The sequence below is a fragment of the Nicotiana tabacum genome, chromosome 11 (genome assembly GCF_000715075.1).
Source record: "Nicotiana tabacum cultivar K326 chromosome 11, ASM71507v2, whole genome shotgun sequence".
Lineage (NCBI taxonomy): Eukaryota > Viridiplantae > Streptophyta > Magnoliopsida > Solanales > Solanaceae > Nicotiana > Nicotiana tabacum.
Genome location: NC_134090.1, coordinates 140,469,405 through 140,541,493, shown reverse-complemented (window position 1 = coordinate 140,541,493; position 72,089 = coordinate 140,469,405). Strand labels below are relative to the sequence as shown.

The following is a 72,089-nucleotide window of genomic DNA, read 5'->3' as shown; positions in this document are numbered from 1 at the left end:
CCTTCCCGGGTAAAGAGGGGCAGCTGTTGATACCCAATTTTTCCCTATGTATTTCTTTTACATGCAAATATTTTTAAATATCATATACATACATATATAAGTATGCCCAAGTGTTTTAGTATTTTTTAAATTTCTTAAAAGATTTAAATTGATTTATTGCTCAATAATTATTTCCAAAATTATCACTTTGGTGAATAACTTATTTTATTCTCATATTTATACCAAAATATAGGTAGGTTACTTTTCATATATTTTTTACAAATTAATTTGGTATTTTAAAATCTAAATTGCATATAATTGCAATTTTAACCTGCTTTAAGATTTAATAGCATTTTATATTTATGAAACTGGTTCCAATATTTTTAAATTAATATTTATATACTATTAACGGATCCAGTTCTTATATAAAATAAAAAGGGAAAACTGGATATTTAAATTTTGGCCTCAGTTCGTTTCAATTGTAGCCCCATTACATTTTGATTTTAGCCTAAAATTGACCCAATTTCAAACTCAAATTCGGACCAGCCCAATTCCTTTTGACCCAACCCCTAACCCAACTCAAATGACCCAACCCGGTTCCCCACCTACCTTCTTAAATCTAGGCCGTTGATCATTCGGATCAACGGCCACTATTCGCCCTACCATAATTAAACACAGGTGACTACCCTAATCCCTCATTCTCACCTGGCCCGCCGCCTTTGAATCCCAAACCCTCTCAAATCCTCTCAAAAACTCTCTGAAACCCTAGCCTCCTCCTACTACCTTTTGAACCACCGGTCACCGGAATCCATGGCTTCTCAGGCCATGGATAGTTGGTACTCACCTATCCTCACCAGTAAGCTAGGGTTGTTCAAAGTTTCGAGTCCTGACCTCGACGATTCCCTCTCCGATCTTCTCAGACCTTTGATTTCATGGCTCCTCCGGCCATGCTCCGGCATATTAAAGACTCAGGAGCCTGATTCTTGACCCATCCGACTCAAGATCGGATATGTTTCCAAGCCTTTCTCATTTCTAGGGTTTCTCCGAAACCCTAAGCTATTCAAGGTCCTTTCACCGTTATTTGCTTAGATCTATACTGTATCTATGCTTTTCTTGCCATCTAAAGTGTTTTCCCCAAAAGTTTCTTTTCAAAATCGTTTCTCTTCGATTTTAGGGTTTCTGAAAGGATTTTTTGGGAAAAATCTTTCTGATTTTTCTTCTTCTTTACTTTATGTGTGTTTGTCCATACCCTGCTGGTGTGATTACTCTTTATTACGCATGTACTATCTTCTACCTTTTCTTTTCTGCTATGCATTTTAATCTCTGCTTAGTTTTCTTTACTCTTTTACTATGTGTGTTTACCGTTAAGTTATTTGATCTTGTTTACTGGACTCTGTTCATGTTCTTACATGCCTCATCTACTTGTGTTCACGTTTGTATTATCTCCTTCTTTTGAACTTGTTTAGCTTCCGAATTTTCTCAAATATGTTCTTCATGATTTTTCTTCCTTTGTCATTCAAACATGCTATCATATATGTTTTGTTGAGACTCTGAAACAAATGACTTGCTTTCTCACTTCCATGTCTGATTCAATTTTGAAACCCTAGGATTTGGGGGGTTTCCTTTGACGATTTTGATTTTTGTATTCGAGTTAAGGCTCCACTTTGGGACCCTGAACTCTCAGACTCACTATGAGTCTGCAAATTGAACCTGTATCTTTTTGCTTATGATTCTGAACTTCTCTTCGATTAAACTTTCTTCTAAATAATTTGACAGCCTCTTCTTGATTCACATATTTGTGTGCTTTATCTATGAGAACTCTTCTTTCAAAAGGTTTTTCCAACTACTAATTGATTCCAAATTCCTTTAATGGTGTTTACTTTATTGTTACTGATTTTCCCTAATTGAACCTTTCTTTAATCTTTTTCTGACTTGGTTCATTCGAACAAAGCTTGCAGCTTTGATTTTACTGGCTGTTTGATTGATTCCCTTTCCTTATTTTTCACAAACCATGTACCATTGGACTTTTTCCTTAAATAAACCCTGTTTATTTACCCTTATTATGTTACTTTGGAAAAGGTTTTAATCAAATTCTTTCCTTAATTGTCTTATGCCCGTTCGAAATCAGAATCCCTTAACCAAAGGGAAACTTTATGTGATTGATTGCAAAATATTTCCTTACCTTTTCTTACTTGTTTTCTGCACTATAAAAGGGTACTACCCTTCTACACTTGAACACACTTTGAATTGCATACTCTTACACACACACACACACTCAATTACAATACTCTTTCAGTTCTCTACTCTCTTCTGAGATCTTTTGTATTGCTTGCTTGCAATTTGGCTTACAAGACTTCTGCTTTCACTTATTTGTTTCCCTGAAACTGGTATGTCCTAATTTTGATTCCAGCATCATCCCTATGTGTTTACTTTACTGTTGCTACACTCTTGGCTACTTTCCTGTTCATGTTCTGTATTGAATATGCTACTCTCTCTTTGCATCTGCTGTTTGTTGTGAATTCCCCATACCCCTACTCCCTTCTATGTGTTTGAGTTAAGGTTTATGGACTGGCAGTATCCAAATTGCTGCTCAGGTCTGAACCTAATCCTCAATGGATCTTAACTCCCAAAATGTGGCCTAGTAGACTGGTTGGGGTGTGCCAGCACTCCTTATTGTTGGGTATGACCACCAGTTTACCCTGGACTTTCCCTAATTCCCCTCTATTGCACTTGCACTTACTCCTAGCCTCTAAGTTCTGCCCCTCCTATGAGCCTTGCCTTGGGACTTTGAGTTCCCTCTAAGCTTGGACATTTGAGGGCTGGCCCTTCCACACTGCACTATAATTTGATTCTGCAATGATATTTGGGAGTGTAAGCATTGCCTGGAGTTCTTGTAGCTCTTTGGAACTTTGACACATCCCAAATAAGAGAAAGGTTTTGGAAATCTTATCTTTGGAAGTTGGTTTATTTCATATTTCAAACCTGGAGTCTGAATTAGGCTCTCCTTGATTGGAATCTTTAATTTCTGATATATTTCTTATCTTTTTCTTATTCATTCTAGTCGGTAATAATCTTGTAATAAACTACTGGGGTGTTAGTGAAAAAGGGAGGGTCAGTCCTGCATGCAAAGGGGTAGATACCATGTTCATAGGGAATTACTATACTTCTGAAATTCTGCCTCTAATGTAGATACCATGTTCATAGGGAATTCCTATACTTTTGAAATTCTGCATTTCATGTAGATACCATGTTCATAGGTTTTTCTGCACTTCATATAGATACCATGTCTATAAGTCGTTTTTGAAATTCTGCATATCATATAGGTAATATGCCTATAAGACTTCCTGCATTTTGCATATGCATCTGTCACTAGGCAAACCTGTTTATAAGATTTAAATAACTAACTGCATATAGATGACCTGCCTATAGGATTTCTGCATGACAATAACAGCGCTCAAAATCAGTAACGCCTAGAAAGCATGCTTATAGGAGCTATCAACCAAACCTGAATCGTCAACTAGCTTATAAGCCTAAAATCAGTAGTAATAATGTTTAACGCCTGCAGATCTTATGTCCCTATAATTGACAATTCTTTTTTCTGCAATCAGTTTACTTCTTTATTTCTGAAACTAATATATATCATGCCTATAGGTTCCGTTTAACACCTAGGCAAGCTTTAGGGTAAAACAATAATTGCATCAGTCTTTGATAATTACAACCAGCAAGCAGGCCTAATTCAGACTTCTTATCTGAAAATATGTGATAAATCAGCCTGCCTTAATGTTTAAGTTTAATTCAGACCTAATCAGTACGTGTAAGACATGCTAAACTATATGATTTTCTCTGATTTAAGGAGGTTTATTTGAGCCATATCTGCTTACTTGCTTTCCTAATACTTGTTGTATATGTTTTGAATGTCGCCTTAGAATTTTATCCTTTTAAAAAAACTGCAAAAGCCCCAGCTCCCTCCCCTTTAGGATTAGTAGTCCCATATGCCTCCGGGACTGATAGGATTGGGACGGGTAATAGCATGCAATAAGTAACGATACTATTCCGCGCTTTAATACCTTAACGGGGTGGGAAGGGTAGATATGGAGATGATGACCGATGCGCTAATATCACGTGCGACCCCTCTTTTTTGAGGAGTGATTGCTGGGTATTGCATTGAAGTGATCCATATTAATCGTAAACCTAGGACCCCCTCCCCTTATTTGCTTTCATCTCTTCTCGTGAAACCATTCAAATCTTTTTTTCATAAATTTCTGTCCTCTCTACTTACCTTCAAAAGTTTTCAACCTAATTGCAATGTTGTATGCAAGTCCTTATTTGAGCCTTGATTGTTTACTTGTAAAGTCACAATTGTAACATGGCCGGGACCACACTAGTGGATCTTGAGGGGTGCCTAACACCTTCCCCTCGAGATAATTTCTAGCCCTTACCCGAACTCTGGTTTTTTCCAACTCAAACCTTTCTTAAAGTGTCCTAATGCACTATAATCATTAGGTGGTGACTCTTCAAAATTCCAAAACCCAATTCTCGAAAGGGAATAGAGTTGTCCTCCCTATGTCGTATACCCGATTTTGACCCATAGAAAAATGGGGCGTCGACAGCATGGCGACACTGCTGGGGAACTTCTTTAGGCTTTTACCTTTGCATGTTGCTTGTGACTTTACTATCTCATTAATTGCTTTATTTACTGTCTTTTATTCTTTCACTACGAAACTGACTTGGTTCTTCATGTCTTTTCTTTCCTTTAACTGCTTTCCTTTACTGCTTTATTTCAATACTGTTGTGATTACTGCAATTATTGTAATTATTTATCTTATGAATGTGGAAATACATGTCAATTTGTTTCATTCTTGTAAACTGCATCTTCAACATCATATTCTACTCGTGCCAAACAAATACCATATCGTCGCTTATAATGAGCGGTTGCGCTCTTCCAATATTATTACCCTTTAAAGTTGGCAAAGGCGTATTTGCGGTAAAACCAGTCGATCAGCGGTGCAGTCGACGGTTCCGTGCCTTTCCCTCTTGAGTTGTCCGCTCAAGGGTACCTGTCTAATACCCCAATAAAAACCTTACTCTGTTTAACTGCGCATGCATCATGGTCAAACCTAGCCGAGTCGGTTATGTTGTCCACATAATGACTCATTAAGATAGTCTTGTCCGAAGTCCACTGGGTTTCCTTGAAACCCAAACGGACACCACCATATTCTGTACATTTATTTGGAGAACTAAATGCTTTTTATGCTGATTATTGGTATTAAATAGTCGAGTCCGGTGGGGGTGAGGTCTTAACCCTTTTGTTTTGCAGAAAATGAATGACAAAGTTCCTGACTTCGGTATGGTAAACATACCTTCACTCTTGAAGACTTGGTGGAGAAACCTCCCATCGAGCAACCAAATCAACAAATGGAAAGAGATAGTCACCAAGGCTAGTGAGAAGCTAGAATACCTGGAGTACAACTTGCTGGAATTGGAAGGGAAAGTGAGGAAAAGAGTCATCGACTGTCAAAATACTGAGGAAGGCAAAGAAGAACATCTGGCAATAGCATTTCTACTGGAAAATCTGTGCGAGCTGGAGGACTTGATCAATGAGAACATTCAACCTGAAGAAGGTCCTTCTAGGACCACGTAGTTAGGAGTCTTTATTTTCGCTTTTAATGTAATAAGGCTAATGGCCATTAGTGACATTTTTACTTTCCGCTATTTTAGTGTCATTTTGGGATTCGTCTTATTTTTGTCAATAAAATGAGGCATTTAGCATTATAAGTTTTCCAAATTAACTTGTCACTAGGCCTACCTCGGGCACAACGAGGCACCCAAATTAGGACACGATTTATATTCTTGCACAATATGTTTAAATACTGCAACATTTTTTCCTCATAATCTGCACTAACTTGTTACCTTTTTGTTTTTCTTTTCTTTTATTATTCCCCTCCCCAAAGGTTAGTTCATGCATTCTGGCACCATCATCATATAGTACAAGATCCAAGGGCCCTCCACCTTCTCCTCCTCCGAGTCCTATCCGGAAACAAGAACAAAGGTAGAATGGGAGATTCAAGCGCCAGAAAGGAAATTGAAAGAATTGAGATTCCTCAGGGTACCCCGATTTCTAAGGAAACTACTGCCCAACTTGAGCAGAAACTATTGAAGTTTCGAGAAGAACTGGACCAAGTTCAGAACTTGGAAAATTTATCATTCTCTCTCACCGCTCCTGATGTCAACTTTCCAAATGCTCAAAATCCCGCACCTCCACAGAACACCCCACAACCACAGATGGAATCCACTCACGCTCAACACTGCAACAAATGCCACACTCCAAACAACAATCCACTACTCATTCCTGAACCACTGAACACCACAAACAACCACCTCCACAACACTCCCATCTACGTAGATACCGTACCCCACTACACTCAACCAATCTCAAGTGCACCTGAGTCTGATGACAAGGACTCTCTTATCAGAAACTTGGCAGCAGAACTCAAGAAGTTGGCATGGAAGGAAACAAAGGTATAGAGGGGCTGAATTATGAGGACCTCTGCATTCAGCCAGTTGTTGAACTTTCGGGGGGATACAAACCTCCCAAGTTCGAAATTTTCGATGGACGGGAGATCCAAGAGTCCATTTGAGGACATATTGTGATAAGCTGGTCGGAGTCGGAAGGAATGAGAAAATCCGTATGAAATTCTTCATGAGAAGTCTGAAGGGGGATGCTTTATCCTGGTACATCAGTCAGGACCCCAAGAAATGGACAAGCTGGGTATGTATGACATCGGATTTCATGGATAGGTTCCGATTCAATACAGAGAATGCACCAGATGTATTTTACATCCAGAATTTGAAGAAGAAGCCTACCGAGACATTGCGCGAGTATGCTACTCGTTGGAGATCAGAGGCTGCTAAGGTCAGGTCGGCCTTAGAAGAGGAACAAATGAACAGATTCTTCGTCCGGGCTCAGGATCCACAATATTATGAGAGGTTGATGCTGATCAAGGGCTAGAAATTCTCCGATATCATCAAGCTGGGAGAAAGAATTGACGAAGGCATTAAGAATGGTATGGTTACTAATCTTGAAGCATTGTAGGCCACCAACAAGGCTTTACAGTCTGGTGGCACATCCAAGAAGAAGGATGTGAGTGTCGCGATGGTCGCACAGGGCGCCAAATCACCACTAAAATACCACACTTACCCGTCACCTCCACTTACATATCAGCCTATCCCGAATTACCAAGCACCCGCACCCTCTTACCAAAATCCACCACCAGTTTACCAATCATCTCCACCTCCCACATATCAACCCACTTCACCCAGATACTCTCAACCTGCACTGTTTACCAAGCTTATAATACCCAACCCTCTCACTACCAATCACCTCCCACTCGCCAAAATTTCCCTAGACCCAGACCAAATTTTGACTGCAGACCTCCCAGACAATATACAGCCATCGCTGAGCCAATTGACCAGTTGTATGAGAAACTTAATGCTGCTAGTTACGTCTCCCCTATCCCTGCCATAACTTTAGAAAATCCTTCCTAGTGGGTCAACCCTAATAACACCTGTATGTACCACTCCGACATGAAGGGACATACCATTGACGAGTGCTGCTCGTTGAAGGAAAAGATTCAAACTCTGATCAACAACAAGGTTATCGTAGCAAAGGAGCCTGCTCCTAATATCCGCAACAACCCTCTGCCCGATCACAAAGGTGGAGACATTCACATGATCGAGATCGAAGATGACTGGGACCCCAAGGGGTCGATAGGATTGATTACTGAGGGCGATGAGCCAAAAAAACCGGCGGTCACGCTTAACCCAATTGTTGTGCAGAATCAGCCCTCCAAGGGCAATGAAGTAAATATGTCTATACCTCTCGAATTTGAAGCACCTTCTTCTGCAAAGGCGCCTAGACCAATTAAGGTTGAGTTTGGAGTCCCAAAGGCACCTGCACCTTTCGAAGTTGTTGTGTTACAACCAAGGGTACCTATTCCTATAGAAATGTCAGACATAACACTGTTCCACTCAAATTCCATACCATGGGATTACACAGTTGAAGCAAGGAGGGAAAGGAAGACCAATACGCGAGAAGCAATTGCTGCGCAGAGTATGACCAAAACAGGCAGGGTTTACACTCTAGAACACCTAGCTAAGTCCTGTAAGCAAGCCTCTGGACGGACTACTGAAATTGGGACCGATGATCTTTGGAGGAAAATACAAGCTAAGGAGTATTCGATCGTTGAACAGTTGAACAAAACACCAGCGCAGATCTCCATCCTAGCTCTTCTACAGAGCTCTGACGCACACAAAAATGCCTTGATAAAGATATTGAGCGAAGCTTATGTGCCCAGCAACATAACTGGAGGCGAAATGGCAAATATGGTAGGGCAAATACTGGAAATCCACAAAATCACCTTCCACGAAGATGAGCTGCCACCGGAAGGACTGAGTCACAACAAGGCCTTGAACATCACCGTGCTATATGAGGATTACTTCATCACTAGAGTCCTGATCGACGGAGGATCCAGCCTCAACATTTGTCCGCTGATCACTCTCAGAACATTGGGAAAGAGCTTGCACGAGATCAAAGATGGAACCATCAATGTCAAAGCCTTCGATGGGTCCCAAAGGTCTACTATTGGAGAGATTAGCTTATGCCTGCAAATGGGACCAACTTGGTTCGATGTTGACTTTCAAGTGATAGATGTCCCAGCATCCTACAACTTGCTGTTGGGACGACCATGGATCCACGCCGCTGGAGCTGTAGCATCGACCATGCATCATGCAGTGAAGTTCGAATGGAATCACCAAGAGGTGATTATTCATGGCGATGGTAGCAACCCTATATATAGTCGCCAGACCATCCCAATGATTGGAGGCAGAAGGAAAATAGGCGGAGAAACATACCACCACATTGAAAGGGTCAACGCTGTAGACAATGATATATGGTGGGATAACAAGATTGAAAGTATCTTGAATTGGTATGGGTACGAACCTGGAAAGGGACTCGGCAAAAACCTCCAGGGAATCACTAAACCCATCAAGCTGAAGAAACATGGTACTACATTTGGTTTGGGGTATGAATACACTTGGAAGGAGTTCAATGACTGGTCGCCACCATGGCGCGGTCCCTACTATCCACTGGTGCATCCGATACCTCGCCTGGATCAGACTTTCCAGCTGGCAGACATCATATATGGATCAGAGGAAGATGAAGCATTGACATCCATGAAGAATCTGTTTCTGGAAGACGATAATATGGACTGCTGTGTTATCTTCGAGGAGGAAGGGGAGGAAGAACCTTTTATACAAGCTGTGAACCGAGGAGAACGCCTCAGCAATTGGTCAATCAGAACCACCAGGGCCCGGAAAGCATCGGGGTAGCAAGGCTAAACAAAAGCACCATGCATCACATTTTTACTTTTTACTAGTTGATTTTATTTCTGCATTGTCTTTAATTTTGAAAAGAGCTCTAATATTCAAAACAATTATGAATTCAATCGAAGCATTTCAGTTTATTATATATCTTGCTCTTATTATTTTTTCTATCATTCACTTTATTTTACACAGCATTACTATTACTTGCCTTGACGATGAACCAACGATTGTGACTTGCAATGAGACAACGCAACAAACGGATATGGATTCAGAAGAGGATGATATACCAGAAGAGTTCGTCAGAGAGTTTGAGAATTTTGAGAATAGGCCCAAGTATAACTTGGACGAAACTGAGGTCGTTAATCTGGGAGATACAGAGAGTGTCAAACAAATGCGCATTAGTGTTCACCTGTCACCATCAGAAAAGAAAGAGTACACGAAATTCCTAAAGGAATATGAAGACATATTCGCCTGGTCGTATGATGATATGACTGGTCTCAGTACATCCATTGTAGCTCACAAATTGCCAACAGATCCAACATGTCCGCCGGTAAAGTAGAAGCTCAGGAAATTCAAACCCGACATGAGTTTGAAATCAAAGATGAGGTTACCAAGCAAGTCAAAGCCAAGGTTCTCAAGGTAGTAGAGTATCCGACATGGTTAGCCAACATTGTGTCGGTGCCAAAAAATATGGAAAGTTAGAGTTTGTGTTGACTACCGGGATCTTAACCGGGCCAGTCCTAAAGACGACTTCCCCTTGCCGAACATACACATTCTAATTGACAACTGCGCCAAGCATGAGTTATAGTCTTTCGTTGATTGTTTCGCTGGGTATCATCAGATATGGATGGACGAGGAAGATGTAGAGTAAACGACTTTCATCACTCCATGGGGAATGTACTGTTACAAAATGATGCCATTTGGTTTGAAGAATGCTGGTGCCACCTACATGAGAGCCATGACTACCATCTTTCATGACATGATACACAAGGAGATCGAGGTATATGTGAATGACATCATCATCAAATCCAAGAAAGCCAGGGATAACATGGAAGACCTAAGAAAGTTCTTCAACAGACTGAGGAGGTACAATCTGAAACTGAATCCCACCAAGTGTGCATTCGGGGTTCCTGCTGGTAAATTATTGGGTTTCATCGTGAGTCGTCGAGGAATAAAATTGGATCCGTCAAAGGTCAAAGCTATCCAAGAATTGCCGCCGCGAAAGAACAAGAAGGACGTGATGAGTTTCCTGGGGAGACTCAACTATATCAGCCGGTTCATAGCTCAGTCCACGGTCATTTGTGAACCTATCTTTAAAATGTTGAAAAAGGACGCTGCCACCAAGTGGACTGATGATTGTCAGAAAGCTTTTGATAGAATTAAGGAATACCTATCAACGCCGCCGGTTTTGGTTCCGCCTGAGCCAGGAAGACCCCTATTGCTTTACCTTGCAGTATTGGATGGAGCATTCGGTTGTGTTCTGGGACAACATGATGAAACATGGAGAAAGGAGCAAGCCATCTACTATCTCAGTAAGAAGTTCACACCGTACGAGGCCCGATATTCTCTTTTAAAATGCACTTGTTGTGCTCTGACTTGGGTCACGCAGAAGTTGAGGCATTACTTCTGTGCTTACACTACTTATCTCATATCCAGAATGGACCCTTTGAAATATATCTTCCAGAAACCCATGCCCACTGGCAAGCTCGTCATGTGGCAAATCCAGCTAAGTGAATTCGACATTGTTTATGTGATCTAGAAAGCAATCAAAGGGCAAGACTTGGCGGATCATCTCACCGAGAATCCCGTGAATAGAGAATACGAGACCCTAAAAACGTATTTTCCCGATGAAGAGGTATCTTTCATGGGAGAAGATATTGCAGATTCCTGTGATGGTTGGAGGTTGTTTTTCGACGGAGCTGAAAATTTCAAAGGAGTTGGCATAAGAGCAGTCCTAATATCAGAAACTGGCCAGCACTACCCGGTATCCGCCAAGCTCAGGTTCCCTTACACCAATAATATGGCCGAATATGAAGACTGCATTTTGGGCTCAAAATGGCCATTGACATGAACGTTTAGGAGTTGCTAGAGATCAGGGATTCAGACTTGCTCATACATCAGGTTCGAGAAGAGTGGGCAACCAAGAACTCTATGATACTTCCCTACTTGCATCACATACAGGAGTTGAGGAAAAGGTTCACAAAGACAGAATTTCAGCACGTCCCCAGAGTCCAGAACGAGTTTGCTGATGCATTAGCTATTTATCGTCCATGATCCAGCATCCAGATACAAATTTCATTGATCCCATCCCAGTAAAGATTCATGATTAGCCAGCTTATTGCGCCCACGTTGAGGAAGAAGCAGATGGAAAACCATGGTTCCATGACATCAAGGAGTACTTGACAACAGGGGAATATCAAGAACTTGCCAACGCTACTCAGAAGCGCACACTTCGTAGGTTATCTAACAACTTCTTTCACAGTGGAGGAATCCTGTACAGGAGGACTCCTGATTTGGGTTTACTAAGGTATGTTGAAGCAAAAGAAGCATCCAAGCTATTGGACGAAGTGCATGCAGGGACCTGCGGGCCTCACATGAATGGTTTTGTCTTAGCAAAGAAGATACTTTGAGCAGGGTATTTTTGGATGACTATGGAAACAGACTATATCTGGTATGTTCGCAAATGCCATCCCTGTCAGATACATACAGATATGATAAAGGTGCCTCCAAACGAGCTTACTGCAACAAGCTCACCATGGCCATTCGCCGCTTGGGGAATGGATGTTATCGGACCTATCAAGCCTGCCGCATCAAATGGGAAAAGGTTCATCTTAGTGGCAATCGATTATTTTACCAAATAGGTCGAAGCAGCATCATACAAGGCGGTCACTAAGAAGGTTGTGGCAGATTTCGTCCGCGACCGCATTGTTTGTCGGTTCGAAATTCCGGAATCAATCATCACCGATAATGGTTCCAATCTCAACAACGACTTGATGAAAGCAATGTGTGAAACATTCAAGATCAAACACAAGAACTCTACAGCCTACAGGCCTCAGATGAATGGAGCTATAGAGGCAGCCAACAAGAATATCAAGAAGATACTAAGGAAGATGGTCGAAAGGCACAAACAATGGCATGAGAAATTATCATTCGCCTTCTTGGGATACCGCACCACAGTCCGCACATCGACCGAAGCAACTCCCTATATGCTGGTTTATGGTACAGCGGCGGTCATCCCCGCAGAGGTAGAAATTCCCTCCTTAAGGATCATACAAGAAGCAGAGTTGGATGATGCAGCATGGGTAAAAGGTCACTACGAGCAGTTAACCCTTATAGATGGGAAAAAGATGAATGCAGTTTGCCATGGTCAGTTGTATCAGAACAGAATGTCCAGAGCCTTCAACAAAAGAGTTAAGCCAAGGAAGTTTACACCGGGGCAGCTGGTGTTAAAGAAAATATTCCCACATCAAGATGAAGCCAAGAGGAAGTTCTCTCCCAATTGGTAGGGTCCGTACAGGGTTCACCGGGTTTTAACTGGAGGAGCCCTTATTCTTGCAGTAATGGACGGAGAAGTCTGGCCAAAGCCGATCAATTCAGATGCAGTAAAACGATATTATGTGTAACCACTTATGATTCTGAACTTCTCTTTGATTAAACTCTCTTCCAAATAATTTGACAGCCTCTTCTTGATTCACATATTTGTGTGTTTTATATATGAGAACTCTTCTTTCAAAAGGTTTTGCCAACAACTTATTGATTCTGAATTCCTTTAATGGTGTTTACTTGATTGTTACTGATTTTCCCTAATTGAACCTTTCTTTACCCTTTTTTCTGACTTGGTTCATTCGAACAAAGCTTGCAGCTTTGATTTTACTGGCTGTTTGATTGATTCCCTTTCCTTATTTTTCACAAACCATGTACCATTGGACTTTTGCCTTAAATAAACCCTGTTTATTTACCCTTATTATGTTACTTTGGAAAAGGTTTTAATCAAATTCTTTCCTTAATTGTCTTATGCCCGTTTGAAATCAGAATCCCTTAACCAAAGGGAAATTTTATGTGATTGATTGCAAAATATTTCCTTACCTTTTCTTACTTGTTTTCTGCACTATAAAAGGGGACTACCCTTCTACACTTGAACACACTTTGAATTGCATACTCTTACACACACACTCTCAATTACAATACTCTTTCAGTTCTCTACTCTCTTCTAAGATCTTTTGAATTGCTTGCTTGCAATTTGGCTTACAAGACTTCTGCTTTCACTTATTTGTTTCCCTGAAACTGGTATGCCCTAATTTTGATTCCAGCATCATCCCTATATGTTTACTTTACTGTTGCTACACTCTTGGCTACTTTCCTGTTCATGTTCTGTATTGAATATGCTACTCTCTCTTTGCATCTGCTGTTTGTTGTGAATTCCCCATACCCCTACTCCTTTCAATGTGTTTGAGTTAAGGTTTATGGCCTGGCAGTATCCAAATTGCTGATCAGGTCTGAACCTGATCCTCAATGGATCTTAACTCCCAAAATGTGGCCTAGTAGACTGGTTGGGGGTGTGCCAGCACTCCTTATTTTTGGGTATGACCACCACTTTACCCTGGACTTTCCCTAATTCCCCTCTATTGCACTTGCACTTACTCCTAGCCTCTAAGTTCTGCCCCTCCTATGAGCCTTGCCTTGGGACTTTGAGTTCCCTCTGAGCTTGGACATTTGAGGGCTGGCCCTTCCACACTGCACTACAATCTGATTCTGCAATGATATTTGGGGGTGTAAGCATTGCCTGGAGTTCTTGAAGCTCCTTGGAACTTTGACACATCCCAAATAAGAGAAAGGCTTTGGAAATCTGATCTTTGGAAGTTGGTTTATTTCATATTTCAAACCTGGGGTCTGAATTAGGCTCTCCTTGGTTGGAATCTTTAATTTATGATATATTTCTTTTCTTTTTCTTATTCATTCTGGTCTGTAATAATCTTGTAATAAACTGTTGGGTTGTTAGTGAAAAAGGGAGGGTCAGTCCTGCATGCAAAGGGGTAGATACCATATTCATAGGGAATTACTATACTTCTGAAATTCTGCATCTCATGTAGATACCATGTTCATAAGGAATTCCTATACTTTTGAAATTCTGCATTTCATGTAGATACCATGTTCATAGGTTTTTCTGCACTTCATATAGATACCATGTCTATAAGTCGTTTTTGAAATTCTGTATATCATATAGGTAATATGCCTATAGGACTTCCTGCATTTTGCATATGCATTTGTCACTAGGCAAACCTGTTTATAAGATTTAAATAACTAACTGCATCTAGATGACCTGCCTATAAGATTTTTGCATGACAATAACAACGCTAAAAATCAGTAACGCCTAGAAAGCATGCCTATAGGAGCTATCAACCAAACCTGAATCGTCAACTCGCTTATAAGCCTAAAATTAGTAGCAATAATGTTTAACGCCTGCAGATCTTATGTCCCTGTAATTGACAATTCTTTTTTCTGCAATCAGTTTACTTCTTTATTTCTGAAACTAATAGATATCATGCCTATAGGTTCCGTTTAACACCTAGGCAAGCTTTAGGGTAAAACTATAATTGCATTAGTCTTTGACAATTACAACCAGCAGGCAGGTCTAATTCGGATTTCTTATCTGAAAATATGTGATAAATCAGCCTGCCTAAATGTTTAAGTTTAATTCAGACCTAATCAGTACGTGTAAGACATGCTAAACTATATGATTTTCTCTGATTTAAGGAGGTTTATTTAAACCATATCTGCTTACTTGCTTTCCCAATACTTGTTGTATATGTTTTGAATGTCGCCTTAGAATTTTATCCTTTTTAAAAAACTGCAAAAGCCCCAGCTCCCTCCCCTTTAGGATTAGTAGTCCCATATGCCTCTAGGACTGATAGGATTGGGACGGGTAATAACATGCAATAAGTAACGATACTATTCTGCGCTTTAATACCTTAACGGGGTGGGTAGGGTAGATATGGAGATGATGACTGATGCGCTAATATCACGTGCGACCCCTCTTTTTGAGGAGTGATTGCTGGGTATTGCATTGAAGTGATCCATATTAATCGTAAACCTAGGACCCCCTCCCCTTATTTTCTTTCATCTCTTCTCGTGAAACCATTCAAATCCTTTTTTCATAAATTTCTGTCCTCTCTACTTACCTTCAAAAGTTTTCAACCTAATTGCAATGTTGTATGCAAGTCCTTATTTGAGCCTTGATTGTTTACTTGTAAAGTCACAATTGTAACATGGCCGGGACCACACCAGTGGATCTTGAGCGGTGCCTAATACCTTCCCCTCGAGATAATTTCTACCCCTTACCCGAACTCTGATTTTCCAACTCAAACTTTTCTTAAAGTGTCCTAATGCACTATAATCATTAGGTGGCGACTCTTCAAAATTTCAAAACCCAATTCTCAGAAGGGAATAGAGTTTTCCTCCCAATGTCGTATACCCAATTTCGACCCATAGAAAAAGGGGGCATCGACAAGCCGTACTTTTCGACCTGAATCACTACTTATAGCGCCCTCATTCCCTGTGCGTACTTTTCTCATATGTGTAGGTCTTGGGGAGATCTCTTTGATGAAGGGAACATTGCTTGGTGAAGAGAGTACTTTGAGGCCCGATGAAGGGAAGAAAAGGCAAAGGGAGCCATCGAATTAGCCTTCAGAATGGAAGAAGATCAAAGTGGAAGAAACTAAGGCCAGCCCGGTAGCCCCGACTTTGGAAGCAGCTAGAAGTCCTCGAGTTGAAGGCGAGGGGGAAAATAATTTCTTGATAGTGCCCGAGGGAGGGGAAAACCTTACCGATCCTCAGGCCGTAGAGACGATGGCTTTTGAGCCGGAGCTTGATGCCGTTGTGGTCCGACTTCAGAATGAGGAGGCAACTGAGGAGGCATCGGGTGATGTTCCCGAGATTGCTGATGGCCAAAATACCCCTCGAGATGGGATGCATTTGGTAGGCGGTATGGAGGGGCCCAGTTTTGGAGCCCTTCATGGGCAAGAGATGGCTCTGATTGACTCTGCTGGCGTCGTTGTCGCGAGTGGTTCCCTTCAGGGAATGACCTTTCCCCCTAAGGGAATGAAAAAAGTACCGAATGAGGAATCTTCCAATACGGGGGTGCCTATCGAAGACAGAGAGGTGCTCGGAAGGCCTTCAACCACTCCCGAGGGAATTCCCGAGCTCGATGCTTCACTCGTCTTCAGCGAGATGTGCATGCTTTGCGAGCATGTCGCTTTAGTAAATCCTGCCTTCCGTTCTGATTTTTGTCACTATGATCTTTGTCTTTCTAACTTGTCTTTTTCATGGCTTCAGGCCAAAGCGCTTTACAACCAGACTTTCGCCCGGTTTCAGGCTGAGGTGACGCGTTATGAGCGTGAGAAGGCTCACCTTATTGAACATGTTACGTAGTTTCTATTTTGATATTATCTAAATGTTCGCCAGATCCCAATGTTTTAATGTCCCGTATTTGATCCATGCAGTTTGAGAAGGAAGGTGCCCTGCTGAGGGAGAGGCTACGAGCCAGAGATTCTAAAGTCCTCGAACTTAAACGACATGTGAGAGAGATAACCTCTGAGAGGGATACTCTTCAGGAGAGTCAGTCATCAGCTTCAAAATGCAAGGGAGGATAGTGACAAATACAGAGGTCTTCACTCCAAGTTAGTGGTTGCATTATCCGGGATCAAAACCGAAGCTGAGGCGATTATATCTGCGCACAAAGAGGATGACGTTGTAATTAACGCCCATACCGGGAGAGTGTCTGAGGGGGCCGAGAGGGTGAAGACCCTAGAGGATAGAGCTGCTGCCCTATTTGCTTCTGGAGATATGCCGGGTAGTGGCTTAGAAGATGACGAGAATGGAAGCGGGACTCCCAGAGGGGAAGAGGCCGTTGAAGGTCCTAAGGTTGTAGCCGGAGCTGCCGGGGCACAACCTCCGGCGGAGTTGTCGAAGATGCAGGCTCGATGATGGGTCGGGGTTCTGTTTGTCCCCTTTTTTGTTGGGGTTTTTCAAAAGCCTTGTAAACGTACCTCCGCTAGCCATATGTATAATAGGATTTTCACGTTTTATCATTCCTTTTTCCCTTTTCCTTTTGAGAATAATAAGGTATACTTTTGAAAATTGACTCGAGATCTTATCCCTTGGGTTATGACCTCGGGTTTTTGCTATTGCTGAGCGGCCCATGATGGTCAAAAGTTGATCCCCGAGTGTTCTCGGGTTAGACCTGTCTTTTATACGTTGGGTCACTGTGACCTACGATTTTAGCGCTGGCGACAGTGGCTCTTACGCGTTTGGCTGGTGTGACCTTTAATTTTTAGTGCTGGCGATAATGGCTCTTACACGTTTGTTCTTGGGCATATTCAGTAAACTGTTTTGGGTTCAGCCTACGAATCGGGTTACGGCTCGAGCTCATTTGACCCTCAAGTTTTTGAATTTCAAGCTGGCCCAAAGGGCTCTTACGCGTTGGGTCGATGCGACCTTTTATGTGGGCTAGCAACAATAGCTCTTGCGCCTTGGATCGATGCGACCTTTTATATGGGCTGGCGATAATGGCTCTTACGCCTTGGGTCGATGCGACCTTTTATGTGGGCTGGTGACAATGGCTCTTACGCCTTGGGTCGATGCGACCTTTTATATAAGCTTTGATTTTCCCTCATTAAGGACTTTTTGAAATAATGTTTGCCTGACTTTTCGACGGCTTAATAAAAAACCTCGGTTGTGAGTCATTATATGGCGATGATCGAGCACCTCAGAAGGTTTGGCTCGGAGGCTAAGTATCTCGAAGCTAGTTGTTTAGGAGCTGACGTGGTCGAAGCTCTTTTGCCTATGTTGAGGGTAGCCTGTTTTAACAGGTTCTTTCCGAAGTATATTCGAAGTATTTGAAGGCCTGTGATTTGTAGCGACGGTCGGGCATCCCCGAGTCGCATTAGTTTGGCTGGTACAGCCTTGTGACTAGAGTCATTTGTGTTTGATCAGAGCCTTTAAGTCCCGAGTGAAGTAGTTTCGGCATCTATATCGAGGGTATGCCTTTTTAGGGGTCTTACAAGTTTGATATATAGCCGAAACTTTGAGATCGGGTTTATGCCTTTACTAAGGTCTTACAAGTTTTACATGCCTTTGAGGTCTTACAGTTTTGGATACTTGGTAAAAGTATGGTTCATGCCTTGCTTGAGGTCTTACAGATATTGTTGTTGCCTTATATAGGTCTTACGAGACCGAGGCTACCCGCATAAGGCCTTACAGCCTCGGGTTTTGATAAGTCGATGGAGATGGTGATTGACGGTAGTCCCCGAGTCATCAAGGGTTTCTTGGCTCGGGTGCCATTACTTGTGAACTGGTGTTGCCTCATTGAGGGCTTATGATTTTGGAGTTTCCGACCCGGAGGTCGTGTAGCCTTGAGTTTTCGACGCCAGTCCCCGAGTGTTCGGGACATTTTTTTGCTCTGGAGTTGTTTTGTGATCTCGTTGTTGCCTCATCAAGGGCTTACGAGTTAGGAGCTCCGACCTGGGGGTCACATTGTTTCGAGTTGTTGATGCCAGTCCCCGAGTGTTCGGGGCACCTTTCTACTTTGGAGCCATTTTTTGCAAAAATATCGAGCTTTCTTGAAATACAAAATGCTTTTGGGAAGTATTCTTTGATTACTTGGTACAAGTATACATGTTTTTGCTGTTGCAGGCTCGGTTGTTCTATGCGGACACAGTTCGTTCGACCGTTGTCCCGGTATATTACTTTCCTGTTGAATCCCCGTTTGGCGTATCTTGGCTTCTCCGAGTAGGTGACCTTTCGGGGGATGCCCCCCAGTATTTGAGGTTGATTTCAAAAGAAGCCTTGAATACTTGTTGGATCTTCCTTAGGTAGCATGTAGATGTTGCCTCGTTAAAAGCCTTGCCGGTAAAACCCTTTTTGGGATAAAATCCGATTGAAGGAAAAGAGTGCAACGCATGCCTTAACAGTAATATCATTTCAGCATCGATATGTTCAAATTGCTTGGAAGTTGCTCGCCTTCGATGGTGCCGAGTTTGTAGGACCATTTGTCGATTACTCCGAGGACGCGGTGCGGTCCTTCCCAATCCTAGCTTTCCTTCATTAGGGTTTCGGGTGTTGAGGGTGATTTTCCTTAGGACCAAGTCCCCTATTCCGAGATGTCGAAGGTTTGTTCTCCTATTGTAATACCTTTTTATCCTTTGCTTTTGGGCGGCCATTAGGACCAGCGAGGCTTCTCACCTTTCATCTAATAATTCGAGAGCCGTGGTCATAGCCTCATTGTTAGAGCTCTTAGTGGTGTGTCGGAATCTGGCGCTTGGCTCCCTGACCTCCACTGGTATCAAGGCCTCGGTGCCATATACTAGAAAGAAAGGCGTTTCCCCTGTGCTTGACTTTGAAGTTGTTCGATATGCCCACAACACTTAGGGCAATATTTCTCTCTATTTTCCTTTAGCGTTTTCCAACTTCTTTTTAAGTTTTGGATGAGCCGTTTGCACACCGGTGGTAAGGCGTTGATAGGATTCTCTTGATTTTGTGATCCTCAAGGAACTGTGTTACTTTGCTTCCGATGAATTGCCTCCCATTATCTCTTGTTATCTCGGAGGGAATCCCAAATCGGCACATAATGTGATCCCAGATGAAGTCAATGACTTCTTTTTCTCTTATCTTCTTTAAGGCCTACACTTCCACTCATTTTGAGAAATAGTTAGTCATAAATAAAATGAATTTAGCTTTACCTGGCACCGTTGGTAGGGGTCCGACGATGTCCATTCCCCATTTCATGAATGGTCGTGGCGATAAGACCGAATGTAGTTGTTCGCCGGGTTGGTGAATCATAGGGGCAAATCTCTGGCATTTGTCGCACTTTCGAACGAATTCCTTAGTGTCCTTTTCCATGTTGTCCCAGTAGTAGCCTGCCCTGATCACCTTTCGAACCAAGGATTCAGCGCAAGAGTGATTTCCACAAGTACCCTCATGGATTTCTCGGAGTACATAGTCTGTGTCCCCCGGCCCCAGGTATACTGCTAGGGGGCCATCGAAGGTTCTTCTGTATAAAGTCCCGCTTTCATCGAGTGAGAACCGGGCTGCTTTGGTTCGCAGGGCCCTTGATTCCTTTGGGTCTGTGGGTAATTTTCCGTCTTTCAGATAGTCAATGTATTTATTTCTTCAATCCCATGTTAGGCTAGTGGAATTAATCTCGACATGACCTTCTTTGACCACTGATTTGGAGAGCTGAATAGCAGCCCTGGGGAGTAGATCATCTTATTCAATAGATGATCCCAGATTTGCGAGGGCATCAGCCTCATTATTCTGCACATGAGGTATGTGGACCAGGGTCCATTCTTTAAAACGGCGCAATATGATTTGGATTTTGTCCAAATGCCTTTGCATCTTGTCTTCTCGGACCTCGTGCTCCCATTTACCTGGTTTACTCCCAGGAGTGAATCGCATTTCGCTTCGACAGACTCAGCTCCCAGGCTTTTGGCCAATTCCATACCTGCAATCATAGCCTCATATTCAGCTTCATTGTTAGTCAATTTTGCAGTTTTTATAGATTGCCTGATTATGCCACCCGTGGGCGGCTTCAGGACTATACCGAGCCCGGATCCTCTTACGTTTGTGGCGCCATCAGTGAATAGGGTCCATACCCCGGAAGATGCGCCTATTTTTAACAAGAGTTCATTTTCTACCTCGGGCACGAGAGAGGGTGAGAGGCCACGAAGTCCGCTAGATGGCCGTTCGGGGTTGATATTCGATATCATACCCCCCGAGTTTGATGGCCCATTTGGCCAATCGGCCTGATAGTTTGGGCTTATGTAATATTCTTCGGAGAGTATACGTTGTTTAAACGTAGATACGGTGGCATTGAAAATAGGGTTTTAGCTTTCGCGATGCGCTTATTAATGCAAGAGCTAATTTTTCTACATGCGGATACCTGGTTTCGGCATCCCCTAGGGTCTGACTTACATAATAAACAGGAAATTGCATACTTGATCTTCTTGAACCATCACACCACTTATCGCTATTTCGGATATGGCTAGGTATAGATACATCGTTTCATCCTTTTTTGGCGTGTGGAGCAAATACGGACTAGTCAGATACCTCTTCAGTTCTTCTAAGGCGTGTTGGCATTCCGGAGTCCACTCGAAGTTGTTTTTCTTTTTGAGTAAAGAGAAGAAATGGTGACTCCTGTCCGACGACCTTTATATGAATCTACCTAGAGCCGCTATTCGCCCCGTCAGCCGTTGCACGGCTTTTACATTATTTACCACCGTGATTTCTTTGATGGCCTTGATTTTGTCGGGGTTCATCTCGATCCCCCTGTTCGATACCATGAAGCCTAAGAATTTGCCCGAACCACTCCGAAGGCACATTTCTCGGGGTTAAGCTTCATGTTCTAACTTCTGAGGATGTCGAATGTTTCCTGCAAATGAGTCAATTTGTCCTCTGCGCCCAGGGATTTAACTAGCATGTCATCAATATAAACTTCCATGGATTTGCCTATTTGATGCTCGAACATTTTATTAACTAGGCGTTGGTATGTGGCCCCTGCATTTTTCAGCCCAGAGGGCATTACATTGTAACAATAGGTACCATACTTCGTGATGAACGAAGTCTTTTCCCTATCCTCGAGGTTCATTTAAATTTGGTTATACCCCGAATAGGTATCGAGAAAGGTGAGGGTCTCATGGCCGGCCATAGCATCGATGAAACAGTCGATGTTAGGCAATGGGAAAGAATCTTTGGGGCACGCCTTATTTAAATCTTTATAATCTACGCACATTCTTAACGTATTTCCCTTTTTGGGCACTTCCACTATGTTGGCCAGCCATTCGGGATACTTTACCTCTCTGATAGACCCTATTTTAAGGAGTTTCGATACCTCGTCTTTGATGAATGCGTGTTTTACCTCGGACTGGGTCTTCTTTTTTGCTTCACCGGTTTAAACCTGGGGTCAACACTTAATCGGTGGGTAGTTATTTCCGACGGGATTCCTGTCATGTCTAAATGGGACCAAGCAAAATAGTCAATGTTATTAATAAGGAACTGAATGAGTTTTTTCCTGAGTTGGGGGGTTAATCCCGTTCTGTCACGACCCTAAACCCGGACCCGGTCGTGATGGCGCTTTTTGTGAAGACAAGGCCAGCCGACACATTCCCATTTCAATTTAGAGCAATTAAAGCAATGAGTATTTAGTTTTAAACATGATAAATTCCAAGATAAGTAGTGAACAATACAATTTGCGGAAAAACAAACCCAACACAGCCCTGTCCGGTAGCATGCTCGGTAGGTCTGCAGAAAACACATCAGGAAAATCTCTCACAACTGGAACAGAATAAGTACTGGGAGTCTCTGCACCGACATCCCTCACAAAGGCTAGATACAAAAAATAACCCTTCCCAACCATATGCTGGGCTTTCAAGAATGAGATTACCCTACTGGGAGCATAATCAGTCAAACCTTGCCACTCAATCTGTGGCACACCAGTATAGCCAGTGTGACTGTCTTGGCATGATAGTCCAGAATAGTATGACACGGAGATAGCCAATTAATGCCCAAAATGACATCGAAATCCACCATACACAATAATAAAAGATCTACTTGGGTCTCCAAACCCCCAATAGTTACCACACACGACCGGTACACACGGTCTACAATAACAGTATCACCTACTGGTATAGATGTATAAACATATGAAACAAGAGACGGGGCGTACCCAAATAACGAGCAAAGTATGATGACACATAAAAAAGGTGGAACTGGGATCAAATAATACAGAGGCATCTCTGTGGCAGACTGAAACAATACCTGTAATAATAGCAGCATCGGAAGCAATAGCATCGGGTCTAGCTGGGAGTACATAGAAATGGGCCTGACCGCCACCTGATCGACCTTCCCCTCTAGGGCGACCCCTAGCTGGCTGAGTGGGTGGTGATGAAGTAGCTAGCACTGAAGCCGATGGTTGACTCCTTTGCTGAGATGAACTCACAAGGCGATGAGGACACTGCCTCCACATATGACCCATCTCTCCACACTAATAGCAACTTTCGAGTGCTGGAGACGGGGACTGAAGTGAACCCCTAGCACCAGAATGACTAGCTGATGCACCTGACATAGAGAAGCCCTAAACTAATGGAGCAAGGGACGAACTCTGAGCTGGAAGGGCACTAAGTGATGACTGGCCCTGATGAGAACTGTGAGAACCATGTCCCGATGATGCCCCACGATAACCTGGGCGAGCTGGCTGAGCATGCCTGAATGGACGGCCTTTGTCGTGCTTAAACTGACCTTTCGACGGAGCACCACTATAACTACCAGATCCTCGAGGCCTCTTGGCCTCCCTTTCCTCTCGCTCCTGGTGACGAACGAACTCAATCTCATGAGCAATGTCTATCACATCCTCAAAAGTAGCACCAATCACCCTCTCCCTGATCATGAGAATATGAAGCTGATAAGTGAGGCCATCAAAAAACCTCCTAATCCTCTCTCTATCTATCGGAACCAACCAAATAGCATGACGAGCTAACTCATAGAACCTTATCTCATACTACGTCACAGTCATCTCTCCCTGACGCAACTACTCAAACTACCTGTGCAACTCCTCTCTGCGAGATTGTGGCACATACTTCTCCAGAAAGAGAATGGAGAACTGCTGCCAGGTAAGGGGTGCTACACCAATAGGCCTACGCCTCTCAAAAGTCTCCCACCAAGTGAAGGCAGCTCCAGAAAACTGATAAGTAGTGAAAGAGACCCCGCTGGTGTCTAGAATACCCGTTGTACAAAGCATCCTCTGACACTTATCCAAGAAACCCTGGGCATCCTCGCCCTTTACACCACTAAAGGTTAGAGGCTGAAGTCTACCAAACCTCTCCAACCTACGCCGCTCGTCCTCTAGCATGGCAGGAACTACATAGTCCTGAGTAGCTACAACCGGCTGGCCTTGATGTGCCCCGGTGTCTGAAGTCCCTGCACGACCTGCTCAGGTGTGCGAGCGGCGGGAGTCTGAGTGCCTCCCCCGGCCTGAGAAGTAGTTGCGGCTGAAGTGACTGAAACCGCCTGAGCTAGGCCAGTGCAAACTGATAGAATTTTAGCCAAGGCCTCTTGAAGACCGGAATCGCAATGGGCACAGCGGGTGCCTGAGATAGTGCTACTGGAGCGTCCACCACTGGAACATAATCTTGAACTGGGGTGGCTGGTAGATCTGCAGGTGCTGCCCTAGTTGTTGTGCGGGCCACACCTTTGCCCCTACCGCGACCAGGACCGCATCCTCGACCTCTAGTGGCCACAGCTGGTGGTACTGGTGGTCGTCCGTCCTAACCGGTAGCACGTGTCCTCACCATCTGTGAGAGAATAGAATAACAGAAGTTTAGTCTCGGATCAACCAAGTCGCACGACAAGAATTTCATGAATATGAAGTTTTACTAAAACTTCTACAGCCTCTCGAGGATAAATACAGACGTCTTCGTACCGATCCACGTGACTCTACTAAACTTGCTCATGACTCGTGAGACCTATGTACCCTAGGCTTTGATACCAACTTGCCACGACCCTAAACCCGGACCCTATCGTGATGGCGCCTCTCATGAAGACAAGGTCAACCAACATATTCCCATTTCAATTTAGAGCAATTAAAGCAATAAGTATTAAGTTTTAAACATGATAAATTCCAAGATAAGTAGTGAACAATACAATTTGCGGAAAAACAAACCCAACACAGCCCGATACCGGGGTGTCACCAGTCATGACCATCTATCAGTATACTACAAGTCTGAAGCTATTATAGAATCACTAACAAGAGAAAGGAAATGAGATAAAGGGGGAGAAACACGGGGCTGCGGATGCCGAGAAGCTACTTCGTGGACTCCGAAATCTGCCGGGAGCTCTAAACCCTCGCAAGAAAGATCAGCAGCGCCTGAATCTGCACACGGGGTGTAGGGAGTAAAGTGAGTACTCCAACTCAGTGAGTAATAATCATAAATAAAAATTGAGAAATATGAAATCACGTAAGGCACATTGCAGGCAATAATGAAACAGTAAAAGCCAGTAAAAATAATGAATCAGTGAAGATATGTAATGTAATTTTTGTTCAGTTTAAACTTCATGAAATGCCTATTTAACAATTAAGCAGGTAAATGACAGGCAACTAAGAAAGATAAACACATAAAGGATCGCCCCTCGGGCGATATCATAGAACAACACCAGCCCCTCGGGCTATATCTCACATCACAATGGGTATCCGCGCTCACTGGGGGTGTGCAGACTCCTGGAGGGGCCCCTTACGGCCCAAGTGCAATATAAAGTCATCTCGTGGCATCATCACTAGGCTCCCGGCCTCATATTAATAAGCCACCTCATGGCGTACAAATCTCAAGCCCTCGGCCTCATAATCACAACCAGTGTTTTCTCACAACATAGGCCCTCGGCCTTACTCAGTCAGAATCTCACAAGCCACTCGGGCAACAGTAAAACATGATGTTAGCCCAAATATCATTTAAAATATTATTTAACTGTTAAAACAAAGTAAACATGGTTGCATTATGAAAACTGTAGAATATAGCACGACTGAGTTCAAGTATAAAGTGAAAACAGTGAGGAAATATCAGTAAAAATCCCCTAAGGGTTCAAATAGTTGGCACGAGGCCCAAATATGGCATTCAGCCCAAAACATGATGATAGCAAATAGTTTTCAGTCAAATACGCAGTAAAACAATCATTCGAGATGGACTAAGTCACAATCCCCATCAATGCACGACCCTACACTCATCATCTAGCATGTGCGTCACCTCAATATAGCACAATGATGTGCAATCCGGGGTTTCATACCCTCAGGACCTCATTTACAATCATTACTCACCTCAATCCGGTCCAAACTCTAGCCGACGATGCCTTTGCCCTTCGAATTGTCCTCCACTCGCATCGAATCTATCCTAAATCAGAATTACGACGTCAAAATATGCTAAGGGAACGAAGCCCAAGCGAAAATAATCAATTTATAGCATAAATCCCGAAAATACCAAAACCCGACTCCCGGGCCCACTCGGAATTCGATAAAATTTACATCAATAGATTCCCTATCTCCCCACGAGTTCATATATATCAAAAGTATAAAAATCCAACCAAAAATGGTCCCTCAAATCCTCAAGTCTAAGTCTCCAATACCAAGCCCTAGTTTTCCCAAACTTTGATCCTTAAATTTCATTAATTATAGCTCTAATCCGTGAAATAATACCATAGGATCGAGTTTTAGGTCCAGAATCCTTACCACAACGAAGTTCCCTTGAAATCCTCCTTCAAATCACCCAAAAATCTCCAAAAATCGACTTAAAAATGGTGGAATAGCTCAAAAATCGCGAAGGAATGAATTTATATGTTCTGGCCCAGGGATTTCGCATATGCGGCCAAATTCCCGCTTCTGTGGTACCGCAATTTCGGTCAACGAACTGCTTCTGCGGTTTTCACTTAACTCACCAATATCTGCATCTGCGATGCACGCAGGTGCGGCTCCCCAACCGCTTCTGCGGCTCCAACCTTCTCAGGCCCTTTCTACTTATGCGGCCTTCTTCTTCGCATCTGCGGCATCGCACCTACGGTCCCCAATCCGCAGGTGCGGAAACAACAGAAGCAGAAAATTTGCAGCTTCACCAAAAACTCCAAACTCTCCGTCAACCATCCGAAATCACCCCGAGGCCCCCGGAACCTCAACAAAAAACATGAACATATTCCATAACCTTATTCAAACTTATACCAATCTTCAAACACCTCAAACAACATCGAATCAACAAAACACATCGGTTTCAAGCCTAAGTTTCCAAAAATCTTCTAAATTACGCTTTTGATCAAAAACCCAACCAAACCACGTCTGAATGAACTAAAGTTTTGCACACACATTCCAAATGACACCATGGAACTACTGTAACTGTCAAAATTCCATTCCGACCCCTATATCAAAATCTCACCTATCAACCAGAAAACGCCAAAAATCCAATTTCACCAATTGAAGCCTAAATCTACTCCGGACCACCAAAACACATTCCGATCACGCTCCTAAGCTCAAATCACCTCCCGAAGCTATCCGAACCATCGAAACTCACATCCAAGCCCTCTAACTCATAAGTCAACATCCAGTTGACTTTTCCAACTTAAGCTTCCTCAAAAAGAGACTAAGTGTCTCAAACCTTCTCAAAATCTTTCTGAACCCGAGCCAACCAACCCGATCACTCATAGAACCGATAGACAAAGCAATAAAAAGTAGAAATAGGGAAAATGGAGCGGTAACTCATGTGACGACTGGACAGGTCATCAAATCCTCCTCCTCTTAAACAAACGTTCGTTCTCGAACAAGTCAAGAAACATACCTGAAGCCTCAAACAGGTGAGGTTATCTGCTCCGCATCTCCCACTCGGTCTCCTAGGTAACCTCCTCCACGGGTCGATCACTCCACTGTACTTTCACTGAAGCTATATCCTTTGACCTCAACTTTCGAACCTGACGCTCCAAAATAGTTGCTGGCTCCACATCGTAAGTCAAATCACCATCCAACTGAACCATGCTGAAATCCAGAACATGAGATGGATCCCCAATATACTTCCGGAGCATAGAGACATGAAATATCGGATGCACACTCGACAAGCTGGGTGGCGAAGTAAGCTCATAAAGCACCTCCCCAATCCTCCGAAGCACCTCAAAAGGCCCAATGAACCGATGACTCAATTTACCTTTTTTCTCGAATCTCATAACACCCTTCATGGGTGAAACCTTCAACAGAACCTTCTCACCAACCATGTAGGACACATCCCGAACCTTCCTGTCAGCATAACTCTTTTGCCTCGACTGCGTTGTATGGAGCCTCTCCTGAATTACCTTCATCTTTTCTAAAGCATCCTGCACCAAGTTTGTCCCCAATAGCCTAGCCTCACCCAGCTCAAACTAGCCAACTAGATATCTACACCGCCTCCCATACAGAGCCTCATATAGAGCCATCTGACTACTTGACTAGTAGCTATTGTTATAAGCAAACTCTGCAAGCAGTAGAAACTGATCCCATGACCCTCCAAAATCAATGACACAAGCACACAACATGTCCTCCAATATTTGAATAGTGCACTCGGACTGCCCGTCCGTCTGAGGGTGAAAAGTTGTGCTCAACTCAACTTGAGTACCCAACTCTCGCTGCACAGATCTCTAAAACTATGAAGTAAACTGAGTGCCCCTATCTGAAATGATGGAAACTGGGACACCATGCAAACGAACAATCTCCCGGATATAGATCTCTGTCAGCCGCTCTAAAGAATAAGTGGTACACACAAGAATGAAGTGCACAGACTTGGTCAGCCGATCCACAATCACCCAAATAGCATTGAACTTCCTCAAAGTCCATGGGAGCCCAACTACAAAGTCCATGGTGATCCGCTCCCACTTTCACTCTAGAATATCCATTCGCTAAAGCAAGCCACCTAGTCTCTGATGCTCATATTTCACCTACTGACAATTGAGACACCGAGCTACAAATCTCACAATATCCTTCTTCATTCTTATCCACCAATAATGTTACCTCAAATCCTGATACATCTTCATGGCACCCAGACGAATGGAATATCGCGAGCTATAGGCCTCCTCCAGAATCAACTCCCAAAGCCCATCTAAATTGGGCACACAAATCCGGCCCTGCATCCTCAATACCCCATCATCACCAGTAGTCACATATCTGGAATCATCGTGCTGAACTCTATCCTTAAGGACAAGCAAATGCGGATCATCATATTGGCGCTCTCTGATGCGATCATATAAGGAAGACCGAGGAACCACACAAGCCAATACCCGACTGGGCTCCAAAATATCCAACCTCACGAACTGATTGGCCAAGGCCTGAACATCAACTGCAAGAGGTCTCTCCCCAACTGGAATATATGCCAAACTCCCCATACTCACTACCTTTCGGCTCAAAGCATCGCCACCACATTGGCCTTTCCCAAATGGTACAATATAGTGATATCATAATCCTTTAGCAACTCCAACCACCTCCGTTGCCTCAAATTAAGATCCTTCTGCTTGAACAAGTGCTGGAGACTACGATGATCAGTAAACACCTCACAAGACACACCATACAAGTAATGCCTCTAAATCTTCAACGCGTGCACAATGGCAGCCAACTTCAAATCATGAACGAGGTAGTTCTTCTCATGGGGCTTCAACTGACGAGAAGCATAAGTGATAACTCTACCCTCCTGCATCAATAAACACCCAATACCAACTCTTGAAGCATCATAATACACGGTATATGAACCTGAAGTTGATGGCAAAACTAACACTGGAGCCGTAGTTAAGGCTGTCTTGAGCTTCTGAAAGCTCTCTTCACACTCATCCGACCATACAACTGAAGCACCCTTCTGAGTTAACTTTGTCAAGGGCGATGCAATGGATGAAAATCCCTGAACAAACCGGCGATAATAACCCCCCATACCAAGAAAGCTGCAAATCTCTGTGGCTGAGGATGGTCTGGGCCAACTCTGAACCGCCTCTATCTTCTTCGGATCAACCTGAATACCCTCGCTGGACACCACGTGCCCCAAGAAAGCCACTGAACTGAGCCAAAACTCACACTTGGAGAATTTTGCATAAAGCTTCTCCTCCCTCAATCTCTGCAACATAACTCTCAAATGATCCGCGTGCTCATCCTAGCTACGCGAATACACCAGAATATCATCAATGAAAATTATGACAAACAAGTCGAGATAAGGCCGGAACACGTTATTCATCAAATGCATGAACGCTGTTGGGGCATTGGTCACCCTAAAAGACATCACCAAGAACTCATAATGACCATATCGGGTCGTGAAAGCTGTCTTAAGAATATCCGAGTCCTTGATCTTCAACTGGTGATAACATGAACGAAGATCTATCTTAGAGAACACTCTCTCTCCCTGAAGCTGGTCGAATAAATCATCAATGCGAGATAAAGGATACTTGTTCTTAACTGTTACTTTGTTCAATTGCCTATAATCAATGCACATCCTCATAGTGTCATCCTTCTTCTTCACAAATAGAACTGGCGCACCCCAAGGTGACACACTAGGCCAAATGAACCCTTTATCAAGGAGTTCCTGAAGCTGCTCCTTCACTCCTTCAACTCCGCTGGTACCATACGATACGACGAAATAGAAAGGGGCTGAGTGCCCGGCACCAAGTCAATACCAAAGTCAATATCCCTGTCCGGTAGCATGCTCGGTAGGTCTGCAGAAAACACATCAGGAAAATCCCTCACAACTGGAACAGAATAAGTACTGGGAGTCTCTGCACCGACATCCCTCACAAAGGCTAGATACAAAAAATAACCCTTCCCAACCATATGCTGGGCTTTCAAGAATGAGATTACCCTACTGGGAGCATAATCAGTCAAACCTTGCCACTTAATCTGTGGCACACCAGTATAGCCAGTGTGACTGTCTTGGCATGATAGTCCAGAATAGTATGACACGGAGATAGCCAATTAATGCCCAAAATTACATCAAAATCCACCATACACAATAATAAAAGATCTACTTGGGTCTCCAAACCCCCAATAGTTACCACACTCGACCGGTACACACGGTCTACAATAACAGTATCACCTACTGGTATAGATGTATAAACATATGAAACAAGAGACGGGGCGTACCCAAATAACGAGCAAAGTATGATGACACATAAAAAAGGTGGAACTGGGATCAAATAATATAGAGGCATCTCTGTGGCAGACTGAAACAATACCTGTAATAATAGCAGCATCGGAAGCAATAGCATCGGGTCTAGCTGGGAGTACATAGAAATGGGCCTGACCGCCACCTGATCGACCTTCTCCTCTAGGGCGACCCCTAGCTGGCTGAGTGGGTGGTGATGAAGTAGCTAGCACTGAAGCCGATGGTTGACTCCTTTGCTGAGATGAACTCACAAGGCGATGAGGACACTGCCTCCACATATGACCCATCTCTCCACACTAATAGCAACTTTCGAGTGCTGGAGACGGGGACTGAAGTGAACCCCTAGCACCAGAATGACTAGCTGATGCACCTGACATAGAGAAGCCCTAAACTAATGGAGCAAGGGACGAACTCTGAGCTGGAAGGGCACTAAGTGATGACTGGCCCTGATGAGAACTGTGAGAACCATGTCCCGATGATGCCCCACGATAACCTGGGCGAGCTGGCTGAGCATGCCTGAATGGACGGCCTTTGTCGTGCTTAAACTGACCTTTCGACGGAGCACCACTATAACTACCAGATCCTCGAGGCCTCTTGGCCTCCCTTTCCTCTCGCTCCTGGTGACGAACGAACTCAATCTCATGAGCAATGTCTATCACATCCTCAAAAGTAGCACCAATCACCCTCTCCCTGATCATGAGAATATGAAGCTGATAAGTGAGGCCATCAAAAAACCTCCTAATCCTCTCTCTATCTATCGGAACCAACCAAATAGCATGACGAGCTAACTCATAGAACCTTATCTCATACTACGTCACAGTCATCTCTCCCTGACGCAACTACTCAAACTACCTGTGCAACTCCTCTCTGCGAGATTGTGGCACATACTTCTCCAGAAAGAGAATGGAGAACTGCTGCCAGGTAAGGGGTGCTACACCAATAGGCCTACGCCTCTCAAAAGTCTCCCACCAAGTGAAGGCAGCTCCAGAAAACTGATAAGTAGTGAAAGAGACCCCGCTGGTGTCTAGAATACCCGTTGTACAAAGCATCCTCTGACACTTATCCAAGAAACCCTGGGCATCCTCGCCCTTTACACCACTAAAGGTTAGAGGCTGAAGTCTACCAAACCTCTCCAACCTACGCCGCTCGTCCTCTAGCATGGCAGGAACTACATAGTCCTGAGTAGCTACAACCGGCTGGCCTTGATGTGCCCCGGTGTCTGAAGTCCCTGCACGACCTGCTCAGGTGTGCGAGCGGCGGGAGTCTGAGTGCCTCCCCCGGCCTGAGAAGTAGTTGCGGCTGAAGTGACTGAAACCGCCTGAGCTAGGCCAGTGCAAACTGATAGAATTTTAGCCAAGGCCTCTTGAAGACCCGGAATCGCAATGGGCACAGCGGGTGCCTGAGATGGTGCTACTGGAGCGTCCACCACTGGAACATAATCTTGAACTGGGGTGGCTGGTAGATCTGCAGGTGCTGCCCTAGTTGTTGTGCGGGCCACACCTTTGCCCCTACCGCGACCAGGACCGCATCCTCGACCTCTAGTGGCCACAGCTGGTGGTACTGGTGGTCGTCCGTCCTAACCGGTAGCACGTGTCCTCACCATCTGTGAGAGAATAGAATAACAGAAGTTTAGTCTCGGATCAACCAAGTCGCACGACAAGAATTTCATGAATATGAAGTTTTCCTAAAACTTCTACAGCCTCTCGAGGATAAATACAGACGTCTTCGTACCGATCCACGTGACTCTACTAAACTTGCTCATGACTCGTGAGACCTATGTACCCTAGGCTTTGATACCAACTTGCCACGACCCTAAACCCGGACCCTATCGTGATGGCGCCTCTCATGAAGACAAGGTCAGCCAACATATTCCCATTTCAATTTAGAGCAATTAAAGCAATAAGTATTAAGTTTTAAACATGATAAATTCCAAGATAAGTAGTGAACAATACAATTTGCGGAAAAACAAACCCAACACAGCCCGATACCGGGGTGTCACCAGTCATGACCATCTATCAGTATACTACAAGTCTGAAGTGTCTACAAAGCTATTATAGAATCACTAACAAGAGAAAGGAAATGAGATAAAGGGGGAGAAACACGGGGCTGCGGATGCCGAGAAGCTACTTCGTGGACTCCGAAATCTGCCGGGAGCTCTAAACCCTCGCAAGAAAGATCAGCAGCGCCTGAATCTGCACACGGGGTGTAGGGAGTAAAGTGAGTACTCCAACTCAGTGAGTAATAATCATAAATAAAAATTGAGAAATATGAAATCACGTAAGGCACATTGCAGGCAATAATGAAACAGTAAAAGCCAGTAAAAATAATGAATCAGTGAAGATATGTAATGTAATTTTTGTTCAGTTTAAACTTCATGAAATGCCTATTTAACAATTAAGTAGGTAAATGACAGGCAACTAAGAAAGATAAACACATAAAGGATCGCCCTCGGGCAATATCATAGAACAACACCAGCCCCTCGGGCTATATCTCACATCACACTGGGCACCCGCGCTAACTGGGGGTGTGCAAACTCCTGGAGGGGCCCCTTACGGCCCAAGCGCAATATCAAGCCATCTCATGGCATCATCACTAGGCTTTCGGCTTCATATCAACAAGCCACCTCGTGGCGTAAAAATCTCAAGCCCTCGGCCTCATAATCACAATCAGTGTTTCCTCACAACATAGGCCTTCGACCTTACTCAGTCAGAATCTCACAAGCCACTCGGGCAACAGTAAAACATGATGCTCAACCCAAATATCATTTAAGTGTTAAAACAGAATAAACATGGTTGAGTTATGAAAACTGTAGAATATAGCATGAATGGGTTCAAGTATAAAGTCAAAACAGTGAGAAAATATCAGTAAAAATCCCATAAGGGTTCAAATATTTGGCACGAGGCCCAAATATGGCATTCAGCCCAAAATATGATGATAGCAAACAGTTTTCAGTCAAATACGCGGTAAAACAATCATTCGGGATGGACTAAGTCACAATCCCCAATAGTGCATGACCCCACACTCGTTATCTAGCATGTGTGTCACCTCAATATAGCACAACGATGTGCAATTCGGGGTTTCATACCCTCAGGACCTCATTTACAATCATTACTCACCTCAATCCGGTCCAAACTCTAGCCCGCATTGCCTTTACCCCTCGAATCGGCCTCCACTTGCGTCGAATCTATCCCAAATCAGAACCACGACGTCAAAATATGCTAAGGGAACGAGTCCAAGCGAAAATAATCAATTTATAGCATAAATCCCGAAATTACCAAAATCCGACCCCCGGGCCCACATCTTGGAATTCGATAAAATTTACATCAATAGATTCCTTATCTCCCCACGAGTTCATACATATAAAAAGTACCAAAATCCGACCACAAATGGTCCCTCAAACCCTCAAGTCTAGGTCTCCAATACCAAGCTCTAATTTCTCCAAACTTTGATCCTTAAATTCCATTAATTATAGCTCTAATCCATGAAATAATACCATAGGAACGCGTTTTAGGTCCAAAATCCTTACCTCAATGAAGTTCCCTTGAAATCCTCCTTCAAATCTCCCAAAAAGCTCAAAAACCGACTTAAAAATGGTGGAATAGCTCAAAAATCGCGAAGGAATGAATTTATATGTTCTGGCCCAGGGATTTCGCATCTGCGGCCAAATTCCCGCTTTTGCGGTACTACAATTGCGGTCAACGAACTGCTTCTGCGATTTTCACTTAAGTCACCAATATCCGCATCTGCGATGCATTTCCCACATGTGCCATCGCAGGTGCGGCTCCCCAACCACTTCTGTAGCTCCAACCTCCCCAGGCCCTTTCCGCTTCTACGGCCTTCTTCTTCGTATCTGCGGCATCGCACCTGCGGTCCCCAATCCGCAGGTGCGGAAACAACAGAAGCAGAAAATCTGCAGCTTCACCAAAAACTCCAAACTCTCCATCAACAATCAGAAATCACCCCGAGGTCCCCGGGACCTCAACCAAAACACAAACATATCCCATAACCTTATTCAAACTTATACCAATCTTCAAAACACCTCAAACAATATCGAATCAACCAAAACACATCGAATTCAAGCCTAAGTTTTCAAAAATCTTCCGAATTACGCTTTTGATCAAAAACCCAACCAAACCACATCCGAATGACCTGAAATTTTGCACACACATCCCAAATGACACCATGAAACTACTGCAAATCTCGGAATTCCATTCCGACCCCTATATCAAAATCTCACCTATCAACCGGAAAACACCAAAAATCCAATTTCGCAATTCAAGCCTAAATCTACTCCGGACCTCCAAACACATTCCGATAACGCTCCTAAGTCTCAAATCACCTCCCAAAGCTCTCCGAACCATCAGAACTCACATCCGAGCTCTCTAACTCATAAGTCAACATTCTGTTGACGTTTCCAACTTAAGCTTCCTCAAAAAGAGACTAAGTGTCTCAAACCTTCTCAAAACCTTTCCAAAACCGAGCCAACCAACCCGATAACTCATAGAACCGATAGACAAAGCAATAAGAAGAAAAAATGGGGAAAACGGAGCGTTAACTCATGAGACGACTGGCCGGGTCGTCACACGTTCCCAGGTATACCTTTCGATCTGAGAGATGCTCAGTCAAAATAGCTTGCTCCAGTTCTTCAATTATTGATTTTGTTACATTCGACTCTTCGGGGGCGACAAAAGTTCGAGGGGCGAGGAAATCTTCTTTATCGTCCTCAGGGGTTTGTATGCTCCTAGACTCACCCGAGGCGGAGTGTATGTGGCTTGGTGCCTCCTAGTAAACTGCGAACATTTCTTTTTCTGCATGTTGTTCACCATATATGGTTGTTATGCCATCTTTCGTTGGAAATTTTATCATCTGGTGCAGAGTTGACGGCACCACCCTCATGCTGTGTATCCACGGCCTTCCAAGCAATGTGTTGTACCTCATGTCAGTAATGATGACATGGAACTTGGTATTCTGAACTGTACTGGACACATCAACTGGGAGGACGATCTCTCCCTTCGTTATTTCGCCGGCCATATTGAAGCCGTGGAGGACCCGGGAGGCGGGTACGACTTGGTTGAGCAACTCGAGTTGTTCCACTACCTTTGACCTGATTACGTTGGCCGAGCTGCCTGGATTTATGAGTACACGTTTAATTTGAACGTTGCTTAAAAGGAATGAAATTACTAGTGCGTCATTGTGTGGTTCTGTCAAGGTCTCGAGGTCCTTCTCACTGAACGCGAGGGTGTTTTCGGTCATGCGGTCTCGGATCGGCCCCTCGATTGTAGTGGACATTTTTGTCCGCTTGATCACGGGTCCTTGGGGAATGTCGGTTCCCCCTAATAATCATATGAATGACATGCCGAGGAATCTCTCTTTTTTCCTAGGTTGGGTGTTTCCGAGATTTCCGCTGAGTTTCTCGGCGTGCTACCTGGTTAATATGAGGATATGTGATAACGTCTCGGACATCACACGAGGTTGTATCCTTGGGAATCGGCTCCGGTGTATTCTCGGGGTTTCGTGGTGGCACACCAGCACCTGGAACATCTACACCATTTTCTCCGTGGTTCTCAAGATTGTTGTTTACTGAGTCATACATTTTGACCTGAAATCAAAGGTCTTGGGCAAGAAGAAGTGTGAAAGATAACTTGCGTTATGTAGTTAAACCAACAAGAAAATAATCACTATTATTTTTAGCCCCACAGTGGGCGCCATACTGTTTACCGTGAAAATAATGTTAACAATTAAATTTGATTTAGTAGTTCTAAAAATATGTGATCTATTTTCTTGCTAGTTGTTAGGCAGTTGATGCTACATGAAAGACTTAGAAACAAGATAAGAGCTTAAGAATGAGGTGTTAATTAAACCGAATCGTTGTCAATCGGGGCCTCGAGCTTGCCTATTCGAGGGCCTCGGGGTCGAGTCTGAAGCTCGGCTGGGAGCTGTCGAAGGTGGTCGATGGCGAATAACAGTTATAAATAGATCAAATGCGGCTCTTTATGGCCAATAATACGCAATAAATGACGAACAATAAGTAGAACACAATAAATATGAGCAATAAATGAAGTAATAAGATCAGAAGAAAGTGTTAGAGAGCAGAGAGAATGTTCTTGTATATTTAGTATGGAGCAACAGATCCCTCCAAAATAACAAAGATCCCCTTTTATATAAGAGGGGGAATCCCAATATAGTACAAGTGCATTAATTACAAAGATATGGGAATGAGACAGCTTGTTGACACCATGATTCGGGTCTGAACTTAGCTTACTAGACTTCATCAGCCCTAGTTGTGTGCCTTGAGAACTCCCCACCTTTCCATAATAGTCGTTGGTCTATATTGCCCCGAGGTCGAGCGTCGGTAGCCCTCGAGGGTGAGCCTCGACCCTAGTCTCGAACCTTGTGAAATATGCTTACGAGTCATCATATTGACGGAAAATTGAACCCTCCGATTTTACATATACAAAGACCTTTTTGTCTCCTTATAATTTCTCATGGTAATTTCCATATAAAATATGTTTATACATTCATTATAAAATATGCTTAGACATTCATTCTTCTTATAGGGATCTTATTCTTATAAGGAAAAATTTCTATAGACTGTAACTATTAAAAGTAAGAGGAATGTACTTAATTATATATATTTTTTAATTATTGAATGTAATTTGAAATTTTATTCTAAAATCAATTAAGATAAAAATTATTTTTCGAGTAGGAATGAAGTTAAAATATTATCTGTGTTTTCTATATTATTTTAACAAAACAAATCCCCAATGCAAAAACAAAAAAAAATCTTTGAATTAACTAATTAGAAAAAGAATCTAAGTCAATTCTTTTTCAAAATCTTCATGTAAGTAATATTATTTTTTTAAGTTAATAAAACTCCTAAGTTACATAAATTTATTTTCACAAGAAGAGCACTAACAGTGAATGAAATTAAAAAATAGAGCAAAATTAGCTATATCATAGTATTAATTGTTGCTTGTTTTCAGTATTAGATAAAAATAACAATACTTTTCATCATATATTCCTGTATAAGTCATCAAAAATCAAAATAAAGCATAAAAGGACTTTTATAGGGTAGTATTTTTTATTTATTGAACTAGCTATATTTGATCAATCTATATTAATTTTAGAAAATATATATATATATATATATATATATATATATATTTGGTTGAACTGACAAATTTTTTACTTAACCAAGTATAAGTATATACAACCGCTAGCTCATTTGGACACTAGAGCTAGACCCAAAGATAAAACCAAAATATTTTCTCAGCTAACAATAACACCCAGCCTTGCTATCTATATTTACAATCGATTCAAAACTAGACATGGAAGTTATTTAGTCTTTCTAAGTCTTTTTGCCATTTGAATTCATTCTACCCTCTAATGTGTAATTCCAATGCAATGTCTTTAATCCTCTGAGTGCATGAAATTATCTTTCCTTGAAATCTCTGTTGGTTTCTCTCTACCCAGGTATGATAGATCACAGTTGCAAACAGAAAGACTAGTATATTAGCTTGAACTCTGCTGGCAGTCCTCTTCTTTACTCATTCAATCGCCTCATCCCAGCTCCCAATATAGTGTCTTTCCTATCCAATATAGCAATGTAGCCCAAATAGTTCTGGAGTAATCACATTCAAACATAAGATGCTCCAGTGTCTCCTCAGTATTCTTCCCACATAGCACACAATCACTTGTTACTGATATCTCCCATTTCCTTAGTCGATCTACCCTGGCTACCTTCGATGCAAAGCCAGCCAAAGTATGAATTTGTGCCTTGACAATGCTTTTGATCCGATAGTAAGTCTTTACCGGGGATTCTTCTAGTATTGAGGTTCGTGCAACATATAGATGCTTGATGCTGAACTTACCCTGCTTATAATAATTGTTCAAAGCAGCAGAGGAGTCCTTTTGGATGAACCAGTCCCTAGTGTCAAATATTTTTCTAACAAGCCAACAAGCCTGCTTAGGAGTGCTCATAGTCACAAAATTCTGATCCTTGATGTAGAAGCTATGGATCCATTAAATCCACACGGTGTCCTTTGCATTTATAGCTCATAAAAGCTTACATAATGCAGCTTTATTCCATGAATATATATCAATAACATTCAGTCCTCTAGCTGACAGTGGCATACAAATCTTATCCCAATCTATAAGGACTCTCCTAGATGGTTCATTGCTCCCTGTCCACAGAAAAGTTCTACAGGTAGTAACAATTAATTTAGTGATCTTCTTTGGCAATAAGAACACCTGCGCCCAGTATGTTTGCATTTCAAATACCCCAATTTTAATCAACTGAAGTCTACCACTATATGAGAGAAATCTAGTAGTCCAACAGTTGAGCCTTGTAGTAATCTTTTCAATCAATGACATACATTATTAGATAGACAAGACAAGGGTACTCCAAGGTACTTAAATGGCAGCTCCCCTAGTGTGAATTGCATTTTATCTAGAATCATCTCTTTGAACTCCCTAGGGACTCCAGTAATGTACAAAGCACTCTTCTCCATATTAGCTTTAAGGCATAAGGCCATAGAGAAGTGATAAAAACTTTCCAGTAGCAAGTTTATAGAGATCTTGTCTGCTCTAGAACATAGAATCAAGTCGTCAGCAAAACATATATGGGTTATATTCTTTCTTGAGCATCTTGGATGATAGTTAAAATCTAGATTGTACTTCAGTTTCTTCAAGGACCTATTGAGGTATTCCATCACCAACACAAACAAGTAAGGAGACATCGAGTCTTTTTGCCTTAGTCCCTTCTTGGCTTGGAATTTAGTAGTTAGGCCTTCATTCAATAGCAAGGAGTAGCTGATAGTGGTCATACACTCCATTATCAACTGAACAAACTTCACATGCATTTCAAACTCCAGTACTATCATCTTTAAGAAAGGTCATTCAACTGAATCATATGCTTTTCGTATATCCACTTTGATGCAATATCTTGGCGAGACCCCTTTTTGAGTATACCCCTTGACCAGCTCATGTGCAATGATAACATTATCCAAAATATTTCCGCCTTCAATAAATGCTGATTGAGGTCCAACAAAAGATTCCACCACAGTCTTCAATTTTGTTGTAATAATCTTTGAAATGAGTTTATAGAGAGTGAAACAACATGCTATAAGTCGATATTCTTTGACATATATGGGGCTAGTAACCTTAGGAACCAATGTTAATGTAGTAGATTTGACACTTCTCAAGATATTTCCATTTGTGAAAAACTCTTATATAGCTTGTTTGATTTCTCTTCCAATAACACTCCAGTATGTCTTGAAGAATTCAGCTAGAAATCCATTTATACCTGGTGCCTTGTCATTTGGCAAATCATTGAGAGCATGTTCGATGTCCTCCTCTGTTACTGGCTTATTAAGTATTTGTTACTACTCATTAGTGAGGCAATATCCATTACTAGCTATGTCAATGTTAATGCAAGAAAGTTCAGCAATAAAAGTTCCCAGAAGCGATTTGAAAAAACCTCTACATTCTTGTTCTATTAGTGATGGTTTAGTCACTCTAAGCCCTTGGTCATTACAGATAGATGCAATTCTGCTCTTAGATTGTCTAGCATTCAAGTTAGCATGGAAGAATTTAGTATTCTGATCTCCAGCTTTTATCCACATTGCTCTAGATCTCTGTCTAAGCACCTGCTCATTTATCCCTTCCCACTTTTCAATTTGCACGAGCAATTCCTTTTCTTTAGATATTAACTGGATATTGAATGTATCTTTATCAAGTTGTCCTTGAGTATTCTGCAATTGTATCCTGAGATCATCAATCCTCCTCTCCAGCGAAGATATCTCCTTGTTCACCTGTTGTGTCTTGTCCTTTAGCCTCTACAACTTCAACCAAATTGAGTACGTGGTATGCCCTTGTACATGTTGACTCCACACTTCATGAACAGCTCCCTCAAACTCCTTGTGATTTAATAACAAATTATATAGTCTAAAAGATTTTGGCAGGTAAGATTTGACTACGTCTGTACTAATGATAATAGGAGAGTGATCGGAAACTCCAGGCTTTTCAAAAATAGCTTCTAGACTACTATAATGTTTAAGCCAAGAAGCATTCCCAAAAGCCCAGTCAATATTACTATAAATTCTGCTCTCTGCATTCCTTTTATAACACCATGACCATTGGCAGCCTTTTCTGTTCAATTGTCCCAAGCCAGTGTCAGTTATGCATTTTGAAAGTCCACAAGTTCAACTTGATGCATAGGTTGCCGATTGATTCGATCATTTACAGAAAACACATTATAGAAATCCCCTATGACCAACCAAGCTTCATGCATAGTACTTTGTATTTGTCTTAGTCGTTCCTAGAGATCTCTCCTTTCACTTATATTGTTTTTCCCATTCACAAATGTTATGTAGCATGCAAATTACGATCCTTTATCCTTTACTTTGCAGTGTACCAATTGAGTTGTGACCAGCAATATGTGGACCTGAACTAGATTTTTCTTCCAAAAGAGCCAGATCATCCATTGTCATTTATAACTTCATCTGAGTATATTTTCCAGTCTTTACAGAACTTTCCTCGAACTTTGCTAACACTCCTAGGCTTTATCTTCGTCTCAAGGCAGCCCTATATAGTAATATTATGTTTCAGCAGAAAGGCCTTGAGTTCTTTCTGCTTAAAGGGCTTATTCAGCCCTCTTATGTTCCAGGAACTTATTATCATGGTGGATTTTCCTCATTGAGGCTAATCCCTTCAGTCACCTTGTCAGTGCTACTATTATCTTGTATTCTCAATGGACTATATCTGTTTCTCCTCAGCATACTCTCTTAGTTGGCATCTGTTAGAGATCCTTTCAGTTGTGTCTATACTTGAGTTTTCATCACTTGCTTCCCTCTAGTATATTATTGTGGAAGTACTGTTGTCGATGGTTCCACCTCTAACGCAGTAATTTGCTCAGTAGTATCTTGAGTAGCCTATTGCTTTTGTGGTTGCTCAGTATTCTGAGAGCCCTTTTGCACTTGTAGTTGCTTAGTAACAGGCTTCATTCTTCACTGTGTTGCAGGTTGTTTTCTATTTTGTTGTCTAACTGCTTTCACCTGCCTCTGTTGTGTACCATTTTTCACCATGTTATCTTTAGCGTCAGTAGGTTGTTGTCTTTGTGTCACCTATGGTGCCTTTGCACAATTCTCTGTATGATGCCCTATCTGGAAACATCCCTCACAAAATGAATGTTTCCATTCATAATCCAGCCATTGTTCTCTACATGTTCCATCTGCCTCTTCAATGAACATTTTATCAGGTAGCTCCTAGGATATATTCATTTCAACAAGCATCCGCGCGTAGGAAATTCTATCCCTTTATGCTGTGAGTTTATCTGAGCATATAGGTTTTCCTAGATAGCTAGTTACGCATCCCAGATTCTCCTTTGTCCAAAATTGAATTGGCAATCCTAGGAATATGACCCAAATTGACACAGTTCGAGTCATTTCTTTACTCATGTGGAAGTCAGGCTATCATTGCTTCAAGATCATGAGTCTATTTTGGTACGTATGGGGACTTGTTGAATAATTCTATTCTTATCTTTCTCTGAGTTGAATTGAAATATAAAATACCCCACGAAATACCTATGGTGTAGTGATGAAGTTCCACACACCATACATAAATTTGAGCATTTTTTTGAAAGAGGGAGTTCTACCCAGAATATACCCAATTAATGCTACTTTTCATTTCTGGGTTTGCTCTGCCACATCAGCCTGATTCAGTCTAACAATCTTCATCCCTTCCTTCATTATCGGCGGATAATACTCCAATTGAAGCCCATGTTGCTGAGATCGATTTCCTTGAACCACATCAGCTAGTGTGCACTCTGGTCGACTAGGGTTTGCTCGTTGCACCGAGAAAGTCAATTTCCTCGTTGTTGTACTGGCATCTAATTCCGCTGGCTTGGGAATTTCATCTTCAACACATTTCGAAGCTTGCATTACCGTTGGGGCACTCCTCATTCCAGTCATCCAGTGGACCAATTGCATCTGACCTAGCGCTTGTGGTACCCCAGATTCTGGTGTAAACATTCTACTTCCTTCATCCGTCTCCGGTAGTGTAGGCGGAGCAATTACCTGTGATTTTCGTCGGGCCATTTTCTTTGTGCATACGTTAGCTATCCCTGCTTAACGTGCGCCTTCAGAGCTTTGGGCATTACTTGTTTTCCCCTTCTATATTTTTTAAAACTTTTGTTCAATAGATCAAACACATTATTTAATAATAATTATTTAATTTTTTAAGATAATATATTCACTTGTATAAGGTACGCGAACGCGTACCCTAATAGCGTGTGTGTCCTCACCAACATGTTCACAAATACAGACACTAATAATCTGTAGATCAAGATGGATGGTGAGTGACTGAGCTATTAGCACTATTCACCACGCAAATATAATTGTGTGAACCAATGCTTTAGAGAAGGCAATCAAGTTGCAGATTGTCTAGCGAAGTTTGTCACTTTTACTAATCAGAGCTTAATCATTATTCAACCATATCAGCAACTCTCTTAAAAAAGAGTATTTTTTTGTTAGTCAAGTTGTATATAGGCTTATTAGGAAGAGGAGGACTTGACATAAACCTCCCTTTCCTGCTTTTGTGGTGATGGAATCACCCATGTTTCTGAGGTAAGGTCCAGTCCCCCTCACTACACGTTTTTGAATTACAACACTAGCCAGACTTCTGTCTGCATAACTTTATTTGAAAAAATAGCATGTCGTCTCAAGTTGCATGCAACACGACTAATTTATGAATACTAGTTACATTCCTAGATTAATTCTGCACGTCAAAATACAATCAGATTGAAGAATTTGGTTATCAATGAAAATTCGATAACCTGTTTATGATTAATTCTGCACGCAACAAACTGTTTATTATTTTCACTCTGCTACTTTTGATTACTGGTTAGCATTTGGAAATTATGTGAAATTTTTTGGAAACAAGGAAGAAAAGAAATAAGTAAATAGGGTTGAAAGGGGGCATTTGCATCTATACCCGCTTTTTGGGTCACGTTTTAATTTGTGCCCGCTTTGCAAAAAAAAAATTGCAAGCGTACCCACTTTTTCGCATAACTTCAGCATACGGAGCTGAAGTAGCAAAGGCAATCACACAAAACTTTAGCATTCTAGTAGACGAGACTAAAGTGTGCTGAAGTTTTTGTTTTGTAACTGGCAAACTTCAGCTCTAGAGCTGAAATTTTTGTTTTTGTAACTAGGGAACTTCAGCTCTAGAGCTGAAATTTTTGTTTTGTAACTGTCGAACTTCAGCTCTAGAGCTGAAGTTTTTGTTTGTAACTGGCTTTTTGTTTGTAAGCTTCAGCTTTACAACTGAAGTTTTTGAACTTCAGCTCTAGAGCTGAAGTTTTTCTTTTGTAACTAGCGAATTTTTTATTTTGTAACTGTCGAACTTCAGCTCCAGTAGGTGATCAGCTGTTGAAAAGTTACTGTAAATGATAAAGTGATACCAAACTTGTATCACACTCGTCAATGAAACCGTAGACAGAATCTGATACCTTCTTAATCCTCTCGGATTCAGTTGGTCATTGTGTACCTGCTAGGCCTACAGTATGAGGCTCAATTCTTCTTGCTTCGTTTCAAGTGGTCTTTTAAAGGACATACAGTTATCAAATTCATATCCCAAAGACTTGGATCAGTCAGAGGTCAAATAGTATCGCATATCATCTTGAAAATTCTAATTATTAGAATAAAATGTCGATTTGAATTTATTTTTTTAACCAAAATATCCATCCTGATCATACTTGTGACCAATATGGTCCTTTAAGCATTAATTGTCGTGGGATATAATTACAGGAAGATAAATGAGGGCGGATATAACTTTGAGGAGGAGAAGAAGGAGGAGAAAGGGAGCTGAAGTTGTTTAAAAAGTAGGTACAAATTAAAACTTTAAAAAAAAAATTGTATAGGTTAAATGGGGGCGACCAAATATGACGCCCCGTACAATTTTTACGATTGAAAGGCTGTATAAGGCTCCAACGGTGGGCTTTTTCCGCTTCCGTGAAATGGGGCCCAATTCTTTGTCTTCACTCTTACAAGTTGCTTCAACTGCATGATTTATTTTATTTTAGTTTCCAAAAATAGAAACTTTCTTTGCACGTCATTTGCCTGACTTATTGCTGCTGAGTCCTAAATTTGTTTGATGGTATATATTGAACACAAGAGTTTAATAAGGGAAATAATTTTGTTTTTAATACACACCGAACAAGCATATTATAAAAAGTTATTAAGGGATTCGTAATGCATATATGATTTTTATTGGGTATTAGGTTCATTCTATTGAAAACTGCATATACATTTTGTGCCTAAAATTTATAGTTTACAACTGTACAGTCGGACTTTTGTGGCAACAACAATAAACCCAGTTTAATCCTACAAATGGGATATATGAATGATAGTGTGTACGCAGATCTTACCCCTACCTTCAAGAAAGTAGAGAGATTGTTTCCAGAAGACCCTCGACTTAGGATAGGTAAAAGGAAGGGCAATAACAGCAAGCATACCAATTAGAAAACCGAAGCAAAAATACAAAATTAAATACACTAGGTACTACAATAAAAAAGCCGACACAAAAGCAATACCCAGTAATCACAGAAGTCAAGGGATACAAGAATACACAAATAATACTAAATCACGTACTAAAGCTACTGTTACCGATAAGGACAACGCTCAGCTACCTATCCTAACCCTCTACCTTAATTTTCAACTTCCACACCTTGTTATCCATGGTCATGTCCTCATAAACTGGAGCAACACCATATCTTACCTAATCACTTATCCCTAATACTTCTTCAGCACCCTCGAACTTTTGTGGGAGTTTCTATTTCATTTTAAATGGAATATCAAAGTTTCAAGCCTTTTTTTTTTCTTTTTCCATGGACGACACCACCTGGTTATTAGTGTTAAAAAGAAATTCTAAAACTAAGTTTAATCCAGATGGCTGCTGAAAGCTGCAGCATCAAATAAGACAACATAAAAGAATGATATCAAGTACGTACCCGGAAACAGAAGAAGAAGCATTGCAATTGCAATTTATTTATTTATTCTGGATAGTTGTGAATCCAGAATATCAAAGTTGTCCAAATTCATTCAGGTAGTGTAAATCCAGCATATCAAAGCATTGCAATTTACAGTTCTATAATCGCAAATAAATAAATAAATAATACCAAAATAGCCCAAATATCATTTTGTAGCACATTTATTTTGCTAAAACACAAAGATAGTTCAAATTTGAGACTTCAACAATATTGCAGTATTTTAGTTCCTTTAAAGTTGAAATTTAGAGAATCAAGCACCTTGACTCAATTTAGAAATCACTATTAAATATTAGTTTGTTGGATTGGGTCAAAGGATTAAACTAAAACATCATGGATAGCTATTGAAGTTTGCTTAAACTTGAATTCAAAAATTTGAATTTATTTCGAGTGGGTGTTGTTGGAATAGATTGGGTCAATCTTAAGGAGTGTGAATCTCAATTTTGGGATAATTTGGTGAAGATTTTAGGTGGTTTGAACTGAAATTTCAGCCATATTTGAAGTAAACAAGATGAACATGGAAGAAGATCATATGTGTATCACACTATACATCATTTGTGTATTACATGTGTGTATCATATGTGTATCACATATATTTCCATGTATACCTGTATTTGAGATACATGCGTGCTACACATTTGATACATGTGTCATAGAAGAATTTTTAAACTTAATTTTAACTATGAATTTTGACATCAAATCACTCTAAATCACCTCCAATCTTGCTCAAATTTTGTATATTGCATCATCTATATGTTTTCAACGAATTTCAACCATGCCCATTAAAAATGGTTATTTTTTGCGTAATTTCTTAACATTATTTATCATTGGGAATGAATTGACGTCAAACTAGTCTAACTCACCTTCAAACTTCGTCAAATTTTGTATATTGCCTCGTCTATGTGTTTTCAAAAATGGCAATAATATTCATTGAAAAAAATTGCCTATATTTTTTGAATGTTATACTCCCTCCGTTCCAGTTTATGTGAACTTATTTCTTTTTTGGTCCGTTTCAAAAAGAATGACCGCTTTCTAAATTTGAAAATAATTTAGCTTAAACTTTCAATTCTACCCTTAATGAGAAGCTTTTATAACCACACAAATATTTTGGACCACTTTTTGACTTGTTTAGGACCACATATTCAAAATCTTTATTTTTTCTTAAACTTCGTGCCCTATCAAACAGGTTCATATAAATTGGAATGGAGGGAGTATTATTTGTAATTTTTTGGGGCTATTTTTTGTAGCATAACTGAAATGGCTAATTATTGATAAATGACTTTTTTTTTTGGGTACATTCCAAAGGGATTGAGACGAAGAAAGTACTTTTAACCTAGTACTAGTACAAGTGTACAACTAATTAGATGATGTATTCATTCAAGTTGCAAATGAAGCAAACCAAATAACAACAATACATTACCTTAAACTAACATGGTGGGACCCATCTTTTGTCATTCTCTATTTGGGAATAAATATTCTCAAAGGTACTTTCCCCCCAAACTTTTCCAACTTTCCTATGTGCGTAATAAAGCAGTTTTCCTGTTTTAGTATTTCCTCCTTTCTCTTTTCCAACCAGAAGTTTGATTTCATCCTTTAAAGGACACAAACTCCCAAGGTACTGCAAATTTATATCCAATGCATGCATAAAGGTCAAATCAATTGAATCTTTACCATAAAAAGATGTTTGACTTTGTCCTATCCACAACAACTCAAGAGAGAAAAAAACAATATTAAAACTGCATGACCTGTGCATAAACCAAAATTTACAAGAATATACTTCTCCGTCCGTCAATTTAAATGATACTTTTTTTTATTATTCAAACTCCTAAAAGAATGACATATTTTTATATTTAAAAATAATTTAACTTTATACTTTTATTTTACCCACTTTATCATTAACAATAAATTTTATAGCCACATAAATATCATGGCCCTATAAAATTTTTGCCCCGTAAACTTTTAGAATTACATGTTTCAAAAGTCTTTTTTTTCTCCTTAAACTTTGTGACAAATCAAATTAAATTGAAACGGAGGGAGTAATTATCAGGGGCTTCCATTGAAACATTACAAAACAGTGGTGATAAATCTTGACTACTCTTTAACTTTTGACCGTTCGGTTACAATGATGTTATTGTTAAAGAATAAATGAGAAAAGTTTATTCACACCCGATATTGACAGCAATCAAACAAATACGTGTTCGTGCATAAGTTTTTTCCATGCATAAATCGCTATAGCAACATAAGTATATACTTTGGGATTTCCTTTAATCTGCCTCAAGCAAGATTACATCAAGGTTTATATCATAAATAAGTAGCTATAGTATGTCATATTGTGAATAAACACATCAAGGTTTTTATCATACCATTTAAAACTGTACCTGGTAAAAGAGGCACTTGTATGATACATCATACAAATTAAAAAGAAAATAAGGAAAAAAAATAATACCTTTATCAAAATGTCAAACCACAATGAACCCTTTATGTTGTCAATAGTTAACGAGATTGCCTATTGGTAGAAAACAACAATCGTATACTCAATCTTTACATTTGGAACTCACATCTCCTATAGTATCTTTTCATTCTCTTTAGTGTATAAAATCTTTTCATTCTCTTTAGTGTACAAAATTTTCCCTCAAGCACAAACTACTGGTTAGAAAAAAAGGAAAAAACAAAAAGAATGTGAATGGAAAAAGGTTGTGTTTGTATGAGCTGATTGAGGTCAGTCTATGAAAGTGAAAATATTCACCAAGGGTGGAAATCAAGAAAGCTGGAGAGCAATCTGCTGAAGAAGTACCTTCTTTTGAGCAGCAGTTATGAGACCTTTACATTCAGCATCCACCAAAACCTCTGTCATAATTGCAGCCGCGTGACCTCTAGGCCCGTTGGAACCTGATGCCTTCTTCAGCATGAACATCTGGAAACAAACAGTAAGGAGATTTAAGATGCCAGATTACAACAACAACCACCCCAGTGGAATCGGACAAGTGCCGTAAAGAAGCCAGATTGAAAATAAGAATTAATCCTTCTAAAATTTGATCCAGAAATTTCCCTTTTGAATTTGAATGAGAAAGACAATTAACTCCTTTTGAAGTTCAAGCGAGTTACAGACACATTTGTGCTGAAACTTGAAAGTTGCATAAAACTTTGGATGGAAGCATATAACTGGAAATTATTTTCCGTGAAACATTATGTAGCAGAGAATAGATCACAACTAGAAGAAAAAGTCGGAGGGACATAAATTATGACATTTTAAATGAAATACTGAAAACTATTATTTTGACACTTCAAGGAAGTTATATCCACATGAAGAGGAACCGAGAGTGCAATATTCCCTGAATTCAAAATGCAAGTAGAAAGGAGAAATATTAGACACCGCAAGCCTCTTCTGTAAAGGTAATACAATTCGTTCGATTGTAATTCATGAAAATTGATAGATCTTCAAGCACCATTTACATGCAGCAGTAACTATTTCAATCAAAAGAAATAAAATCACCCAAAAAAATAGTTTGCGTGCATTACAGCAGAATACCAAGCTAGACTAATAGCCCGTTGGGCCAAGGTGCAAAAATCAGCTTATTTTGATAATTGCTTTTTTTCAAAAGTGCTTTTCTCAAAAGTACTTTTGGTGAGAAGCAGTTTGTGTTTGGCTAATTAGTTTGAAAAGCACTTCTGAGCAGCAATTAGTGTTTGGCCAAGCTTTAAAAAACTGCTTCTAAGTGTATTTTTCTCAAAAGTGCTTCTCAAAAAAGTGCTTTTTTCTGCTTCTCCAAAACTGCTTCTGCTTCTCCTCAAAAACACTTTTTTTCCTTCCAAAAGCTTTGCCAAACACCTTAATTTTTGGCCTAAAGTACTTTAGGCCAAAAAAAACACTTTTGGCCAAAAAAAAGCTTGGCCAAACAGGCTATAAGAGTGAGCTGGGCCGCCTTAGAATGGCAGAACAATTTAGGGTGAAATAACTACTAAATGAATAAGCTTAGATTTACTCATATGCATCAAAATGTGGAAAGAAAAGGGCATACAACCCATTTTGTGGTGTCCAATTTACGTTGAGTTCAGCCTTGCGCAGCATTTAAGTGCAAAACCAGAAGAAAATAGATACTAATACCATGGGATTCTCTTAAAGCAAATAAAGATGGGTATTTTGAAGTTATCAACAACCTAACTCTTTGTAAAGTCAAACGCCATAAGCAAATAAAAGTTTTGCCATTCTTAAATCTACTGTTTCAGAAATATCCATTCGATCAATAGTCAGAATTCAGGCCAGACACATACAAGAGGTGTCAAATCATAAAAATATCAGAACCTACTTCATTAATTTGTATATAACGTTCTGTCATTTCATTTCAGGATTTATGTGAACTCCAAGGAAAATTAGATACCTGTTCATGATGTGTTATTTCTAGACAACCCGGTTGCTGTATGAAAGGCTCCCCATCAATTTGAACGGGGAAAGGACTAGAAGCATGTATCTTTACAGTTCCCCCTTGGGCTAGCCTCCTCGCTTGAGAAAGTCCTACCTACAAGTCAAAGATTGTAAGAAGGAAAGCAAAATAGCAGAAGAAGACGTAAAGCAGGAAGAGGGGGGGGGGGGAGGATGAAAGATGCAGACTTTGGTTAATCTCAGTAAGTAGTTGAAGGAAAATGCCGTCAGTATACATACTTAAATTTGGATATTCAAGAGAGAAGTTTCAAGAGTATGTGCCAGGGAAGCAGGCACCAGGCAGCAGCTTCTTTATACAAAGTACGAAAGCTAGTCCTCAAGTGCTTAAATGTGCAGCATATAATATACTCGGTCATTCATTTAAATGTGTGATTAAGTTCCATAAGACAATCTTTATACGGCGAAATGAGGGATCGATCGAGAGAGAGAGAGCAATATGCTACACAGACTTGGTGGGTGTTTAATGTCAAAAGGTTGATATGTAAAGATCCAGATAACACGTTAAACACAGGTACATAACAAGGTGAAAAAGACACGTTTACATGTAAGTATTATTTGGTTATCCACATCCCTTTATGTATCATGAACCACAAATTTTATCATTGAATGTTGCTGCTTTGAAGGTCTAAGTTTTTCAGAAAGGATGCAGCTTTTCCATGACATTACTTAAGAAATCCAAAATGTTCTAATAAATCCACATCAGCATCCAAGAGCTGTACAACAAGAGAAGCAGGGAAGCAGAAGGCAAGAGGAAAACAGCAGGGCAAGGAATCACGTTTTCTTGCCATTTTTCTCTTCTTTTTTCTGTCTTCTCCAAAGACAAAATAACCAATCTACTTTAATTGGGTGGCAGCCTGATAGGAAATTCCACACTCGTGTCTCCTAATCGTGTCAGGTTGACATGGCACATGGGTGGTTCAGGCAAAGCAACTCCATGTGTGTCTGGTGTGTGTATGTTTGTGTGAGAGAGAGAGAATTTTTTATAGAAATTTTTGGTGGGCGGAATAAGTTTGTTAAATTTTGCTTCTTCAATTGTTTAACACGATATTTCTGGAATTTGTTAACTCCTTCCGAATGGTCAAAACCAAGTTGCTAAAGAAGAATTTTTACACTCTTCGTAGTCTTACTGAGAACAATCAATTGCGAGCGGAAAGACAAATGTTAAATCACCAAGCCAAAGATCACATAATGCTATATAATGGAGGACAAACATTGACAAGAAAACATGTATTTAAGAAGGAAAGAAGAATAAGAGGGGAGAATTCGCTTTGAAGAAACTATTCCCTAGATATACATGTCGTGTTATTTCACAATTGAATCAATTTAAAATTTTAAAAAGGTCAAAAAATCGAATCTACAAGAAAATCTTCTAACACATATGCTAAAATTCTTAGATGGGTCAAAAACAAAAGTGAGAATTTGATGAATAGATAGAAAAGGAGAAGCTTTCCACACCTGTAGCTTGCCAAGGTGCCATGCTCCAGAAACACTAACAACTTCAAGTACTTTGTCATGCATTGACTGGTCGTTGAAGTCATCATCATGCTCGAAATCATTTTGCCACAGATCAACTCCACCCATATAGCTACCAATATTCAGCACAATCAAGCCCTCAGTATCCTGATCGAATTATAAATAAGGGGATTGATTAGGAATTACAAATGGGAAAGCAAGAAAAAGTTTGACTTCCAGATTTTGCAATGTGTATACCTTGGGGATCTCTACGTCCTTCCCATCAACTTCAAGCCATACTTGCCATGGCAAATCTGCACAAGTTCTGCCCATTATATCTCTAGCACCTTCTTTTGCATATCGCAATTTATTTACAAACTGTAGGAGAAACTTGATTAGACACACACACACACAACACAAGCAGTAAATTGTGAGATGAATTTAATTAATATGGAGAGAAACTACAGCATAGTGATCTATTGACAACATGCAATCAGAATCAATTATCTTCAACAATGTCCGCTAAAGATTTGCCATTGTTTTTCTACATATTATTTCCCATTGAAATATATGGGCAACTGGAAAAAAGATTCCCAAGGGCATATAAATATATAGGCTCACATATTAAGTTATAAAACAACTGTAGCTTAGAGATCACTGAGGCACAAAATGGCATGTTCATACCTGACTATTAAACTTCTCAGGGTTTTCTTCCCTGTTCATATGAAATTCATATGCAACCTTTGCATCACATCCTATACCTGTAGCAGAAAAGCTTCCAGTAATTAAATATATCCAAAGGTACCAGTTAAAGGACATGCACGTGGTGCCTAGAGAGCGCATTGCTGATATAGTGATATATATGCTAAAAGGCAGGTCCAAGCATCATATCTAAAATTAGCACAAATAGAAGGGTCTTTTCATTGTTTTCTGGGCTAGCATCAAAAGCCCCCTTCCCCCCATCCTATGGCAGGCAAATGTCATCCAAACCCCAAATCAAATAAGAAAACAAGTCATAATGTGGAAACAGATGGAAGTTTACCCAAGTAATTCAGCATGAACTTTGATTGCACATTAGGGGTGTCGTGAGCAGATTTTTCTTCAGTTATGTTGACTTTCCAACGATCAAGCATTGTAACGGCAGCATGGTTCAAATCGTGCAGAAAGGGTCTTAATCCACCTTGCCCTTCAACCATTGCAAATCCACCACCCCATTGCAGGACTCTAGACAAATCATTCCCAGTTCCCAAAGGAAGAACTGCTACTGGTGGAGGTGACTCAAAGTTATGCCGCTCAATAGCATCAAGGACCCAAGCAACAGTCCCATCACCACCACAGACCAAGACCCGAAAGTACTGCAAGTTACTAAATAATTCTAAACCAGCTTCAGGCCCTTGGGACTGACCAAGTTCAAATACCTGCATTTATGAAAATCAAATTCTTATGCAATCTGAACGTTCGAACACAGAGACAACACTTGCCATGACTGATAAATTACAAGACAAAAGGAGGATAACTCTTTTGTTTTTTTTTCTTATAAGGTCAAAAGGAGGACAACTATTGAAAATGCCTTCAGGTAATTTCCTATAGATATAACTTCATAATAAAACAAACAACTCCAGAACTTAGAATATTCCAAGTCACAAAATGAACTCAAAATAAGGAGGAAAATGAGGATGGAGATAGATGGTCAGCCATCACTTAGATCACATTCTAAATGAAGAAGACAGGTCAGAGAGAACGAGCATTAGTGACTTGGAAATGACGTTCATCCTGATCAAAGCAAAAGGTAGGGCCAAGCTCTAGCCCAAATAGGTATAACCATAAGCCGTCCACTATAGCTACTAAATAACAATTCCACTAAACAAAATGGGTAAGTTACAAACTATGACAAAAGCCTTTTGCCCCAACTTTAACTGTCATTCTTTCTGTTTTGGGTAGTCCAAAGTTTGTAACCACATTCCTAAAAAAGGGAAACTTGCTTCCTTCACTCTTCATATTTTCTCAAATTTTTATATTAACGTAGTATTAAAACAAGCAAATATTTCAAAAGGCTAAGCTTAACTTCAGAGTTGCAATCACTTTCATTTACATAATGCAAAACATCAACTGTTGCCTCCACAGTTGTGCCCAAAGAAAATAGCATACCTAAATTGGACCATAAGAGTTATCTATTAGATGATTTATTTTGAGCTAGGTAACATGTTTAGGACATGAACTGTCATTTAGATAAAGACAAATGATACCAGAGGCCATTAACTATCTAAAAAGTTTAAATTAGGTCTTTATATAATATCTAATCATAAATAACCCTTAAATCTCCCATTTAGCTTCACACAACCATTGGTATCGTCTACTATTGGCAAAGTATCAAATTGTTAAAATATTGGTATTTTTCTCTTGCTATCCAAGTGGTGCCAGTTTCTCTCCAATCTCTCTTTATTCGCAAATAAGAATAAGGGAAGAAAAGAGAGGGCTCTTATTAGTTACACATAGAACAACAAAACAAGCAACTTCCAGTTTTTTCCCCTTTTCTTGAAGTTGTTGGAGATGATTATTAGTGTTAGATTTCAGAAAAAGTCTCTATTTCTTCTTTTCCTGTTCTTATTGCAAAAATATTGCAAATAGAGGGAGCAATAGGATGAATTGACACCAACTTTCATAGCAAGAAAAAGGAAATGCTTTAGATTAAACACTTTGATAAAGGTAGATGATATATGTGGTTCTTTAAAAAGTTTTTAAGAGATTGGCTCTGACCAAAAGAGTTTAGATAGTTTTGCTGTTTAGCACATATGCTATCATTTGCTCATTAGCTAATTATTCCAGTTATTTCCTTTTAAACTAAAGCTGTGATATGCAGGAGTACTTGCAAATCTTAGCCTTAAAATTGATATTCCACCTGAACAGGATTCAATAGCATGTTTAATCTCCTTCTAAGAGCAGGACCATTTTGAGCTCCGCTTTTAGTGTTAATGAAAACTAGAAGAGGTCTAGCATCCTGAGGCAAATCCACTAGCGCATACTTTTTAGATCTGCCCAAGATTCTACTTTCCTGCTTGTTCCAGGCCAACCCATTCTGGCTAACTTTTCTGGCACCCAGCTTGTTACATTTTATAGAGTAGCCATTATTCTTCTCATAGGGGGAAAGCTTCAAGGCAACCAGGGATCTAATCACATATTCCAAAGCTCTCTTTGCAGCACAACTGCCTTGCACTTTACCATTTATGAGGTCATTTCCATGTTTGTGCCGATGACGCTTTCGTCTGATGTGCCCATTGGTATTCATTTTTTCTGCCAGAGAACTTAACATTGCACCATCTTTAGTCTCAGCTTCTACATCTTTAACATAGAGTGGAGAAAGAATAAGCCTTCTGAGAGGACCCAGATCACAAATATCACCAGATTCTTCAGACATCTTGGCATGGCATTTGACATGTATCAATCGTTGACACCATAAACAATACCAAGTTGGAGATGCATCAAGGAAAGGAACACCACAAGGTTCATCACAGTAGAAACAAAAGGCAGACATCTCAGGATTCTCATCCAAGTCGGTCCATCTTTCAGACCAATGGTGCCGGACATGGCTTAAACCAGCCTGTGCGACACACTTGCAATCCTTTGTGGCAAACTGAGAACAACGAAAATGGGCCGCGACACCACAAATAGCGCAACGATGTACTGGAGAACGTGATGCAGCTTTTGTACCTAAGGTATGTGGAGAAACAAGTGATGTGAGGCACACGCTGCATGTGGATGGCTGTACACCATAAGCAAAATCTTCAATCCATGTATGATGGGATAAGGGAACCTTCAGCTTCTCCCACACTTGCTTCTTTGCTACAGCAGCAGCTTTAACCCAATTGAGGGATGTCTTCCGTTGCCATTTAAGGAAAACATATATGACTGCCAAGAGTCCAAGAGATCCAGTAACCAACCATGCAAAGAAGTAGGAACCAAAATAATACGAACTGTTCAGCAACCTCAATAATGAAACACTGATATCAACCATTGTTAAGCCAATGTCTCATTATTCTTTCTCAATTCTCATAAGAAGCCTGGAGACAATTTGCTATGGAGCCAATTCTGGTAATTGAAACCTTAACCTGCCAAAAAAACTTTCTTTATTTAAAAAACCAGATAAGCAAAATATATTTCCCCAAAAAAGAAGAAAGAATCCAAAAAAGTTTTTGTAGAATAGTATAATATCAAATGAATGTGCCCAAAAATAATTAACTACATCCAGAAATATCTCATGCACCACAAAGCAAATAGTCTCCAAAGACAATTGTATCCATAAATGAGCAAGATAAAAGACAATGCATCGAAACTTCTTCCGTCCAATTGCATTTCCATCAGAGAACTGTTCTATAAAATGATATCTCAGAACTGAGAAGAGGTAGGTGAAGCTAAACATGATATAGAATAAGAATATTGGTGCTTGTGAAAACATAACAAACGAGCTTCTCTTCCATAAGGGCCATTGTGCTATTGTAAATTCTAACAAACATAATTTGACCTCAATAGATTCTAAAAAAGATTCAATTATGTATAATGGAGTTCCTAGTAGGTACAAGTGATAAGCCATGTTCTAAGCTGCAATGACATAGTGCAAAATATTATGCTTCCATCATAATTCATACTAAGTTATATTATCTCACTAAACATTCATTAAAAATAAAAGAAGCAAACCGAACTGGACCTCACTCATCATTATCAACAAAAGAAAAAAGGTCCCGAGAAAAGGTCCACATCCTACACCACTCCCTCACCACCTAATAAGAAGGGTGGCAAGAGAAAACCACGACATCTCAAGTTCAAAGTCCAAGGGTGACCAAAAAAAAAATACAAGGGGATTTCTTCCCATCTGTCTAAACCATGGGGGCAGAGTAGAATTGTCTAATTCACAAGCTAGCCCATACACCATGGCATGGAGTAGAATTCCACCAAATCACCAATGCCCTACATCATTCACAATCCTCAATAATTTTGCAGTTTATGGACCAAAACCTGCCTAATTCACAATGGCAACCTAGATTAAATTCACATTACATCCCAAACCACACAACCTTAAAATTAAACTGATACCATAAAGCTATATTATATATCAGAAACCAAATAAAAACATAATTTCTATCAAGATAAATACCCATAGCTATCATAAAAAACAAATAGATGTCTATCTATATTTACATGAAACAATATTAGCTCATATCAAATCAATCAATCAATTAATCATACAGAATTGGTCTGCAAATTTGAACTTAGATCTATAAACTAGAATTACATACATATATGAAGACTGATTCAAAATACATTATATTAAAAAAGATTCAAAGAGGAAATTAAGGGTGCGAGATCAGGAACCTGAATAAGCGGAAAAAAGCGATTTGTGGATGAAAGGGAAAAGAGAAATGGGTTCGTCTCAAAATTCGACATTTAATGGAATATTCAGAGATCAGAATTTCTGTAGAATCTGTATTTTTACGTAAAATGTCAATGTACGTTGGCTGAAAAAAGTTTCACGTGAAGAAAATTCTAAGTATTTGAATTTTAAAAGGAAAAATTAAAAAAATAGAACAAGAAGGAGTGAAAGCAACCTTTAAAGGCGGGCCTTCGATCTATAAAGCTAGAAACACGGCTTGACTTTTTTCCCTCTATATGGAGTGATTAGTTTTGGGTCGGTCGAAATTAATTTCATTTGTTAATCAAAATATATATTATAAAAATTATAATATTATCGGCCATTACTTTTTGGTGACCAAAAATTAGACCTTTTTATTATTTTCTTTTCTTTTCTTTTCTTTTAGGGGATTACTAAACGAGGAATATGATACTTTTTTTTTTCCATTTTATGTGGTTAGGTTCAAGTATGAAAATTAGTTTATTTAAATTGGAATGTAGAATATCTAAATTTTTAGATTGCAAAGCACCTTACTGCAATCCTCCTTTAGTGTTTATTAGTCTTTGGGTACGTTCGTTACGCATCTGCCCTGTCTCATCGAGTAATTTAAACAAAAAAAATTATTCGTTACGCATCTGCCCTGTCTCATCGAGTAATTTAAACAAAAAAAATTATCTTAAGCAATCCTAGTTTATGAGAAATTGTGTTTGAGTTATATATATATATATATATATATATATATATATATATATATATATATATATATATATATATATATTTATATATATATATAGATCCAGAATTTTCATCAAGGGGTGTCATAATATAAATAATTAGATATATCGAAAAGTGAAGGGAAGTCAACGTATAGTAAATATACATAAAATAAAAAAAGTTATCTAGCAAAATAGTATAATTTTCGGCGTTCAATGTGGCTCTGCCATTGTGTGTGTGTGTGTGTGTGTGTATATATATATATATATATATATATATATATATATGTTATAAAACAATAAAAGAAGAAGAAGAGTATTACAGAGAAAAGTAGAGAGAGAATTCTTATTGATTTGGGATGAATTACAATGGAATAGAACCCATCTATTTATAGGGAGAGAGTGACTTAGCCACCAAGTAACAAACCATAAAATCTCTCTAAAATATAGGCATTCACCTTGAATACAATTCTATTTATAACACTCTCCTTTGAATGTCTAATCAACAAATAATATGCTTCGTTAAAACCTTAACTAAAATAAAATCCAATGCGAAAAAATTCTAGAGAAGGAAAAAAGAGTACACATGTTTAGAAATACGCCTCTTAGTTGCCTCGTTAAAAACCTTACAAGGAAAACCCAGTGGGACAAAATCTTGCAAGGGAAAAAGTGTACGACACGTATTAACTCCCCCTGATGAAAGCACCAATTCATATCCTTGAGCCTCCGCATCCCAATCTTGTACACTAGCTTCTTGAAGGTTGACATCGGTTAGTAAAGAAATCAGTCATATTATCACTTGAATGAATATATTGCACCTTGAAATCACCATTCTTGTATATGTGTAATCTCTTCATATAATATCGTGGAATGGCCTTTTCAATATCTCCATAGAGATTCTCGCTATTATATTCTCATGCTTATAGTTATAGCAAGATAAATATGTGCACAAATAGCACTTAGGATATGATACTTCAGGATCAAGAATTGCACATGCTTTAAGCGATTTAAATCCTTCAATGATTGTCATATAAGTTAAGTCATCTAATAGACTTAGTTTAGATGCATATCAAGTTTTCATGTCATGCTAGACAAACAAGATATCGAAAACTGATTGCACATTCTATTGACTTTATATTTTCAAATGTTTGAACTGCATGTCTAAAACTACATGACTTTCATATGAAACCAATTCTATTTGAATTGTTTCTCTTCCACTTGGCCAATATTTTGTGTTTGTATTCGCAGACTTAAGATCCTTATCTATATTTAGCGCTACCATAGATGTCGTCGACGAACATTTTATATCAATTCCAACCTCTTTTTTTTCATAAAGACATAACATAAAGATCTTTTCATTTATATTTTCAGGTACCTGAATCTCTCCTGAGATTTGATGAAGTGTTATGTCATGTGATCTTCTAGATCACGTGCCTCCTTTATTATGATCATTTTGATCATTTGCTCATATTCTATGTCACGACCCAATTCTATTATAGGCCGTGATGGCGCCCAACACCGTTGTTAGGCAAGCCAACACTGATCAACTAGTGATTTCCCGTTTTAGACAAATTAGTAAACGATAGTTTTTTCCTTATCTATACTATATTAAAAGCACGAAGACCCTTAGCGAAATATCGTTTGCCTTTTTTACTCTCTAAAATAAATTTTATATTTGACAAAATAGTCATTCAATTATTTTCCTAATATTTAGGAGTTTTAAATCAACTAAATTTTAATTATTAAATCTAATTTCCTTATTTAGACTATGTAGGAAATCTAATACTCCATACAATATCTTTTAAAATCCCACGAACCTAAAAACTAGCTTCCAAATACCCTAGCATAATCACTGTCACGATCCTAAAACTGACCCGATCGTGATGGGCCCTATCGTAAAACTAAGTCAGCCGACACAATTTCCAAGTCAACCAATATTTCATAAAAATCATTTTTAAGTTATTAATTAACATAATCTCATAACATAAATCTAGATAACCAGTGCAGAAGAAAATAACACAAGCCTGACATCGGGATGTCACAAGTCACGAGCAACTACAAGATCTGACTAGGTACAAGAAAGGCTATCACAATTCGGAAACAAAATACTAAGACCAATCTGAGAAAGGGGAGAAGGAGAAGTGCAGGGCTGCGAACGCCAAGTAGCTACCTTGCCAACTCCGAAGATGTGCTGGAAGAACAATTAGCACTCACTGCCGCGACCCACAACTCCTGGATCTGCACACAAGGTGCAGAGAGTAATGTGAGTACGCTAACTCAGTAAGTAATAAAAGTAAATGAAAGCTGAGCAGTAAGAAAGTAGGTAATTCCACGTCATAGCACTTCAGCAAATACATTACATTTCCAAAATAGTACAGAAATCAATTATCTCGTAAAACAAACTCAATTTCAGTAAAACCTTTTCTTTTAAAAACATCTTTCAATAGTTCCGAACAAGTAATAAAACAGTGAGTAAAAATGATAGAAACGTAAACAGCCCCCCAGGCAAAAAAGGTACCATAAAATCGCCCCTTGGGCAAAATCTCAACAGAACCACCCCCTCGGGCTACCTCACAATGTCTCGTAATCAGCCCCTCGGGCAACAACATAAATCAAAACAGCCCCTTGGTCAAGATCACATCACTCACACTGGGTACCCGTGCTCACTAGAGGTGTTCAGACTCCGGAGGGGCTCCTACAGCCCAAGTGCTATCACAAGCCATCTCGTGGCACAATAAATCAGGCCCTCGGCCTCTCATATATCACAAATCAGTACAACATGCTGTGGCGTAGCCCGATCCCATAATATCCTCACAACACAGGCACTCGGCCTCACTCATCAAAAACCTCTTAAGACACTCGGGCTAACAGTAAAACAGGGTGCTCAGCCCGAAATTATCATTTATGCATTAAATCAGAGTAAATAAGACTGAGTTATGAAATCAGTAAAACATAGCATGATTGAGTACATTTATTAAATCAAAACAGTAAGGAATTTTAGTAAGGAAAGCCCCTAAGGGTCCAAGCAGTTGGCACGAGGCCCAAATATGGCATCCAGCCCAAAATATAGTAATACTTTCCAAAACACAATAGTATCAAATAGTTTGCAATCAAATACGCAACTTAATAGTTGTACGGGATGAACCAAGTCACAATCCCCAACGGTGCACAACCCCATGCTCGTCATATAGCGTGTGCGTCACCTCAAAGTAGTGAAACGATATGGAATCCGGGATTTCATACCCTCATGACAACATTTACAATCATTACTTACCTCAAATCGGTCCAAACTCTAGCTTGCGATGCCTTTGCCTCTCGACTCGGCCTCTGAATGCTCCAAATCTAACCAGAATTAGTATCATATCATTAATACATGCTAAAGGAATAAAGCCCAAGCGAAAATAATCAAATTAACTCAAAAATTCCGAAATTGGTCACACCCGATCCCCGGGCCCACGTCTCGGAATTCGATAAAAATCACACCACTAGAATCCTTATCCTCCACGAGTCTACACATACCAAAATCACCAAAATCGCACCTCCAATGGATCCTCAAATCCCCAATCAAAGCTCTCCAAAACTCAAGCCCTAACCTTCAATTTTAACCCTTGAATCCTACTAATTTCATGTCTAATCAGTTAGAAATCACCATAGAATCGAGTATTGAGCTCAAAAACCTTACCTCCAAGTGTTACCCCTCGAATTCCTCTTCAATTATTCTCAAAAAGCTCCAAGTCCGAATACAAATGGTGAAATAAGGCTGAAAATTGCGAAGGGAAGCTTTTATAGTTTCTGCTCTAGGGATTCCACACCTGCGGTCCCATAAGTGCACCTGCGTTACCGCTTCTGCAAAAATTCTCCGCTTCTGCGGGTTTCACTTAAGAGGACCAACTTTCGTACATGCGAGCTCGCAGGTGCGGTTAACCATCTGCTCCTGTGACTAAGTCCGCTCCTGCAGTCATCTCCATGCGCCTGCGATCATCGCACCTGCGGAAACAACAGAAGCAGTAAAATTCTACAACTCCACTCCAATACCAAATCTTCTGCCAACCATCCAAATCCATCCCGAGGCCCTCGAGACCTCCACCAATCATGCCAACAAGTTACATATCATCATTCAAACTCATACCAACCCTCGGAACACTCAAAACAATGCCGAAACACCAAATCACCCTCGGATTCAAGCCTACGAATTTTCAAACTTCCGAATTCTGCAACCGATCAAAAAACCTATCAAACCTCATCTGAAAGACCTGAAATTTTGCACACACATCACAAATGACAAAACAAACCTACTTTAATTTTCGAAAACCCATTCCGACCCCGATATCAATATTTTCACTGCCGACCGAAAAACACCAAAATTTTAATTTTGCCAATTCAAGCCTATATCTACCACAGACCTCCAAAATACATTCCGATCACGCTCTTAAGTCCCTTATCACCTAACGAAGCTATCTGAACCATAAAAACTAAATTCCGAGATCATTTACTCACAAGTCAACTTCCAGTTGACTATTCCAACTAAAGCTTCCAAATAAGAGACTAAGTGTCTCATTTCACTCTATGACCACTCCGAACAAAGAACAACCAACACGATGGGATGAAATATAACTAAAACAACACATAACGAAGCAGAAATAGGGAAAATGGAGCAGTAACTCATGAAACGACCGGCCGGGTCGTTATAATCGCCCAAGAAAGTTCATGGTTGCACGAAAAAGTCAAAGATTTATATTTTGGAACTCTTAACAACATAACAAGGCTGGTGCAAAAAAAGGGAGCTTATGAGTTTTGCATGTCCGAGAGGCCTTCTAGCTCAGGTTCTTCCAGAAGTCCACGAAAGTAGTAAAAATAGCACGGTATAGCCATTTTTCAGACTGGTCATTCAAAAATAGCCAGCGTTTACGAAGTCAATGAAAAATAGCCACTATTTTGCTGCAACAGAGACCGGTCCAGCATAATATACTGGAGTTCGGTGCACTTGTGTATGAACTCCAGCATATTATGCTGGACCGGTATACTTTGCTGACTCTAGTATAATATACTGGAGATTGGAGCACCGGTGCTCCAAATTCCAGTATATTATACTGGACAATTATACTTGCTGGAACTCCAGTATATTATGCTGGAGTTCTAGGGTACTTATCCCGGAACTCCATCATATTATGCTGGAGTTCCAGCATACTTATCCCGGAACTCCAGTATAATATGCTGGAGTTCAAGCATACTTATGCTGGAACTCCAGTATACTATACTAGCGTATTTTCCAGGTTTTGAATAGTGTTTTCGCTCACATTTATCTTTACATAAAAAGTGGCTAAATTTCGATTACTTTTAAAACTGAGCTATTTTTGAACGACCAGTTGTAAATCTGGCTATTTTTGAATTTCTCCCACAAAAGTATCTTTTGTGTTATTGTATTTGTGAGCACGTGATTTTTGTTTTACGCGACAATCGCTCCAAAAGAATTAAAAATGTATGTGTCACGCGTAATTTAAACCATGGCCCGTTTGTTAGATGGAAAATTACAAAAATACGCATTTTTTCTTTTGTCCTGATTTGTTGCCGTGTTTAATTTTGCCTACTTTTAACATTTTATCCGCGTGAAATAAATATGTTAAGTGTTAATTAGTGGTGCTTGGTTTTATTTAATTAGTTTGTGTATTTAGGAAATTAGAAATAAAGAAAAAGAAGACAAAATTTGTTATAAAATGAATTTGGGCCGTGCCCATTTCAAAATCTGGAGCCCAATTGAACAGCCCAAACCCCCAGTCCAAACAGCCCACCCGCAGGACACAAAACGACGTAGTTTAACACCAAAACTACGTCGTTTCAAGGCCGATCCATCTCAACCATTCAAACCAAACTGATCCAACGGCCAAGATCTCACACCCCGTACCCACTAACTAACCCGACCCGTCTTATCCAAACCGACCCCCAAGCTCTGAATGAGAAACGATGCCGTTTCCTCATCAAAAGAAAGATCTGAGCCTTCCATCTCGCCTCATCCAACGGCTAAGATCAACCCCTTCCAGCCATATATTAAGCCCGTAACATACCCTGCCCCCTATCCTAACCCCAGCCTCCGTCTTCAACCTCATTCCCCATCAAACCCTAGAGCCGCCCCTGTATCCTTCACCATGCAATCCGGCGGCACGGACGCCGGTGACCTCGCCCCTAACACCGTAGAACCCCCTTGACATCCTGAACCCAAATCTATCAACCACACACCTCGAATCCTATCCCACCTTCTCGAATCTTCATTTGAAGATTCGAGTCGGAACCTAATCTACACCAATCTGCCCTAAATTCATACCAGACACTCCCCAGACCCCCCTCGTGACCAAACCATACTTGGTTTGGTCCGAATCTGACCAGGGGAGTATGAATCCCGGATCTGAGTTTGGAACTTTGTAGTTCTTCATCACTGGCCTATGTCCGTCCAAACCAAAGAGATTAAGGTCTAATGGACCTTAATCGAAGTGTTTCTCATCTGAGAAACACTTCGATTAAAGTCCGTTCACCCTTAAGAAAGTCTGTCCAAGTCCGAGTCAAGGTTTTTGATTTTTCAAGACTTGAGGTGAGTCTTGCTTGCTTTCTTTATTTCTGTTTGGTCCATGTGAGTGATTGAATGGCTGTTCATGTTTTGTTTCAATTTGTATCTTTGAATTTTTACCAACTTCTGTTTGTCCACTTTGCTTGAACCACGGTGTTTGTTTGAACCCCCCCTATTCTGATAAGGCATGTGTATTGGTCGTGTTCCAAATTTGTATTGATTAACTGATTCCTCGAAGTATAATTTTGTTTAGCCAGTACAATTCAAGTCATGTGCCCTATACTTTGAATGTCTGATTTTTGGCTACGATTGTGTATGTTAATGCTAATATAGTCGAGTCGACATGAGTCGTCAATTAGTTTCAACTGCCTGAACAAAATAAATCGATTTGCTTCTGTTGAACATTTGCCTGAATCAATTAAGAACCAAGTTCAGTTACTTATAGTTGTTAATATGATTTCAGAAACCTAAGGCTTGATCGGTAATTGAAATCTGAGTTGATAGCATGTGCACTTGTGCACAGCATGTGCATTGTGCACAGCCTGGTCCCTGTACAAAGGGCTTTTGATTTAGAAATGGTTTGACAACATATGCTGTCAGATATATTCTACTGCCCATGCTTGCTTTTAGTTAATAAAATAGGAAAGGAAAGCCTGCCAGGGAATATTGATGGGGTTATATACTTAAATAACTAATTGGGATCTGAAAAGGTAAAAGACACATGGGAGGGGTACTGTGACATTTGGAAAAGAGGCTGTTAAAAGAGATGGTGTCGAGGCTTATAAAAAGAGACAGAATTAGAGGCAGATAGAGGAGAAGATATACATACACTGTGAGAATAGAAAAGAAAAAGGGAGAGATACAGAGAAAGAATCAGAACTGAAAAAAGAAAAATACACACACTGGAGGGAGATTGAACCTTAGGAGAGCTGGAAATACATACAAATAGATACACATAGACAGAGAGAGTTGAGGGGATAGAGGGGATACAACCAACAATCAGAAGCTTTTTCCTCCTATTATTACTGGGTTTCAGTTGTTAAACTTGTTTCAAATCAATTCTGATTCTTCGAAATTCCAGTTGTGTCTATTAGTCGAGTGTTTTCATTGGTTTACTACTGGTCTGGTCTGTTTGGATTTCTGTTTCTATTCCACTGGGTGTTGCTGCTATTTGGCTATTACTTTCTATTGGCCATATTTGCACCTCTGCACTCGAGCCTGTTTCTTGCTATTTGTTTTGCCTGCTGCTATTCTGCCCTGTTGCTGTTGGTGCTGTTACTGCTGCTGCATTTGTTCATTGTTGCTCTACTGATTGCCCTTTTTCTTCAATTGCAAATATTCCCAGGTACACAACCTTTGAACCTTGTATTGTTGAAAGTTTGAAGTTGAAGCAGAAATAAAGGAATGAACGCCAGTTTATGTTATAGCATTGGTGTAAAAAGATAGTTCGAATGTTGGTTGGGCCTGTATTCTTACTGTGAACTGCAAATATTCTGTAGGAACTAGCATACATTTTGTTTAAGATGAACTGTTAGATAGCATGGCTCAATAGTAATGACAGTATGACATGGACAGCATGTTTTGATTTAGTATACATTCAGTTCAAGTATAACACTTGTTTGATTTAGTATGACTGTATAACATAGAGTCATGGTAAGCATTGTATGTATTTTGCCTAGACCACTGAATTGACAAAACTGCGATACTGGGTCCGGGATAAATGTATCCCCAAACAAACTCCCATACAGTCACACTAAGAGTATGGCTATGAATGCCAGTTCTCTTGTCAGTTTATTCGTTCCAATACAGGTTCGATACTGGGTTTCGTTACAGATTTTTATTTCGAAATGATGTAATGATTGTTGAGAAAAACTGACAATCATTTTTGAGTTCAATTAGTAGTAATTTTTTCTAATAAAACAACCGATTTCTTTATCAATTTCGAATAGGTTAGAGTGTTAAGAATAGAACTTGGAGGTCGTTAAAACATAACTCAATATATGTTGTTAGTTTGTTTGCAATCTCACTTAGCGAATTAATAAGCATATTCACTTGTTGAAGACAAAGCATGCCGTAGCTCTCACCTCATGAACAATCAATCAGGTAATCAAACAAGTTTAGGTTCGGCAAACATAATAAGGATTCAGTCCGTATTTGTCTAAACCAGCAAAATTCGGCATCATCCTTCCCTTAAAAGATAAATGTAGTAAAAATGTAGTTCTTGTAGGGTACCTTTCTAAAATAATGAGACGAGCCTCGCCGAATCAAAAGGCAAATTGCGGGGCCCTCAATAATTGGTCATAATAAATACATAGAATTTGGGACGGGCTGTTTAGTGAATTCCACTGCCCTCCCCGAAGACAATAACGCGTTAGATTCTTTAGGCGCGACTTAATCAAATCACATTCTTAAATTCGGGTGCGCATTTATGTGACCCAATTTCAAATCTCAACGGAGTCGAAATGTGTTAACAACTACGGGTGCATTGATTGTGACGTGGTTCGAGATACATTTTCACGACATTGCAATTCTATAAAAATAAATGATAATAATAAAAGCGGTTTAAAACTTAATAAAAGCACATAAGTCACAACATGTATTTAAATCAGATATTCAGCCATTATAACAATTTAAGCGACCGTGCTAGAACCACGGGATTCGAGGGTGCCTAACACCTTCCCTCGGGTCAACAGAATTCCTTACTTAGAATTTCTGGTCCGCAGACTTCATTTGGAAAAGTCGAAAATTTCCTCGATTTGGGGATTCAAGATAAACCGGTGACTTGGGACACCAAAAGCCAAACCTTTCCCAAGTGGCGACTCTGAATTAAATAAATAATCCCATTTCGAATATTGTCACTTAAATTGGAAAAACTCCACCCGCGCATTTTTAACCCTTCGGGGCCGGGCGCGGAAAAGGGAGGTGTGACAGCTCTGGCGACTCTGCTGGGGAAGACAAAACCCAGAACCACTGGTTCAGGGTTCAAGAATTCGAGCTTAGAATAATTGTTATATTTGGCTTTATTATCTGATCTTTATTACATATTTTTGCATAACGTGTTAAATATTGTCTTGTACCGCTTTGATATTATCTGAACTGTATATAAACTGTGCCGAAACCCTTCTCTCTTCACCTCCGGGGAGAAGCTCGCTGGTCGAGACTCCCTATTCTGTTAGTGTCAATACCCGAAATAAGAAAGAGGACGGATAAGTTACGAAGCCGGACGGCCTTTTGGTTCCCGGTAAGTTGCCCCTCCTCGACTCGAGTTGTCCGCTCGGGTACACAGTCTAGAACAAATACCAAGGTTTAAACCTAGTATAACTCGACTTCACGCCGGATCCCTAGTAGGAACGCTTATCTGCATCATGTTGCATCTGACTTAGGGGGCTCAACACAGGGGTTGGGTCCGTCTAGGACAAGCAACCAGAAATGAAAAGGCCACCCTGCTGCATCTTATTTGTTTTGCGCATTTATTTGCTTCGGTTCCGCATGTTGATCGGTTTCTAAAAAAAAAAGGGGAAAATAGCAGCGTAGGGAGATAATTACTTATTTTAGAAAAATAAAACCAATGTCCAAGTAGTGTCGAAACCCCGTCGGAATTTTTCTAAAAAAAAAAGAATAAAACCAAAAGTTGCCTTTTAGTCTGATTAAAAAAAAAACATATAAAAATTGTTTCTTTTCTTTTAAGGAAAAAGAGGGTATTTATTTCAAAAAATTAAAAAAATGGAAAACTCATAATTCAAAAAATGTGTTGTTTCTTTTGTAATACCCTTTTATAAATTCGGGCTAATAGTCCAAATATTGCAAAAAAAAAACAAAAAAAATATTTTTAGTATTTATCTTTCTCCAAAAACAATAAAAATGCTTATTTTTGATTACTAGGTTTATTTGATTTTTTCTATTCGCGATATGACCGAACTACGCCGGTTTGATTCTCGCACGGGGTGAGATACGTAGGCAACCCTCGGCGGGTCCAACCTCCTGTTTTCAAAAAAATCTAGATAATTTTAATTTTTTGAGTCTAATAAAGTTTATCGCCTTAAATAAATGTGCAGGATGAGCACGATACAAAATGAATCGTTTTCAATAATGACCAAGATCCCTTTTGAGTTGCGATTATGGTGGAACGACTTAGGCAAAGAAGGGCAAGGCAAAGTGAGGAAATATCTGAAAAATCTCCCGGATTTACTAGACATTCAGCCTCGGGGTGATATTATCAGATCATTGGTCACTTACTGGGACTCGGCGCACAATGTATTCCATTTTTCAGACTTCGAACTCACCCCGACGCTGGAGGAAATAGCGGGATACATTGGGGGTGATGAAGCTCCGTTAAGGTTCAAGTACTTGATTGCACCTAGAGCCGTCACGGTACACCGATTTTTGGACTTTCTGAAAATACCCTGAACATTTCACCATCCAGATCTTGCCAAAGGCTTCTGCAGTCTCCATCTCATGTATGCTAGATACGGTCATGAGGGTGGGTTCAATAAGCCGGATTTCAAACTATGTAGTAAAGGCAACCGGCAAAAATGGGACGAACACAGGCAATTGGCTTTCATGACGGCTTTCTTAGGTCTTATAGTGTTCCCAAGGAAGGACGGCAACATCGATCTAAGAATAACTGGGGTTGTCAGTACTTTGCTTACCCAAGATAAAAGTACTCTGGCGCCTATGATTATGGCTGACATTTTCCAGGCTCTCACTGTTTGTCGAGCCAGGGGTGACTTCTTCGAAGGATGTAACCTACTGTTGCAAGTATGGATGACCGATCATTTATGCCATCGCTCCTCACTTTTGGGTTATGGTTCGCCAGAGAAAACTTGTATTGGAGAATTCTACACGAGAATCAAAGGGCTTAATTTACCTGAGGGAGTCACATCATGGACCTCATTTCTCCGAACTCTCACTGCCAGCCAAATCCAATGGACGCTCGGATGGTCACCTATCGAGGAAATCATATACATGCCGGCAACCCGGCCTCACTTTCTATTGATGGGACTGAAAAGTATCCAACCCTATGCATCGTATCGGGTTTTGAGGCAACTTGGGAGGTACCAAGTGGTACCGAAAGATGAAGATTTGAGTACCCAAGTGATTGAAATCAGTCCGCACGGTCATTTCCCTGAAGAAGAAGTTCGCCAAATCTGGAGTGAATGCCAACATCTGACAGCAAACACTTGTGTGATCGATACGGCAAAAGGGGAAGTCGCCCCAGGATATCACGCTTGGTTTAGAGGTAGCCTGTCTTACGAAAGACCGGCTAAGAGGCCGCATCTCAAAGATTTCGTAGAATCATCCCAAGGGCAATGGAACTGGTTAGCAAAAGAGAAGGGTTATCGAGCAGAGATTGGCGATTTGAAGCTACAAATAGATAGTTTGAAATTCGATAACAGCGTACAAATCGCGGCGGATCGAAGCGAAAAGAATAGGTTGATCCAAGAGAATGAAGAACTTAAGGCCCAAGTCCAAAAATTGAGATTGTCTTTTGATGAGCAACCCAGAAGTCAATCAGACCAGCGGTTGATAAAGGGTTTGAAAAGAGAGATCACGGAATGGCGAGACAGGTTAGAAGAATCCAAAAGGGTCATGACAGAATTCAAGGCACGGTGGGAAACAAGAGTAGATAAGCATCGCCGATGTTTGAACCAATTGAAACGTGATCACGAGAAGGCTGTTTCCAAAATAAAAAGGGAGATGGCTACACTTGAGTTTAAAGCAGTTAAGCAGGCCAGGGATTTCCAAATGGAGAGTAGATACTGTTACGACTTGTTGGCCCAAATGAAGGAAGAAGTGCGGCAGTTGAGGGATCAGCACATACAGGACTCACAGGTATTCAAGACGAGCAGTGATCAGATAAGGCACCTACTCATAGAGAAGAAGCAAACCAGAGACAGGATCAAGGCCATTGCCCATGCCATCACCAGACGATGTCTACGATGTGAGAACATGTCCGGCGCTACCGTCCTCTCGGCAGTAATGGGTTATGTCAAGCAGACTATGCACGAGCTGGAGCAACTTGAGAGGGATCTCACGCCTAGGACCGCGGCGAGGCCGAACGATGCCCTGCGGAAACCAATTTTTAAAACCATAATGCATTCATAGGTCAAATCTGTATTTTAGCATCTTCTGCCTGTTTTTTCATCAAGGTGATTTTCAGTCTATTTTGAGTCTAGGTTCATTTTCCAAGTTTGCTTTTTCTTTTGCAGAATGTAGCTTGTAATATAACATTTCAACAATGAAGAGGTTGTTTCTTTTACGTCCATTTGTGTTTTTCGAACTACGTAATGATCTGATTCACGTAGGCATCGTGATACGTAGGCAATCCTCAACGGATCCGGTCGCATACGTAGGCAATCCTCATCGGATCCGGTCGCATTTCTTTTACTACGAAAATAAATAAAAAATAAAAAATAAAAGGAAAACAAAAGAGAAAAGAAAAGAAAAGAAAAAAAGGGGGAAAAACTAATAAGAGAAAAAATGCCGGAATGACGCATGCTCTCGTAGCAAACATATAGTAATCCACTTAACTGTATAGGTGCATCATGCCCAACGTGAGATTAACTATCTATTATTTGCTGCAGAATTAACCGTGCGTTTGTCATTGAGCATTTTTCCCAGGGTTTTTGAAAAGACGGTTGGTTTGGTGAAAGTCTGGCCTCGCACTCATACTTCACGAGGTCAAGGAGAGGTGTTCAACTACCTATTGTTGGGACCAAAAGCAGTACTCACACTTACTTCACCAGGTCAAAAGGAAGTGTGGAAATGTCTTCGGAAATTCCATTGCAAACAGTCCCCGTCTCTGAGGAGAGCTCAATCTCAGCCGTCCTCACACCTGAATCCGCAACTGCGGAAGAAAATAGGATCCTACGGCTCCGCATGTTGGAAATGATGGATGACTGGAACAATGGGAAAGAGCCGCCAAGTGTCGTCCCCGGATTCCCTGAACTATTCTCCAGGTCAAGTGGGACTTCTAATGTTCCCATAAATTACCCTGCTACCCCATTTGGGTACCCAGCCACCTCCGCCTTCTCTGCAGGATCACCTTCTGAGCCTCATCCCCGAATGTCGGCCAATGATGCAAGCATGAACATCTTTACTGCATCGCCTTGCCCAGCTACGGCACAGCCTGCCACGTACAAGCCAAGCCTTGACTCATCCTCTTTTACATTCCAAGCGCCGTCGTTCTCAATGGAACCAAATAGGTTCGCTACCAGTACTAATCCTCTACCGCCTCAGTGCGAGCTTGTACCAGGGCAGGATCAGAACCCCAGAGTTGTAGAACAAAATGAGATGGCCAAAAGGATGAGAAGCCTTGAGCAAAGTCTGAAGAATATGCAAGGATTGAGCGGGCAAAAGAGCGTATCTTACGCCGACCTATGCATGTTTCCTCACATACACCTGCCAACGGGTTTCAAGACCCCCAAGTTTGAGAAGTAC

General features: G+C 40.5%; 1 protein-coding gene across 1 annotated transcript; it reads right to left on the bottom strand.

Moving 5' to 3' along the window:
• Window positions 1-48,507: 48,507 nt before the first annotated feature.
• LOC107822270 (diacylglycerol kinase 2-like) lies at window positions 48,508-57,497 on the bottom strand. Its single transcript, XM_075225504.1, has 8 exons — window positions 57,341-57,497; window positions 54,873-56,079; window positions 53,016-53,391; window positions 52,658-52,734; window positions 52,232-52,351; window positions 51,977-52,141; window positions 50,460-50,597; window positions 48,508-48,994 (listed from the first exon to the last, which is right to left on the bottom strand). The coding sequence occupies exons 2-8, from the start codon at window positions 55,983-55,985 to the stop codon at window positions 48,839-48,841; spliced, it is 2,145 nt and encodes a 714-aa protein (XP_075081605.1). The 5' UTR covers window positions 55,986-56,079; window positions 57,341-57,497; the 3' UTR covers window positions 48,508-48,838.
• Window positions 57,498-72,089: the final 14,592 nt, after the last annotated feature.

Coding starts and splice junctions, on each gene's coding strand:
- LOC107822270 (XM_075225504.1), bottom strand. CDS start 55,985: ATGGTTGATATCAGTGTTTCATTATTGAGGTTGCTGAACAGTTCGTAT. Junction 50,598..51,976: donor GGCACCTTGGCAAGCTACAG/GTGTGGAAAGCT, acceptor TTTGACTTGTAG/GTAGGACTTTCTCAAGCGAG. Junction 48,995..50,459: donor AAATAACACATCATGAACAG/GTATCTAATTTT, acceptor GTTTGTTTCCAG/ATGTTCATGCTGAAGAAGGC.